This window comes from Beta vulgaris, chromosome 4 (assembly GCF_026745355.1).
Source record: "Beta vulgaris subsp. vulgaris cultivar EL10 chromosome 4, EL10.2, whole genome shotgun sequence".
Lineage (NCBI taxonomy): Eukaryota > Viridiplantae > Streptophyta > Magnoliopsida > Caryophyllales > Amaranthaceae > Beta > Beta vulgaris.
In genome coordinates this window covers 1,512,706-1,583,970 of record NC_079205.1, presented here as the reverse complement: position 1 = coordinate 1,583,970, position 71,265 = coordinate 1,512,706, and the positions used below count along the sequence as shown (strand labels likewise).

The 71,265-nt window shown below is 34.3% G+C and overlaps 7 protein-coding genes across 9 annotated transcripts; 6 read left to right on the top strand and 1 right to left on the bottom strand.

The window, feature by feature from the left end:
- The first annotated feature begins 53 nt into the window (after positions 1-53).
- LOC104891958 (uncharacterized) lies at positions 54-637 on the top strand. The gene is made up of 2 exons (XM_010677746.1): positions 54-359; positions 491-637. Exons 1-2 carry the CDS (start codon positions 54-56, stop codon positions 635-637), a joined length of 453 nt encoding a protein of 150 aa, XP_010676048.1.
- Positions 638-1,416: 779 nt separating this feature from the next.
- On the top strand, positions 1,417-2,166 carry LOC109134725 (uncharacterized). Its single transcript, XM_019248789.1, has one exon. It carries the CDS (start codon positions 1,417-1,419, stop codon positions 2,164-2,166), a length of 750 nt encoding a protein of 249 aa, XP_019104334.1.
- Positions 2,167-11,364: 9,198 nt separating this feature from the next.
- LOC104891796 (sodium/hydrogen exchanger 4) lies at positions 11,365-17,740 on the top strand. Of its 2 annotated transcripts, XM_010677548.3 has the most exons (14): positions 11,365-11,700; positions 12,967-13,085; positions 13,179-13,276; positions 13,817-13,876; positions 13,973-14,019; positions 14,113-14,301; positions 15,059-15,105; positions 15,193-15,259; positions 15,600-15,700; positions 15,857-15,958; positions 16,300-16,453; positions 16,640-16,702; positions 16,976-17,059; positions 17,159-17,740. In XM_010677548.3, the coding sequence occupies exons 1-14, from the start codon at positions 11,536-11,538 to the stop codon at positions 17,420-17,422; spliced, it is 1,560 nt and encodes a 519-aa protein (XP_010675850.1). In that variant the 5' UTR covers positions 11,365-11,535; the 3' UTR covers positions 17,423-17,740. The 2 variants fall into 2 exon arrangements, with proteins under 2 accessions (XP_010675850.1, XP_048498463.1); XM_048642506.2 differs by lacking the exon at positions 14,113-14,301.
- Positions 17,741-18,631: 891 nt separating this feature from the next.
- LOC104891797 (actin-binding protein wsp1) lies at positions 18,632-24,648 on the bottom strand. Its single transcript, XM_010677549.4, has 6 exons — positions 24,007-24,648; positions 22,684-22,795; positions 22,419-22,590; positions 22,039-22,328; positions 20,025-20,156; positions 18,632-18,996 (listed from the first exon to the last, which is right to left on the bottom strand). Exons 1-5 carry the CDS (start codon positions 24,441-24,443, stop codon positions 20,034-20,036), a joined length of 1,134 nt encoding a protein of 377 aa, XP_010675851.1. The 5' UTR covers positions 24,444-24,648; the 3' UTR covers positions 18,632-18,996; positions 20,025-20,033.
- Positions 24,649-28,000: 3,352 nt separating this feature from the next.
- LOC104891798 (rho GDP-dissociation inhibitor 1) lies at positions 28,001-30,216 on the top strand. The gene is made up of 5 exons (XM_010677550.4): positions 28,001-28,277; positions 28,539-28,605; positions 28,845-29,063; positions 29,484-29,608; positions 29,814-30,216. The coding sequence occupies exons 1-5, from the start codon at positions 28,089-28,091 to the stop codon at positions 29,889-29,891; spliced, it is 678 nt and encodes a 225-aa protein (XP_010675852.1). The 5' UTR covers positions 28,001-28,088; the 3' UTR covers positions 29,892-30,216.
- Positions 30,217-44,801: 14,585 nt separating this feature from the next.
- Positions 44,802-55,256, top strand: LOC104891799 (glycerophosphodiester phosphodiesterase GDPDL3). The gene is made up of 9 exons (XM_010677551.4): positions 44,802-45,155; positions 46,565-46,858; positions 47,913-48,028; positions 48,173-48,674; positions 49,544-49,582; positions 49,696-49,980; positions 51,786-51,928; positions 53,126-53,606; positions 54,603-55,256. Exons 1-9 carry the CDS (start codon positions 45,050-45,052, stop codon positions 54,893-54,895), a joined length of 2,259 nt encoding a protein of 752 aa, XP_010675853.2. The 5' UTR covers positions 44,802-45,049; the 3' UTR covers positions 54,896-55,256.
- A 4,236-nt stretch (positions 55,257-59,492) lies between these two features.
- LOC104891800 (glycerophosphodiester phosphodiesterase GDPDL3) lies at positions 59,493-68,216 on the top strand. 2 transcript variants are annotated; one of them, XM_010677552.3, is made up of 9 exons: positions 59,493-59,749; positions 62,717-63,010; positions 63,772-63,884; positions 64,268-64,769; positions 65,209-65,247; positions 65,469-65,747; positions 66,125-66,267; positions 66,882-67,368; positions 67,586-68,216. In XM_010677552.3, the coding sequence occupies exons 1-9, from the start codon at positions 59,602-59,604 to the stop codon at positions 67,873-67,875; spliced, it is 2,295 nt and encodes a 764-aa protein (XP_010675854.2). In that variant the 5' UTR covers positions 59,493-59,601; the 3' UTR covers positions 67,876-68,216. The 2 variants fall into 2 exon arrangements, with proteins under 2 accessions (XP_010675854.2, XP_057249809.1); XM_057393826.1 differs by lacking the exon at positions 59,493-59,749 and adding an exon at positions 62,281-62,392.
- The last annotated feature ends 3,049 nt before the right edge of the window (positions 68,217-71,265 follow it).

Below are 71,265 nucleotides of genomic sequence, written 5' to 3'. Positions count from 1 at the left end.
AACAGATTAGGGATGCCTTTGTTCAGTTTTACAAGGAATTATTGGGCACTCATATGGAAGATAGATGTGGGATCAGACAAGAGATAATTAATGAAGGAAAGGTGCTTACTGAGGAGCAGCAAAGGGCTCTTTGTATGCTAGTTACAGCTAAAGATGTTAAGAGAGTGCTGATGGACATCCCTAATGAGAAGGCCCTTGGTAATGATGGATATAGTTGTTTCTTCTTTAAGCATAGTTGGGAGGTTGTGGGTCAAGATCTTACTGCAGCTGTCTTGGATTTTTTCCAAACAGGGAAGTTATTGAAAGAGATTAATGTTACCTCAATCACATTAATTCCTAAAGTAAAAAATGCTTCCCATGTTAGTAACTTTAGTCCCATTTCTTGCTGCTCAGTGATATATAAATGTATCACAAAGTTAATATGTGATAAATTGAAGATTGTTCTACCTGGGTTGGTCTCTCAAACTCAAGGTGCTTTTGTGTCTAATAGGATTATATTGCACAACATATTACTATGCCGGGACATAGTGAGAATGTACAAAGAGCTGAGAGACAAAAACAGAAATGCTGCCTTGTGAAGATAGATCTTCAAAAGGCTTATGATACCATTAGTTGGGAATTTCTAGAGGAGCTTTAAGAGGCACTTAAGTTCCCTGGAAGATTCATTGACTGGATTATGGTTTGTGTGAGGAGTCCAACCTTTACATTGATGATTAATGGCAGCCCAACTGGTTTTTTTAAAATCTAAGAGGGGTATTAGACAAGGGGACCCAATGTACCCCCTCTTATTTGTACTGGGAATGGAATATTTCTCTAGGATAATGAAGTATATTGGGAGACAGCAGGAGTTCCAATTCCATCCCAGATGTTCTAGTTTAGCTATTAATCATTTATGCTTTGCTGATGATGTGGTGTTGTGTTGCAAAGGGGAGTTCAAGTCAGTGTATATGATGCTTCAAGGCATCAATAAGCTGTTTGTTGCTACTTCAGGGCTTCAATCTAATCCTAATAAGTCTGAATTTTATAGTTGTGGTTTATCTGCTCTGGAGAACAGAAGAATTCAGGAATGCTCCGGTTTTCAACAGGGGTCACTGCCTTTTAGGTACCTAGGTGTACCAATCAACAGCAAAAAAATCTCTGCAGCAGATTGTGAAAAATTAGTTGATAAAATGGTGATGAAAATTCGAATTTGGAGTACAAGGAACAATGATATTGAGTATCAGTGTGTATTGGTCCCAAATTTTTATCCTTCCTAAAGTTGTGGTCAAGCAAATCAATTCCATATGTAGATCATTTTTGTGGACTGGTTGCTGCAACTCATCTAAGCTTGGATATGTGAGTTGGGAAGAGGTATGTAGACCTAAATCTCATGGTGGGCTGGGATTTAGAGCTCTGGACCCCTGAAATTTGGCTATAATGGGAAAGGTAGTATGGGACATTGCAAGGAAGGCTGACAACTTGTGGGTCAAATGGATACATGATAAATACATTAGAACAAATGATTTGAGTACATTTGCTGCACCACAAGGGGACAATTGGGTGGTCAAAGCTATTTGTAGAACCAAAGAAAAACTGATTAGGTTCTATGGAGTTTCATGGATGTATAACCAGAAATATAGTATTGCTGCTATATATCAGAAGTTGATGGACTTTGGGGTTAAGGTTAACTGGTGTCAAGCAATATGGAATCACCAGAATGTGCCAAAACATAGATTTGTGTGCTGGTTGGCCATGAAAGACAGGCTGCAGACTAGTTACAGACTAGCTCATATAGGTGTGTGTGAGAATAATAGTTGTTTGTTATGTGATAGTGGTATGGATGATGGTAAGCACTTATTTTTTGAATGTTGTTATAGTGAGCAATGCATTAACAAGATTAAGCGATGGCTAGGTATAAATGCTGTTACTAATAATCTGCATCAAATGCTGGAATGGGTGAACATTAGATACAAAGGTGGTAAATTCAGGAAGAAAGTGGTGATTGCTAGCTTAATGGTTGTTGTTTATAAGATTTGGCAGGAGAGGAACAATGTACTTTGGAATCAATATGTGCATACTATAGATAAGGTTGTAAATGACATTAAAAGTGATGTAAAGCAAAGAGTTCAATTTAGAGTGCCTAGGAGATTAGGGGAGGAAGATAGGCAGTGGTTGTACAGCTTATAGAGTTCTCTTTTTCTATAGCTTATGGTGTAAATGTGATTTCTGGTGATATATAATTTTTACTTACCAAAAAAAAGGAGATATTTTACAAAAGCCTAGATAGTAGCAGGTAAGTTAGGACATGAATCGTTGCAAGTTTATAAGTTTTTGTTCATTTGTCCATTAAGTGATTAATATTGTACGTATATTGTATATATATTGCATATATAATGTATATATTATTGTACATATATTGTATATATATTGCACATATAATGTATATATTACCATTGACCGAAGTATCAACTTAATGGAATTATGTATAACCAGAAACATATAATTGTTGTGATCAGTTGATAACTGACTCTTTTTCTCACCCTCTTTCACATCTCTCTTACGTGCGTACATTTGATTAGAAGGGGGGCTCTCAGCATGACTTCTCTGTTCAAATATGCCTTTTGTTTATTAATAGCTTGCATTTTCCTCTCCATCATTCGACTGATCAAGGTATATCTATCTTATTTTTTTGATAAAGTAAACATATATTTAGGGTAAAGATGAGAATAAATCAACGAATGTATAGAGGTTGTTAGTTTAAGTAGGTGATGCTATAACAAGTGATAAAAGAAGACTAAGTCAAGTAACTTATAAAGCCATGTACTTTGATGTTTTGTTCATTAAGGAGTTAGGTTTCCTAATACTAGACTTGTATTATAAAAATAACATCATATATGATAATCTACGATTAATTAGGATAACTATGTTATCCTGAACAGTTATACTTTTTTCTTAAATCATTAAGGATTTCAAATGTCGAGTGAGGGAAAGTTGTGGACGTTATTGCGTGATGCCATGAACATATAGATTTTTTTATCCAATCTTTTACAAAATCCAATATCTTTTTGGTGCAAATTCACATCATCAATATGACTGTATATTAATTCGTTTCCTTTACCAATTAACAATACTCTAAAACTTAATATACTCTCAATACATGCATGAAATCTTTACTTCAGAAAATATCAACTACTAATAAATAATGGGAGGTTTAGGAATGGCAACGGGTCGGACTTGGACCGGATTATGCATAATCTGACTCCAACCCTACAAGAAGTCGGATTTTAAATCTGACTCCGACTTCGACTCCAACATCGACATCCGACTCCGATAATCCGAATCTGATCCGACTTAAAATTCGAACATAGGACTCTGATATCCGACTCCGATAATCCGAACATACGACTTTTTTTTGCACGATAATCTGAACATCCGACTATATCAACAAGCTCACTCAATCCTCCTGAATCTCTATCTCATATTCTCATACTCACAATGCAAGCACACAATGACACAAGAACATAAACATCCACATATTCATAACATAACACACATTATCACACACTACCATAAATAAATAAAAAAACATAACAACAAAACAACAATAATCATAGCATTAAACATCACACAAAATCGGAAGACAAACCAAAACTCACCCACTACTAAAAATATTCCTTAAATCCAAAAAAAAACAAAAATAACTTAGGCAGTAAGAAGAACGGCACCACCATTCTCCTTATGCCTTGTTTGGTTGACAAAATAAATCATGGGAAGTGCAAATTCCTGGGAAGTAGAAGTATATGAAGTTGTTTGGTTGGCAAAATCATGGGAATTTGCACTTCCTAGGAAGTTCTACTTCCTCCAAAATGGAGGAAGTTACTTACCTAGGTCCCCCTAGGTAAGTAGAACTTCCCATTATCAACCAAACACAATTTTACACTTCATAGGAATTTCAAATACATGGGAAAAATAACTTACTAGGAAATATGACTTCCTATATACAACCAAACAAGGCCTTAGTCTTCTTCTCAACTGTCTTAGAAATCAACTTATACAACAACTCGACGAAAGATAACACAATGAACATAGAATTAGGAAGAAAGATAAACTTCTACATCCATCAACTAAACTCATATCTTCAACTATTAGCCTAAACATCGTACATAGAATTAGGCAAACCTAACTATCAATTTAACCATTCCCTTAATCTCAAATTATTCATTCGAAAGGAACAAATTCGCTGATTCGCAAACAAATGAAAACTTACCCAACTTGCGTAAAGGCGATGCTGATTTGCTGAAGTCAAAATCGTTGAGTCTGGCGGGCCGGCGGTGTTTCTGATCCGCGGCGTTTTAGAGTGAGAGTGAGAGTGAGGGAGGTGGTGGGCGGGTAAGAATGAGGTAGGGATGGAAATTGATGGGATTCGGGGCGGGTGGAGCATCACCCGCATCCATCCATCCGTCACCCACGGGGTGAAATGGGTGGGTCGGGTGATAAACAGGTGAAACCATGTAGTATATTTTCTAATAAAATTTGTGATATGATATACATGATATAAAATATTTCTATCAAAAATATAAAAAGTAAGTAAATTTACATGTAAAACTTAACAAATGGGTGATGGGTTGGAGGTTAAACGGGTTATGGATCGGGTGACGGGTGAAAAAATTCTCATCCACCACCCTCTTTCCATCCATTTAAATCGAATTTTTCATCCGTTTAAAAAACCGAGTTAAACGGGTGATGGATGATCCATCACCCATTTCCATCCTTAGAATGAGGGTTTGTAGTTTGTACAAGTTGCCCAACTTTCCTGTTTTCAAAATCACACTTCATTTCATTTCTCCTTTTTTCTTTTTGAATTTGAAGGAAAGAAATTTAATTATTGAAAATTTTTCTACTCTTTCTTATATATTAAAAAAAGTTTAAATTTATGAAAAATAAAAATCGAAATCACAACTTCATTTCTTTTCTGTTTTTTATCTTTTTTGTCTTTGAAGGAAATAAATTTAATTATTCAACATTTTTCTATCCTTTCTTATCTATTAAAAAAGTTTAACTTTAATTTTGAAAAGAAAGCATGAAATAAACATTTAAGTAATGAATATGACATCGTAAAAACGAGTAGTATAATATATGCTATAACAAATAGAACAGATCATCTAATTCTTAATCACACAAGTTGGCTAAGGTAGTCGTTATGAATTATGATGTATAGCATAGTAAAATGAGTAGTACAAAGTATTCGTTGTTAGTTTTTCATAGTTTGATCTTTTCAGTATGAGTTATAAAAACTTAACAAGGTCAGTAAAAAGTTATGATGTATTATGTATAACACTAACGAATAACGATGATTATGAACATACTAAGGATATCATAAATCGTATTGAATCAAGATATAGAAATGTCATTATTGTATTGCATTTCCTTAATGTTGATTCATAGTAATCAAAAAGGTGTAATAATGAAAGGTTTAATAACAAGGGTGAATTGAGTATATATAGATTAGATATTGTCTAATAAAAGTATACAATTATTGTAGTACACACATAACTACACTAGAGAATATATTAGAGTTTTATACTACATTTAGCTATTTACACACACAGGTCATAAGGTTTGTAGGATATTACCTTATTAGACTATTAGGACGGCCCATCATAGAATTGAGTATATATAGGTTAGATCTTGTCTAATAAAAGTATACAATATTTTTAAATAATACCATAATTCATAAATAAACTAAGACCAATTGCCTTGAAAGTTAAAATCAAAGTTAGAGTATACATATATTACATTAATATAAAAAAAAAAGACTAATTGCCTCAAAGTCGGAGTCGGATGTATAAGGATATCATAAATCATATTGGATCAAGATATAGAAGTGTCATTATTGTGTTGTATTTCTTAATGTTGATTCATAGTAATCAAAGGTGTAATAACATACCTTTTTGTCATATTATGAGTTATACTTTTGTATTTTATGTAGGAAAAATTAATTCGAATCATCCAGCCTTTGGTTAAAAAAAGGGCGAATTGAGTATATATAGATTAGATCTTGTCTAATAAAAGTATACGGTTATTGTAGTACACACATAACTACACTAGCTATATAATTAATATATTAGAATTTTATACTAGATTTAGCTATTTACATAGATCATAAGGTTTACAGGGTATCCGTATTATCTTATTAGGCTATTAGGATGGCCCATCATCGAATTGAGTATATATAGGTTAGATATTGTCTAATAAAAGTATACAATATTTTTAAATGATATCATAATTCATAAGCATATGTATTATAAGTTTGATAATAGTGTCAACTATCATGTGACACATACATACTACATTGGAAAGTGTCATGTCATATGCCACCGACGCATCTTTCTTTTGATAGGAACGTCTTTAAATATAAACTAAGACCAATTACCTGGAAAGTTAAAATCAAAGTTAGAGTATACATATGTAATACATTAATATAAAAAAAATAAGACTAATTGCCTCAAAATCGGAGTCGGAGTCGGATGTCGAGTCATATTATGTCGGAGTCGGATCGAAGGTGTCGGATTTTTTATGAGATCTAACTCCGACTCGGAGTCGGAGTCGGATTTTTTTTTCTCGGAGTCGGCTCGGATTTTTCTCAGAGTCAAAGTCGGACTAGGGTCGGATCCACACTATATTGCCATCCTTAGGGAGGTTATTAGTACTCCTTTCGTCCCATAATATAGTGCTTGTTCCTGTTTTACATGGTCTCCAAGATGTAACTTTGACCTTTAATATCTTCAATTTCGTATTAATAAAAAATATAAAAAGTTGATATTATGAAACTGCACATTGAGATGAATCTAACAAGATCCCACGTGAATATGTTTTTTTTATATATACAAATGAGAATATTCGGTCAAAGATTTTAAAGTTTGACCCACCAAAAATGAAGTATGCACTATATTATGGGACGGAAGGGGTAGTTGATTGAGATATGGGTATGATTGAGATTCTTGATTTCATTCCTTTTCCCCACCAAATGATTGGTCATTTGCTTAAGAAAATCGTTGTGTCAACTGTCAATGAATCCATCACTGCCGGTCTCATTGTATTTACTCTTATTCTTAGAGGGTGTTTGGTTCGTTGAGAGGAAAGGAAAAAGGTATGAGAAAAGATTACAAGAGGAATGGAAAGGGTTTCCCTTTAATTAAAAATGTTGTTTGGTTAGGAACATCAAAGAAAATAGAAAATTATTATTATTATTTAATAATAATAATAATAACAAATAATAAAATAATTAAAATAATAAATAATAAATATAAATAATAAAATAATAAATAATAAATAGTAATATTAATAATATTAAATAATATTAATGATAATAATAATTATTATTAATCTTATTAATAATAGTAATAAAACTAATAATAATAATAATATATAATAATAATAATAATAAATAAATAATAATAGTAATAATAATAATAATAATAATAATAAATAATAATATATAATAATAATACTAAATAATAAATAATAAATAATAAATAAATAAATAAATAATAATAATAGTAATAATAATAATAATAATAATAATAATAATAATAATAATATGGTAGAGGGATACGGGGTAATCCCAAACCTTGGGCGGTGGTGGGGAATCAATCTAAGGGAAAGGAAGGTAATCCTAATAAGAAAAAGGGGTAAAGGGTTTGAAAAACCACATGCACTAACCAAACACTCACAAAAGGAAACAAGGAACTCAACTCCCTTTCCCTTTCTTAAAACCCTCCAACCAAACGCCCCCTTATTTACTTTCTCTCTTTTTTATGTGTAATTAGTATTTGGTCTCGGGCGTTGTCCTGAATGGTATTTTTTCCAAACTTAATATGTATTTTTTTCCCATTCGCATTAAAATATAATAAAGAAAACTTAACATTTGAAAGGTACAAATATAATAATGTGGATATTCAAAGCATGATTAAGAGTTAGTTGAGATGGTAATTATGCTCCATGTAATAGCAAGATGTCATGGCTTCAAATCTTGTTGCAAGTCAATTTAGTTCTTTTAGTTGACATGACATATGTACATATTGGACAATTCTAGATTTCTATTGGAATAGAGGTGCAATATATTTGTATAGATTATAATAATAGATTTTTTTAATTTTTAAAAAGAAACTAACAAAATTCCAGGTTTATGGATCATATTCCCAATCATACTGTTTCACAAACCAAGCGGTCTGATTCGGTCCAAATTCGACCGTGATCTTTGCATACCTCTATACATCTCTATTCTATATGTCAAGAGGGGTAGGACACCAAAAAATCAAAAAAAATCAAATAAAAAGGAGTAACTACTTACTTTAATTAAAACATAAAAAAAGAAAAGGAAACTACCTAATTAATTAAAAAAGTAAAAAAAAAATAAAAAAAAAAGCATTACAAAAATAAAACAGTCAACAACTCAAAATTCCCTCATTTATTATATACTCCCTCCGTTTTTATTAGATGTAACATTGGACTTTTCACATTTGCCGAGGCACAACTTTGACCGATAATATCTCCAATTGTATAAAAGTAAAAATTATAAAAAATATATATTTGGAAAGTGTATACCGTGACGAATCAAATAAGATCCCACATGACTATATTTTTTCTTATGTATAAATAACAATTAGTGGTCAAAGTGTATTGGATGAATAGTGCCTAAAGTCAATATGTTACATCTAAAAAAAACGGAGGGAGTATAATTAACAATTAATTTAGTTTTCTGCATCCCAAAAAAAATTATATGTATCTTCGCACACATTGTATGCATATAAAACTAGTTACCAATATTACATTAGTAAGAGGAAATAATAATATATCTCATTCAAGTGCAAGGAAATCTTAGGTGTTAACTTAAAACAATCTCATTCAATTTTAAAAGATGTCTATCTATTATTCCATAGTAACAAGACAAATAACGGATAACTCTCATTATCCGATGTGTCATACAGGAACTGAAACCATAAGTCATGTTTTCTTTACATGCCCTTTACTTTAGAATATTGGAACTCTAATCATATAAGGCAAAAAAATTGGTCTACTACTATACCTATTAATATTGAACAATGCCTTGCCCCACTTCATCACCGTCCTAAGGCTATTCATTTGGTTAGCTATAGCCTTTGGAGCATATGGAAAGAACGCAATTCTATTATTTTTGAAAGAAGTAATGTCAACATAGATCGTATAGAGCCTGGCATTTGCAACAAGAATGGTCCGCTCGTTCATGGGTAGATATCACTCACACTATCTCTTCCCTCCCTCTGTGCAAGCCACCTACCAGAGTTTCTGTTCAATGGCGCCCCCCACCGCAAGGATGTTGTAAACTTAATTTTGATGGCTCTGTTGTTGGGACCTCCGCTTCGGCTGGTGTAATGATCCGTAACTCTACCGGACAAGTATTAGCAGCCCAAACTTATCATTTTGGTCAAACTTCAGCTCTTATAGCTGAGGCCTGGGGATTGCGCAATGGTCTTATTTTGGCACAAAATCTCAATATGCAGAACATTTATGTCGAAGGAGACAATCAGGTGGTGATTCACATTCTTCAAGGTCAATATTCATGTCCATGGAGCATTAACACTCTCATCAACAACATCCGGTTGAAAATTAGTCAAATGACCATTTGTTCCATAGATCATATTTTTCGCGAAGCCAACTGCACAACTGACTATCTATCAAAAAAAGGTCACACTATTTCTGGTGCGGTGGTGGATGTTGACATACGAAATGATCCTACACTTGCCTATTTTGTAAACCTAGATTTGTTAGGTTACTCCCTTGAGAGAAGGGTGCCCTAACTTCCCCTTTTGTACCAAAAAAAAAATTATTCCATAGGTCACAACTCACAAGTACACGAACGGAATTCAACTCATCTAATACTTAAATTATCTCTATTATATAAGGGAAGGGGGAGCAATGGTGTCCTCTTTTGAAATGCCTATTGTGCCCCCCTTTCCTTTCTAAATTACAAAAGGAATGTCAAAATCAAAATAGACACTCAAGAAAACTACCAAAAATTAATGTACAATACTCACTCACAAATCACTCACAAATCACTTAAAAGAAGAAACCTTACAAATCACTCATACAATTGAGAAAATCACGTTATAAAAATCACGCAAATCACTCAAATAATCAGGAAACTTTATTAAAACTTAAAATTAATATACAAACTAAAACTAATAACCTAGAACGTCAATACATACAAAAACATTTACAAAAATTTACTTACAAATCGCTATTATCAAGAATCATTCACAATTAATGGTGGGTCATGATAAAAAAATAGAGGTGTTTTTTGTAGTGAAATCAGAATTTAGAAGTTAGACAAGGAAAAAAAAATTACTTTTTTATAGTGTTTTCTATATATAATGAAACTTTTACATATATTTGGACTTATCTTTTTCTATTATATAATAGCGATTAATTATCAAGGTAAAAAGATTTATGTAAAATATCATTCAAGAATTAAAGTACAACATATCTCTATTATATAAGGGAAGGGGGGAGTTATGGTGTCCCGGAATGAAGAGACTATGTTACCCCCTTCCCATTCTAAATTACAAATTCACTTACAAATCAAAGGGGGCTTTAAACAAAAATACCAAAAATATAATTATAACAATCACTCACAAGTCAACTAAAATCATAAAATTGCATAATTTACGTTATGCAAATCACAAAAATAAGAAAAACTTTACAAAAACTTAAAAATTCACTTACAAACTACAACCTATCAAAAAATTGACTTGAAATCAAAGTGTCTACTCTCTTTACAATGTATGAATTAAAAAAAAAAAAAAAATGGTGAGAGACTTAAGTGACAGAAACTAAACCAATTAAATTTTGCAACCAAAAAAAATACAATTATACTTCGTGTGTCTAATGATCAAACTTTGACTCTTATGTCAAAGAAAATCGAGTTTCTGTTTCGAAAAAAATTCAAGCACGCATCGCGTGCAAAAAATTCTAGTATATAGAAGTGGAGGATGTAGGGAATCTCTTGATTTATAATGAACCTCTGAGTAGATAAACGAAGGCAATCTAAAAAATTTCTTCTTATCTATTTCAAAAGCAACTATATACAACAAGTCAAGTCGAACTAAACTCTTCGCTAATTCGAATTCAAACTGTTCACGAACAACTCTATCTTGAATCAACCCTTATGGTAAGAATGTGGTGAATAGGTTGAGCCAACCCTCGTTACATGATCTCAAGTTTAAGCCCAAAAAAAGGGGGCCAAATGAAAGGCAGAAAATGACAAAAGAACACCTCTAATTCCACGTATTGCAAAATCACAATGCACATTCCACATGTCAACAAACTGCTCGAGTTTCTCTCTTCCAAACTTTGCTTACACCATAACAAAACAACCCTTTATTTTCTCCTCTTCTGTATTTGTATTCATATGTATCTTCTTCTTCAAATAATCAAAGTTAATAAGTCATCGTTAAATCTCTCAAAAACTTACACAAGAGAAAAAAAGTGTCTTTGGATATTATCTCTACAAAAAAAATGGTGTTAGATTTGGGTGTGCAAATAGCAAATATGGGAGAAAGTGGGCATGCACAGGTGGTACCTATAGCAGTATTTGTGGCAGTTTTGTGTTTTTGCATGGTGATTGGTCATTTGCTTGAAGAAAATCGTTGGGTCAATGAATCCATCACTGCAATTCTCATTGTAATTGTTCTTACTTTTATTTACTTTCTCTCTTTTTATGTTCTTTTTTCTTGGGAAAAATGTATGTACTTCTAAGTTTTGTGTTACATATTGTTGCAACTTACAATGTTATGTGTATGTCACCTAGGAAAGCTCAAAGTCATATTATAGCTTGTTTTGGTTGATTCTTAATATTATTGTGGGTTTGCGCATAAAATGTGGTCTATGGGACAAGTTTTTGGTAGGGCAGGGAACAATGAGTATGATATATACTTTCTTCGTTTCATAATAAGTGAAACACTCTTTTAAAAAACTTTCACATGAAATAGAGGAGTGTTTCACTCATTATAAAACGGAGAAAGTATAGTGCAATTTGGACTCTATCACGGGCGTATGAGTAATTAATATGTAGAATGGTTTAAAAAGCGTCTTAATAATGGTGTCATTTAGAAGGTCTTACTTTCTCCTTTTTTACTCGCAATACTTTTTTTTTATCAATTTTAATGTAATTTTTGGATATGAGAAAGGTACAGAGGAAAAAAAAGGTTTGTGTGATTGGAGAGAGGTAGAGACTAGAGAGAAAGAAAAAGTAAAAATAAAAAGTGTTACAAGTAATTAATTATTTCCCTTTTAGAAAAGTTTTGCGGGTAAAAAAAATGAAGGAAGTATTACTTCTATAGCACCATCAGAACACAAAAATGGTACTAAGTACGCGTTGTAATGCTGCCATTAGAAAGTTAAACGGGCATATAAAAGTATGTTGGCACAATTTAGAAGGTTTTAGAGCTATGTTACTCAGACACGGATTGAGTGTTTACTCGAATACGGGTGTCCAAGTGTCCGACTCGGCTATTTTGTAGAAAAAGACAAGTTTTTAGTTTAAAATGAAGTATCCAAGTGAAGTGTCGTCTCGGACACGACAAGACACCCGGTTTTTGAGGTAAATGAGGGTGTCGGAATAACATAGTTTTAGAGTACAATCATCCAGGGTGCTAGGCAATATTGCCATATTCCTTAATCTTCTAGTCCAATTTTTTGTGTTAATGAATAAAGATCATAACATAAAGCAAGCTAATGGATGAAGGAGGAGCAAGTTTTTCCTACTAATACTATGAGTGTCATGACTTCTTTGAATCTAGCAAGACTTAGCGTGATTAGTTCCAGAGTTTTAGTTTAATGTAGCTAAACATTTTATAGAAAATGAGGGAACTTCATTTCTATACTTTGATTGTTCAAACTTCATTAGGCATGTGTTACAAGTTTGATGATTGTGTTATCTCACTTCAGGGATGCTTAACTGGAATGATTATATTGCTGATTAGCAAGGGGAAAAACTCTCACATTGTACGATTCGATGAAGAATTATTCTTCATTTATCTCTTACCACCTATCATCTTCAATGCAGGGTAATTATACAATCAGAAATTAAGCTTTGCTTCTTGGATAATATAGATGACTATATATTGAGTGAGGTATTATATTGCTTATATTGGACACAGGTTTCAGGTCAAGAAGAAACAGTTTTTTCAAAACTTCTTGACAATTATGCTTTTTGGAGTTATTGGTGTATTCATCTCAACTACCATCATTTCAACTGGTAATATATATAGATCCACCTATGCTTTCTTTTTGGCATAAAATTCATGTAGCCCTGTTTTAAAACCATTTTTTTGTAATGTAAACCCCACGTCTGCAACCCGTTCATATGTGTCAGAGGACCAACTCAACCAATAGGTTAAGCTTATGGTTGGAGTCCCAGGAACCCGTGACCTTTATGTCACGCTGGCTCCGTTACCATGCTAGAGGACCAACTCAACCAAAAACTTAAGCCTATGGTTGGAGTCCCAGGAATAGTACTTCAAAATGTCGTCCAACCTTGAATGACTTACCTTCGTATATGAATATGTTAGGATGATATGAACTAGGAACAGATAAAGTGCAGGGTTATATGAGAAAATTTTAATGAGGTTTCAAAGTATAATATTACCTGAGTTTGGGTGCAAATGTGGGGTTATATTAAAAGACCGCCTAAAACACAGGGTTATATGGGTTAAATCTCTTGTTTTTTCGCCCTTTTTTCTAATTGATATGACCTGAAATTGAGTTCTCATTTTTACAAGTTTTCCTATCTATTTAGGTAGTTGGTGGCTGTTTCCTAAAGTTGGATTTGCCGGGTTAACTGCACGAGACTACCTTGGCAAGCTTTCTTTGTTTATTTTGATCATTTTTCATGTTTGTTTGTTTATCATTTTCATGTTTGTTAAATGGTCTCCTTTTTTTACCTTAACTTCAGCTATTGGAACTATTTTCTCATCTACTGATACCGTGTGCACACTTCAGGTCAGTTTCATGTTTAGCCAAGTGTGGTTCTGTAAGAACTTTACCATGATTCACACAAGTTTATTCTAATAAGTTGCTTTTAACCACTCGAAGATTCTTAATCAAGACGAGACTCCGTTTCTGTACAGCCTAGTCTTTGGGGAAGGGGTAGTAAATGATGCGACATCAGTTGTTCTATTCAATGCAATTCAGAAGCTCAATGTGAAAAGTTTTGGTGATTGGACACATGTAATTGGAGATTTTCTCTATCTCTTTTTCGCGAGCACTGCACTGGGGATCACTGTAAGTTTAAAGCAATCACAGTTGTGAACTTTGTTTAATACAACATGGTCTTATATTTTTGTAGTTTTAGAAACCACTTGAAAACTCTAACATAGCTTCTTCTTTATTGTTTTACTCGAACACTTAGAGCATGTTTGGCTAGCGTTTAACAACCACCAGATACCGAATGGAAACAGTATCACTGTTTCTTGGTGTTTGCTTGAAAGACTTTTGTTTCCATTCCCTTTGTTGGCCTCATCGGAATCTCCTAAAATGAATGTCTAACTCCAGTAGAGGAAAAGACTTTGTTTCCAACGAATGACAAGAAAGAAAAAGTCTTCTCTGACTCTGGCACCCTGGCACCCCCGAATCACCACCATCATCGCTTTATAGCAACAAGAAATTGCAGCCATGAATTAGATCTGCTTTCATCATCAAATCCATTCTCTGACTGATGCATTTCTGTTTTAATCATGAATCAAAAAGCTTAATGAAGAAACAGAATGGGTTTATTATAACTATTCACTTCCTCTACCTTAATTGATACCTTAACTTTCCTTATCTTATGGACTGATCCGAACATGCTCTTAGCCTCTTAGGTAAAAGCTAGAGTACTCACGCAGTCATCCCTAAATTAACACGCTCCCAAAGTGCTTTACTAGTTGCTCAAGCTCTTGGATCAGCTAACTACTATTTTTGATGGGACTGATCAACTAACTATGGAAATTGTTGATGTGCAGAGAATATCATAACATAAGATTTCTTTGTGTTCTTGCAGACAGGGCTTCTGACGGCATATGCCCTTAAAGCATTGTATTTTGGTAGGTAAGTGTGTTAAGTTTATGCTCCTTGACATAATTCAAGTTTGGTGGACTACTGAGATTAAATTATGCTACTTTGCTTTCTTGGTAGACATTCCACGGATCGTGAGATTGCCTTGATGACTCTGATGGCATACTTGTCCTACATGTTGGCCGAGGCAAGTATAATGTTTCAGCTCCATGTTGCTGTTGTTGGATTTCTTTCAAGTATTCACTGATTCTAGCAACTAATTCATGGCTTACTTTGATAAGAGCACCTACAACTGTTGCTACTGGTTCCTTGCTGTTTTTCAAATATAAAAATGCAATTATTTTCATGCTCATCTGATTCTAGATAGTACCATATAAATCACCACGTACTTGTTCTTGTCAACCAGATAACTCCCACATTATCCCGTATCATGTGGTGTTTCTATTTCCAATGGTTTGTTCTGTCAATCTAACAAGCACATGTATGCATAAATTCATATCATGTGGTGATTCTTTTGCATTTTGCAGCTGTCACAGTTGAGCGGGATTCTAACTGTTTTCTTCTGTGGTATCGTCATGTCACATTATGCGTGGCATAATATAACCGAGAATTCAAGGATCACAACAAGGTAGATTTAGCAAACTTCTTCTGAATTTTGTGCTGTAACTGGTTTTCTACACATGGTTTTATCCCCTTGATAACTTAAGGGAAATTTTCGTGAAAAAAGGAAGAGTTCTATATGCTCATATTCGTTTACTTTGTCACTTTTTTCAAACTTTTGCAGGCACATATTTGCAACTATGTCATTCATTGCCGAGACCTTCATTTTCCTGTATGTCGGTACAGATGTTTTCGATATGGAGAAATGGAAGATGACCAAGATGGGGTATGGCTTCTCCTTCTTTTAAGAGCAAGACTAAATGCGTATATTTTGGTCACATAAGCCTTTGCAGATCCTTTTTGTTACTTTATTGGTGTGGGGCTTACCACCCCTATCTCTTATTTAGCAAACTAGAGTTTTCTTCATTCAGTAAAACTCAGACTAATTAAATAAATTGATATTGCTACCATTAGTAGTTATTTGTGGTTCTAGCTGCATACATAGATAAATGAGTGACATTTTACCTTTTTTTTGAAGTTGCTAATGGGATTAACTCATTAAAAAACAAGTTCTGCTTTTACCAGCCTATACTATTAATTTACAGTTATTTTTATCGTCATCTGCAGCTTTGGGACATTGGTAGGCATCTACACGACCGTAGTCTTTCTAATATTACTAGGTCGTGCTGCGTTTGTGTTTCCTCTTTCTGCTATTTCAAATCGTATGAATCGAGAGAAAGAAAATTCTGGTAGAAGATCAACCATTACATTCAGAAAGCAGGTAAGCCTATTCCTAAGCACAATCTCAAGTTATGTACTCTCTCTTCTCAAATCTTTTAAACCATATTAATAAAGAACTGTGATGCACATAATCATAGTTAGCTAAAAAGTGCCTAAAATTTTCAAACAGATAGAAATATTTGATAGCTATATAAGGTATCATTCATTAGCTCTTCCTGTTGCATAGGTGATTATATGGTGGGCTGGACTTATGAGAGGAGCAGTCTCCATTGCATTGGCATTCAAACAGGTTCGCACAATTCCTATGTTCATATCTATCTATGTTAAGAATTTTATGGTTGTTAACCAAACAACCACCCTTTTAATCAAATTCTAGCTACACTACCTGTGGTTTGGTTACAAGGAAAATTGGTGTGGCTAATTGTCCGATGCATTAAAAAGTAGTATTCGTGTAGTTCGTTTTCATTTTCCCCCACTCCCAAGGGTCTGGTCTACAAAGTTGTACATGGTTCATCTGCGCAAGATTATTGCTAATTAGTGTGAAATGTTTTTGTTGATGAAGTTCACATACTCTGGCATAACAATGGATACTGTAAACGCTACAATGGTCACCACCACTGTGATTGTTGTGCTCTTCACCACACTGGTATGTCAATTAGTTTTGCACTATTGAATGAATCCTACCACATTTACACACCAGTACCATTTACCTCAAGTCGACGAGGGTTTTACTTGACATACGCAGGTCTTTGGGTTTCTAACAAAGCCGCTCATACTGTACCTAGTCCCTCACACTCCAACTCAAGAAACCAAGTCCCCGAAAGATGACCTCACTTTACCGATGCTTTCGATGGACGAATCAGCTGCTACAAATCTCAGTCGGGCTAAGGACAGTTTATCAATGCTGATAGAAAGACCAGTTCACACAATTCATTCCTACTGGAGAAAGTTCGATGATGCTTACATGAGACCGTTATTTGGGGGGCCAGTTGACAGTCAGCGCAGATAAGGGAATGCTTGTCTTGCTGATCAACAGATTGGAAGCTGATCCAAGCTACAGGTTTTGACAGAGCAGTCACGGTCTAAGATAGTCGTGTAAACCAAGTATTGTTGCCTTCACTCTTTGTCGAACATGCATCAAAGAGGTGTTATGAGTTATGAAGCGTCCCGTGGAACAGCTGCAGTCCCTCAGAAGCATGAAGAGGGCTGGTGGACTGAGTTTGATGTTCTACAATGATCTATCTCATCTGGATAGTGATTCTCAAATCTCCAATGATGTTCCATTCTATAAATTGTTTAGTATTGACCAATAAAGTTCTGTTTCGTATGTCCTCTCGTTATTGTGCGACATGTATCATCATTATTCATATGAGTGTAGCAACTTAGAGACAAAACAGTGTAACATATCTCGGCGTATAATTTGCTTTTCCGGTATGCGGGTCGCCTAAAATGGGCTAAAATCGGGAAAAAGCTAACTATAATTTGCTTTTTTGGATAGCAATTCGCGGGGAGAATAGAGAATTATATTACACCGAGACAAAAAGATAATAATACAACGTACTCAAAGGCCTTGTCACACCATATGTTCTTGTAAAATGATTGGACAATTGAGCTTCGTTAACGTGGGATTTCTATGGTTTAGTTTCGAAAATGGTCGATTTTGTTGGTGGTATTTAACTAGGACCATGTTGATGGATTTATGTGTAATTTTATGAAGTTCCATGCAAATGCCCATGAAAAATCTTGAAGTAAAACGTGTTGAAGATTAATTTTCCATTAACTTTGTAAAAATACAAACCTTTTGCATTTCATATGGAGTCATGTCTATAATATAATACAAACCTATGCATATCAAGATTAATCTACGTAAATGGTTTTTAAAGTTGTTGACCTACACTTCTCATTCAACATCATCCAAAATGGTTTAATTACTGACTTTTTAGTTTCTACCAAGGTTTTTTTTCCCATCTTTCGATTTACGAATCTACAATTGGACCGATCTAACTAATCGACAACTGAATCGATCTAACGTTGTCAAACACCCTTGCAGAAGACTTCATGTGGAAACGAATGCGGCAAAGATCAAGCCAATTAGACATACACAAGCCAAAGAGAGTTCCTTTAGGCTTTAGCTCTCATCATGCCATTTGAGAAGACGAACATCGTGTACAAAATATTTTCCGCAGAAATATATGGCTTGACAAGAAACATAGTACTCTGCAACATTAAAAGAAAGCTAGAATTGATATGATAGTAAACTGTTCACGAGGCAAGAAATCGCTAGAATCTTGTACAAAGCTTTCTAAAGAAGGTTCATAATAACATAACATCTACGAGTTCCTACAGGTTAGAAAACTCCATCATAGTCAGAGTGCATCTCTACAGAATAACAAATAAACAGCATCATATGGATAACGAACCCTACCTGTGGCTTTACTTACCTACATTAGTTAAACCCTGCACCTAATTACAGTCATCTCCCTACTAATAACTTACAATACTGTCCAGAAAGATTTGCTCAAGCTACTGTTTGCTAAGAACATATCCAGCCCATGTCAATTAGATCGCAATTACATCAAACACCTGCAAGCAACAACCGAATCAGGTGAATGTAGGTAAATGACATTCATATGAGCATGAGATAATAAAAAAGATACAGAAAAACAAACTACAATAAGGACCTTGAAAATTAGAAACTATTTACTCGGACCCACCATTTTATCTCAACTACCCGTATCAGATCCTAGACACTATATATCAAGGATATGCCGCACAGGCTGCTGGAGATACAGCCAAGACACGAATAAGTTCACATTTCAAATGAACTACAAGGCATACGATTGGCAAAGGCAAACAACTGCATATATGAAATTATTACCCTTGTATAAGAAGCTTTTATTTCGAGGAAAACTATTGACTCATGCAACTGAACCCCCATAAGGATTAACACTCCCATGAGGAATTAAGTCTCTAAGGTTTAAAAAACTCTGCCTCAAATCATCTTATCATGTTCAAGAAGTGACCATCCTTAATGGTTCGTGAGTCCATACATCAGGTGCACCTTTAGACATTGCTGTTTTCTAATAAGCTGTGTTATCACAAACAGACATACACCACTCACCCCCCCCCCCCTCTCCTTTTCCCCCCAAAAATGACACAAAAAAAGAGAGGCAGGAAAAATGGATGGCTAATTAAATAACCATGGAAAAACATACAAAACCACGTGAAGCACAGCTCATAGTAGAAATGCTAAAAACTACCACATTGCCACGTCACAATGTACTATATTATCCACCTAGGTAGTCCGGGAAATCAAAAACAACTTAATCAAGGTTTTCAAAACACACATGATACGTCCATATCACATAAAAACTCTCTTATCGAGTGGATCAAGGTTTCAAAATCAAGTAAGCAAAACAAGTGGTGTGCAGTTCATCTCAGATATTTAACTTTAGAAGAGACTTGTTCAAAACAATATTAAATTATCCAGGAGCATAAAGCTATCAACAGTTACGTAATCACAGAGCAATGTGACATAAAAAATAGTAAGTGATGTATGTTTAAAGTCTGTAGGAATGCAAAAAAATAACACAGCATGAATTGATACTAACCAAATTACATCATGCTCGCGAAAAAAGATGATTACGGGCTAAAGCTTCACGAATCCCAGGAGCAGTAATACTCTCACATCCCAAAAGTTCTTGAAGCTTTGTATCACACATGACCATTGAGTTCAAAGGATCCTGGAAAAGTTACATAATCACAGCAGGCAGTCAGTGATACCATATATCATATCTTCCAAACTCCAGAGAAATATTGAACATGCAAATAGACCTAGTTCATTCCAAATCCTAGTCATGGTTGTCAAAGAAAGTTTTGCAAGTAAAATCATCTTTGTTCTAATAAATTGACTACTACACTATCTAGCAACTAAGAGCTTCAGGCACTAAACAATCCAAAATACCAATATGGAGCTAGGATTCCAGGAAGGATGTTAATTGAACTAATTATCTTCACTTGCTATTGCTACATTCTAATTCATGCTAGTCCACCTAGTTAAGGAAAAAACAGGACAACATGACAGAGGCATTTCCCTTCATTAAAAAATTTATGAGGCCTTTCCCTTCATGGAAAAATTTATGAGGTGTTTCCCCCAGAGGTTTCTACAGATGCAGTCTGTGAAGCATAAAGCTATGACAGTATATTAAAAACCATAGCCTCTATACAGAAAACATTTACCAACTCCACAATCATAAAGTCATGACGATAACCCATTGAAATTCAATTATGCAAAAGTGCAACTACTCTAGCAGCAGTAAAGAACTAGTCAGTAATCAGACATCAGCAGGGATAAAAAAGAAAACTATTCGTGAGAAAATATGAAGCCAAATCTCGAAAAACACTTCATTTATACCAGCCAATTATCAAACAACAGCGCAAACAAAGAAACCTATGCATCACAGAAGAATCACAGGACCATGTACTGTTGCCTATTTTGGGACATTATGACTGAACAGAAAGCAAAATGTCTTTATGATTAAGAGCTGGACAAGAATTGCTGATTTGTAAAATCAAATCTACTTTGCATAAATCAGACAGCGTGAAACCCAATACAAAAAGATACAAATGATCCCAATCTCTTAAAACCGCCGAGCCAAAATCACGAAATCATCTTTTTTTTATGATAAAAACAAAGGGGACAGCTAACAACAGAAACTTTGAGCTCAAGAAATAATCACAAGTAACTCTTCTACTGATAGTTCAGTTCAGACTTATACCATGTATAGCCACATTGTTCCTATGTAGAACCTTACAAACCCCACCCCAGATAATGCATCCACCGCCATGACTCTCCTGAAGGAATGTTACCCATCACATATTGGCACACCTAACTCCACTGCTGCACTTACCACTGTTGCTACCAGAAATACTGTTCATACTACATAATTAACAATTAGCACTGGCAGTGTGATGATAATCAACTATGGGACAAACCTGTCCATGAGGCCAAATTTCACTTGGCCATCTCCACTGTGGAATGTGACCACTTGTTACTAAAGATATAAAGCTTAAGGCAACAAAATTGATTGCACTGGACGACCTAATAGCAGAGAGCTGAGGGCCTCTTTTGCTAAGTATCCCTTGATAAAGTAGCACTTTCCAGGCTCTTCAGTAGTGTAACAACTGATAGCATCTGGTGCTCAAGGGTTTCTCCAGATGGATATTACACAATTAAAATCCCCTTCCTACATCTATCCTCTCAGGTAATAGTACACTACAAAAAAATAAACACTATGCAATTCAAAATCTAGATTGAACTACGCACCATCAGATAGATTCCTAAAGAAGACTTATCCGCTCACCCAATTTCCATTTCATATCCCTCGAAGATATATTTGCACCCATTCCAAACCATCAATAGTGACCACCACTTTTGACAGTCCAGGTCAGCTAAGAGCTAACAGGAAAACCACTACATGTCAAACTCTCTCCATAAGACAACGGAAATAGTCTACATGAATTGCCAAAAAAGTTCAGCAATATTACTAACCAAAAGTCCAAGAAATGTTACAAATTAATTTAGTATAGAGTCAAAATAAAAGTCTGTAACAGACAATGACCCACCTCCAAGCCTTCTGCCTTAATGTACTCTTCAATACGCTTATACACCTCAGATTGAGGCATTTCCTTCTCACTCGTACCAAAGAATTTTGCCAGTGCTTCAGAGATTATAATAGGAGCAGGAGCAGGAGCAGGAGCAGCAGTGGAGGCAGGAGCAACAGGGGCAGCAGGAGTAGGAGTAGGAGCAGGAGCAGGAGCAGCAGGGGCAGCAGGGGGAGCAGGGGCAGCAGGAGCTGTGGTTGGAGCTTCAGATTCTTCCACCTTTGCTTTCTTGGATGGTTGTTCTGGAACCTCTGCCATCATCAGAACATGGACTTATTAATGCCACCTGAAATGAGCAGATAAATATGAAGAAAAAAAATTTAATTTCCTTTTTTTCATACTTGAGGGATCAAGGGGAACAATATGTTTTGCCAGCAACTTGTTCATCTGAAACATGTCTGTACAGTCAACTTCAAAGACCAATCGTAGCTCGTCATTGCAAATTATCTTTCTTTTGTTACTAGGATCTTGGAGATTGTTCTTCCTTATATAGGCCCAAAGCTGCTTCACAATCTACACCAAATAAAAACCAATGAATTTCCAGGAGAATAATAGATATAGAAGGGAGAAATAAGGAAAAAAAAAAAAAAGATGAAGGAGCCATACCTCTGTTCTCGGCAAAGCTGGTTGGCCAACAATTGCCTCAAGCTGGGGTGAAACACCACAAAGTTTATTCAGTCCTCCTGGACCTCCTCTCCTTTTTGGGCGAGTTTGGGTACTGTTACGATGCAAGACTTAAATTTCAGTAACATACAAAGTATAGGTGCATTTCTAACTGCAATGAATAAAGCAAAGCAAAAGGATGACAAATAAGAACAGAAAGATTGATCTCTATATCGCCTGTATAACTTGATGTAATTCTGAAATTTTTCACACAAACTTGTAGATGGACATATCACCTGCTGTTTACAAGGAGTCAAACACTCAAACAGTCAACTTACATCTACTGGAGAAACACACAAGGGAAAAGAAAAACCACAGCTGAAAGGTGCTATGACAGAAACTTATAGGAAGAGAGAGCCTTACGTAAGTGATTGACTACGAGTAGATGATACACTGTATACACAACCTCACACACTGACAATTTGATTAACAATGTCTAAAATATTCAGAATAAACTTTCTTCATCTGCCACCCTCCTCAATCCCAAGTCCCAACAGCTGTAAGAAAATTAATGTTCTTTCCAGTTCTCTTCCCATAAATTTACATTCCCCTACATTTTTCTTCCTTTCCATCCTGCCTTTTTCAATCTAAACAAACACCCCAATTAGCCAAATTGATTCTTCACCTTGGCACTTGCACACGTGCTCAACCCTAAACTTTACAATTCAAAATCCTTCACACTTTGATCTACATGAAACCCCGTAAAAACCAGCGTGCGACTCCAATACCACATATAAATGAAAGCTAAACAATTTAGAAAAAGCCTCAAGTCAAAAATATCAAACTTCTTCCTCCCAATATATTCTTACCTTCCATCTCCTTCCCTCCTACACTCCCAGTTTCCCACTAACTAAACAGTAAACACTCCAGGGCCAAAATTACCTAAATCGCTTCGGAACATCTCTCAAACCCAGTTACACGGTTCAAGATCAAACCAGAAACACAATATCACATATAGTCCACAATGCTCCCAAAAGACAAACTTTTCCCAAGTGACACAAAACTTAAAAAGACAACAAGTACAAAAGTCAATATATAATACTGCAAAACCCATCACAAAAAGGAACCCAACTCAACTCAACTGAACCAAATCATCAAATACCACATTAAACAACAGCACAACTCAATAGCAGCATAAATACAACAAAACTATATATTTAAAAACAATCTTGACTTTGCAAACATCTAAAAAACCCAGATTCTAAAACAAGAAATCACCAAAAAGTAAAAAATACCCAATAAAGAAACACACACACACACTCAAACCTTTCTTTAGCAGGTGGTGAGGAGAGAGATTCAGCAACAACAGTCCCACTACCAGGCTGAGCAAAACTAATTTCAGTGGGTCCCCTCGGAAAGTAAGAATGCGCCGAAGGTGGAGGTGGGTGATGATAAACCCTATGTTGAGAATGAACAACATTCAAATTCACATGAACATTAGGGTTTGAATTAGGGTTCAAATTAGGGTTAGGGTTTATCGATTGGGGATGCGCGCGCGGAATTACCACCTGCGGTGGCGCCGGAGGAGGAGTATTAAAGAGGAAATTGATGTGCGCACGAATGAAATCGATTTTGTTGGAAAGATCAAACCCTAATTTTGATTGCAATCGAATTATTACTTCATTCAGTGAATTGAATGAATTAGGGTTTGTTTCACGAAACAAAGCTTCCAACCCTTCTGCTATCTCTTGGTCCGACACCATTTTTTTTGGGGAAAAATAATAATTGTGCAAAAGGGTATAATAAAAATTTAATTTTTTTTTTGTGGGGTGGTTACTTTCTCTCTCTAGAAGAAACAAAAAAAAACCAACAGTATTATTCCCACTCACTCTCACACCACCTTCTTTGTGTTTTCTCTCTCTTCTGTTTGTTTGGATCTCTGTGAGAGAGGAGGAGAGAGATAGAGAGCACTTTATGGGATTTTTTATGTTTGGAATGACAAATGAGCCCCTTTGTGATGAAAGACATTCTCTGAGATTTGGGTGCAAAAGTCCAACTAACTTCTAGTTCACATGTCATTATCCCACTTAGAAACAAAACTTTGGATTATGGATGATGGATTATGGATTATAGTTTTGTTAAATCTTTGTAGTTTGTGAGGAGAGGTTTCTGTTGTTTTGGACTGAATTCGATCGGTTGAATTTATTAAAATGAATTGGACGAATTTTGTGAGGAGAAATTGGTTGGACTGTGTTGAGTGAAATAATTTGAACGAATTTGTGAGAAGAAGCTGGTTGAATTGAACTAGCTGAAATAAGTTGAACGAACTTGTGAGAAGAAACTGGCTGAATTGAGCTGGCTGAAATAAGTTGAATGAACGTGTGAGAAGAAACTGACTAAATTAAACTGGCTGAAATAAGTTGAACGAACTTGTCAGGAGAAATTGGTTTTGAATTATATTGGACTGAAATAGTGAATGTAAGTTTAAATGAATAAGGCCTAAGAGCGTTTTGGGTGTAGTTTAACAATAAGATCATGGAACTTGACAAGAAGTTATCCTCAAGTCTTTTCCAATAAAAAAAAAAAGCTATTTGAGTTATAAACATATTGAACTAAATAGTTGATTTATGAAAAGAGTGATTTGCCTTATTGTTTAATTTAAAGGGGTCACTTGAAAAAGTGACTTACTTTTAGATAGATAGTGAGAATGTGTCACTTGAGAATTTTATAAAATAAATCAATCTCTCGAAATATTTGAAATCTAATTAAACATCAATAAAAAAGTTTGAAATTTTTTTAATTGATTAATTTTATCAATTATTTTCAAGTTTATACATTATATGGTTGAAAATGATTGATGTATATATAAAAAGGGTCATTTTGTTCAATTATAAAACAATAACTCAACAACAAAAAATTATTACTGTAGTTTGAAATCTAAAACTTTTATTTATAACTATCTATTAGTCATATATTGACCCTCTTTTACATTATAGGCTAAAAATGATCATTGTGTGAAAAAAGGCGAAGATCAAATTCAATACATGGTTAATGAATAATAATATTCTAAAGGGTAGTACAATATAAAAATTAACTGTAACTCATATCATAACAGTTGTTAAATTTCGTAAAAGAATTACATAATGTGTAAATAACTAACTTTAGTGTACGAAATTAACATTATATTTTTCATTTTTTAAGTAGGCAAATCTTAGAAGAGATGGTCTCATAAGAAATATTATGATATTATCTTAGGGTTAACTTTCGATAACTCGCAAAGTTTAGAGTGAGATCGTCAAAAAAGTTACTCTTTTGAGCTATTATTGGTGTCAAGGTATCACTGATTGCTGCATATATTTTCCAAAGAATCTAAGAGGTCTTTCCAAGTTTTACACATCCAAATTTGCATGCTGATATAAGCACAATAATGGTTATAAATAGTGGACGGTCTGAATAAATGTACTTTGTAGATCAATTGATCAAATGTAGTAATAGTTTAGAGTGAGATCGTCAAAAAATTACTCTTTTGAACTATTATTGGTGTTAAGGTATCACTGATTGCTGCATATTTTCCAGAGAATCTAAGAGGTCTTTCCAAGTTTTACACATCCAAATTTGCATGCTGATATAAGTACCATAATGGTTATAAATAGTGGACGATATGAATAAATGTACTTTGTAGATCAATTGATCCAAGGTAGTATTAGTTCTAAAAGATGAGTGGAGTAGGTATATGATCAAGTTGATTTTATTGATTGTTAATGTTTGAACTGTTGGATATGGTGTTGAAGATCGTCGGTGTATCAATGAAGGAATTGAGATGTCTGTTGTGTGCATCGATGTGATGTGTGTCTGTTTATTATATTATTATGTCATAAGATTGGATTTTCAATTACTAAAAATATGGTAATTGATCTAGAAAGACTTCTAAAGAAATATTAAAGAGTTTAGAGAAATTAAGTTATCTTCCTGTAACGAGCATCTCACATATTAAAAATCCTAATGTAATGTTGTAGTTTTCTCCTTGTTCAAGAATTTCTACGTTAAATCTTATGTGTTCTTTATTGATTAAATTTACTTAATCTTGTTTTTACTTTTTCAGTTTTTCTAATTCAATAGTGTCCATACTAAAAGAAAGAAAAATATGGTAATAGTGTTAAGGATTGAGTATAGGCATGTTCAATGGTTCATGGCTTACTTTTTTGCAATGTTTGGATTGAAGTAATTAGACATGTAAAACTTAATAAAATATAAAAATCATTTTCTATGGTAAAAGTTACTAAGAATACCATATTCAACGTGGAGAATATAATTATATGCTCAAAAAGCTATATCTTATACTGGCAACTATTTTTACTCTTAGCTTGTTCATATTTTGCTCATTTAGAACTCTCATGAGCAACAAACAAAATTAAGAAATCATTTTTGATATACGATAGATACACCTATTTATATAATATAGATTACATATTTTCTTAACTTGTAGTACGTTTATTCAACATTTGCTCGTTATGCTACTCTAAATTTGTGTCATGTACCCGAGTCAAAATTAATAATGAGTTAAAAGTTTGAATTGAAGAGAATTCCTTGATCATTTAATGACGTTACAAAAAAAAATTAAATGAAAGAATCGATACATTATGATTTTTATGTAACTTTAAGTTAAAGTTACTAAATATCCTATTGATATCATATAATTTGGTTGGTTATTGTTTGGGTAAGAAAGAAGCATGAGACCTATGATCGAATTTTCTTTTGCGCCATTATTCCTAATCAAAATCTTACAACTTATTTAGCATATGGTAAAGTATTCATGCACAATCAAGTAAAATATTTAATCGTCCATTTACAAGAGACGGGTAGCTATTTAAAAATAAAATATTTAATCTTTTTGATAGTTAATTTATTTTCTTACAATTTATTTCACAATTTTCGGATCACCACATGACCTTTTCCTCATCTCAAATTTTTTTCTTCACCCATTAAAAATATATGATCCGAAATTTTATCATCCTTCTTTTATTGTCATTTCTAAATTAGGTGAACATATTTACCTTTGTTTGTTTACTTTTACCTCTAAATATTGTGATCATTTTCCTTATTTTTCTCTAGTTGCTATTTTTTAGATACCGATATTTGTAAACATTGAAATCATTTCACAATTAGCTATCTTTCTATCAAATTCTTAATTTTTTTTTACTTTCTTAATACTTCTATTATTTTTAATTTGAATTAGAAAATATGGTTATATGTGATATCTCACTTTCTCTAATGAAGATTAGTTGTAGTATATTTTTTAGGTAATTTTAGGGAGGTTATGATCAATTTAATTTAAGAGTTGAAATTCAACAAATTACTTTGAGATATATTCAATTTTTATTTATAAAAAAGGGATTGAAATAAAGCAAATGGGAGAAACAATTGATCCAATATCATCTTCAGCACATGAAAGTGAATCTGAAGGAGAACCAAACCCTCCCTTTAAGAGACAACCTAGTGAATCTTCATTGTGTCCAACTGAGGAAGATGAGGATGAACTAAACAGAATACAATTGGGTCCAAAATGCAGTATTAGAGACCACCTTGAGAAAGATAAGGTGTGATTAAAATTTTTTCATTTCGATTTCGTGTTATCGCGTTTTCTATGCTCATATTAAGTTTGTCGGGTAATTATATTTTTCATTGATTACTATTTTACTTTAAATGTATAACATTAAATATCACGTGGTTTAATGGTTAGATTTTAGTATAGAAGTTTTTGTTTGATCATGCAAGAGCTCGTGTATGTAAGCTTTAGTGTCAACATTTTTATCCTTGGTTACGTTTAAAATTACATTGAACTTTGGAAAACGTTACAGGATGATGAAAGTTTAAGGAAGTGGAAGGAGCAACTCCTTGGAAATGTCGATTTTAACTCGGGCGAAGGTATGAAAACATGCATGATATGTAGTGTATATATATGTATGTATGTCATCTAGTTTAGTTGGTAAAGTCTTATGGAGATACCTAAAATCTGGGATTGAATTGCATATTATATCACTGCGCTTAATTGCTCATTTACACCAAAAAAATGATACGTGGTATGTTACTATTCCTTTGTTTGTCCGAATGACATTTTGATTATAGTTTGCTAAAATTGAAATTATTTTTTCCCTCAAATGTAGAAACTCTTGAACCAGAAGTGAAGATATGGAGTTTAACAATTTTATCACCTGGTAGAGAGGAAATTGTCCTCCCCTTACCAGAGTCAGGAGACCCAAAAGGTTTATGGTTCACCTTAAAGGAAGGTAGCCCTTATACTCTCCGTTTTTGCTTTCAAGTTAGCAACAACATTGTCTCTGGCCTTAGGTACACCAACACAGTTTGGAAAACTGGTCTCAAAGGTACTTTTACGCTATCCCGTCATATATCTAAATCTCGACAATATCATTCTTATGCTTCTTTCGTTCATTAAAACTCGCACATTTTGAATTTTGCAATATTCGCATACTTCACTGTTATAATGTTTTTTTGAAAAATAAAATATAAGAACAAATGTTTCTTTTTTTCTAAAATATTGTTTGCTTTATCTCGATGTATATTTTCAAAAAAAAATTATACTTTATACTAAATTAGAAAGACAATTGGTTGAAGTTATGTTTCATGTGTCATTGGTTGAGTGAATCTTTTTATTTGTTTATTAACCATTAAATCTTTAAAATTACCTTAATGAAATTTGTTCTTTTATTTTTGTATGTTGTGGGTGAATTTATTAAAGGACCTTTAATTTGACATTTGATCAAATTGTGAAAAATATTGTGTAGTTGACAGTACCAAAGAAATGATTGGGACCTTTAGCCCTCAAGGAGAACCTTACACACATGAGATGCCAGAGGATACCACACCTTCGGGGTTTTTTGCAAGAGGCACATACAGTGCTAGGTCAAAGGTAATCCTAAACATGATTCGTATAAGTATGACAAATTTTTGCTATCTATTTTTTCACGTTACACACGATGACATGATTCACATAAGTATGACAAATTTCGAGTTCAATATATATTCTATGTATGATGCCTTAAATCGATAATATTAAAATCAAAAACTACAAAAGAGGACGCTAATTTGTTATATATGTATTTTACGTGTCTCAGTTTCTTGACGATGACAACAAATGTTACTTGGAGATCAATTATACATTCGACATTCAGAAAGAATGGCCATCCAAGTAATTAGAAGTTCATTTTTTTTTTGTTTTTTTGAGCTTGTTTGTAGCAACAATTGAGTAAGTTGAACCAAAGATGTTGTTATAGAAGAATGCACTTGAAAAAAGTTTATCAAGAAAGAGCAAATACTTGAGATAGCACTTTCTAATTAATAAATGTTTGGTATTCACAACAAAAATACCAATTATTTATGTAACGCTCGTCCTTTACATTTTTTATATGACGATTTGGATATTGTAAGATTAGCTAGATTTTTCTTACAATTTGTCATTACTTCTAAATTTATTCTCTAAATTTTTGAGCAAGTTGTACAGGGAATTCAAATATTAATAACAACTGATCAACTTTTTATCGAGTTGTATCATTCTTAATTTTACTCTCATTGTTCGTCTCACTTTCTAGAATCATCTCGGATTTTTTTAAAATAATTAAAATTTGTGACCATTTTTCGGATACAGGTAAAAGTTAGGATTATTATTATCAAATGTTCTTTCATAAATATATTTGTCTAATTTTTTGGGGGGTACATTATAAGAAGTTAGGGTTTTTATGATTTGTTTGTTAGTAGGTTTCTCATGATTGATTTGTATGATCATAACCAAAAGTACATTGAAAGGGACAATTATACACCTATATCTATTAGAATTTGTCTTCTAAGAGACTGTCTATTTTAAAATTAAAATTAGATAATGGTATGTCCAATATTTAAAAAAATAGTTTAATAGCGATTAAGTTAATTTCTTTCGGTGACTAATTTAATTTATTTAGTGATTAAGTCTACTTTTATACTAAAATTAGATTGCTCTTTTAATAATTTTTGTATTTATTATTGAATGAGAATTAGATTGATTGGTTGAAGAAAATTTATGTAAGAATAGTTCCAGCTTAATGTATCATGCATCTTTGGGAGTTTGGGCCTAAGTCGGGCTTGTGTACGTGGCTAAGTGTTGTTAGTACAAGCAAAATATTTCTCGTGGGTTGCTAGGTGGGCTTTGGGCTACAAGGATGAGAGTGGCCCATGGAAAGATGTGGAAGCTTACTTTTCTCGGAGAGAATTCTGGTCAAAATTTGGGCTCTATGACAAAACATTTCAAAATATGAATATCAATATAAAACGAAACGAGTATTATTATCATGAAAGTATTTTATTCGATATCATTCATAAATAATTTTGTTTTTTAGATTGATAAGTTGAAGTTCGGAAGTGATGCCAATACAAGTAGACTGTAGATAACTCTGATGATATTCTATATCATAATTTCTTTGTTATTTAAAAATCTTCACATTTATTATTTAAGCAGTCAAAGTCTAAAATTTTAGATTGTATGTGATGATTAAAATATATGTGAATAATATTATCATAGGAGATTTTGTTGGATGTGTAGCAGTGTATATTATTATAATTTCAATTTTTATACAAGAAAAGATATTAATGCTTTAAATAGTATATTAGAGACCGTGTAAAACACACAAGTAGAAAGATTTAAGAGGTATCCAAATACATGCATATGTAATTTAAAGATTAAGATGTTTTATTATACTTGAGTAAACAATAAGCAATATTCAAACATTTTGCAAATTAGTAGTACCCTTTTGAAAATTTTGAGACCCACTAACATATACGTATGTGAGAATCAAGGTTGGCCTAATGATTGTAAGGTCATCCTTCCACCTTTGTGACAGGCGTTCCATTCTCACCCCTTGCAAGAATTTCCCAAATTTTCCCCTCATTTGGATTATTGCCGCTATTCAAGATTTTGAGGGAATTTTATAAATTCTTTCTAATGTATATAAAAAAATATTGTCATATGAAGGTTTCATTTGATTCATCATAAATTAATAGAATACTATAATTAAACTATTATAATTTTTATTAATATATAATATCATGATACAAAATATACAAAAATAAGCATATACTATAGAAAAGTTTTCTAGAGAGAGGGGCTCTCCCTTCTCTCTAAGAAAACCCTAAAGCCCCAAATTTTCAGAAACCCTAACCCCAAATCTCAGAAATTTCGCTTAGCAGCCGCTTTCTTCTTCCTCTTTCCTCTCAGATCTAGCTACTTCTATCCTCTTCTATGGCTATCTAGTCCTTTGCTGGTCTTTTCTCCTTGTCCTCAGCCGGACTTCTTCTTTTAGTCTCTCTCCATTTCTCCTTTCTCTTTCGTCTTTTGTCGGCCTGTGCTTCGATGGCGATTTCTCGGGTTTGCGTAGCCAGCGTCTTCAGCGTCAAGGCTTTCTTTGGGCAGCGCTGGCGGTGGAGTTCTGTTCGTGGGCTGTGGGTAAGGGGTTCGCGGGCTTCAGGATTCGGGCTCCTCTCCTATCTATTCTCCTCTCAGTTCGAGCTTCATTGCTCGAGTTTAGTTTGTTCTTGCGGTGGTTCATGGTTGTCGGTGTCTCGTTGGCGGTGATCGTGTTCGCTTTTCTGTTGGTTGTTGGATTTGGGAGCTTATTCATTTTCGGTGGTGTTTGTCTTGCCCCCCGCGAAGGGTTCGACGTCGATTTGGGCCTGGGGTGATGGCGTGATGCCGTGGCGGAGCATTTACTCGAGTTCATATGTGCTCCTTTGTTCTTCGTTTTTTCTGTTCTTGATGATTATTGTAACCACCCTTTGGGGTGTTTTAGGGGGTGTCTCTTGTGTAGACACCTCCTAGCTTTCTCTCCTTATATATATATAAAAAAATTGATACAAAATACACATTGACGGAAAAAATTAAATATCTTCTTAATTATGACGGACTAATTACTTATTATGGCCTAATCTATAGATCTATAAACATTTAGCATTTCTATGTTATGGAAGCCCTTAATTAATTAATCGGTTTTTTCACCAAGTACCCCCGAGTTTTCAAAAAATTCACCTGGTACCCTCCAAGTTTTCAAAATTCACAGGGTACTCCTAAGTTTCAAACTAATACACGGGGTACCCTTAAATGCCCTTAATGACTAACAGCGTTAACCGCCGTTAGTCATTAACCCCATTAAACCCTAATTAGGCCTAATTAACCTAACTAAACCCTAATTAGGCCTAATTAACCTAACCCTAACCCCTAAATTTCAAACCCTAATCCCACTACCACCCAACCACCACCCCCTCCCCTCCACCCACCCCACCCCCTGCAGCCACAACCACCACCGCAACCCCCCGCAACCACCGCAGCCCCTCACCCTGCCTCCCCCACTCCCCGCAACCACAACAACCCCCCACCCCAGCAGGCCCCTTCCAAGAATTCCGCAGCCCTCCTTCCCCTTTCCCGTCGCCACCCCCTCCCCCAACCCCCAAAGAATTCCGCACCCCCTCCCCCACCGCGACGCACCCTTCCCCACCCTCGCTTCATCTCATATTTGCGCCGCCTAGCAGTTCCCCCCACCCACTCGATTTTAGGGTTGAAACACAAGTGACGCTGACGCCGAGCAGTTTGAGGGGGCGCTGAAGTGGTGGTCGACGACTTGTTGGTGGGCGGCTTGTGCTGAGAAGAGAGCAAAGGAAAGGGAGTGCATTTTTCGACGGGGAAGGGGTGGCGACGGGAAGGGGAGGGGTGGGTAATTTGACGGGGGTGGGGACGGGGCGGGGGTGGGTAATGCGACGGGAGTGGCGACGGTGTAGGGGAGGGGCTGCCACGGGGTGGTGGGGCTGTCAGGGGTGGTGGGGGGCTGTCAGGGGTGGTGGGGGGGCTGTCAGGGGTGGGGGGCTGCCAGGGTGGTGGGGGGTGGGGTTAGGGTTAGGGTTAGGGTTTGAAATTAGGGGTTAGGGTTAGGTTAATTAGGCCTAATTAGGATTTAGTTAGGTTAATTAGGCCTAATTAGGGTTTAATAGGGTTAATGACTAACGGCGGTTAACGCCGTTAGTCATTAAGGGCATTTAAGGGTACCCCGTGTATTAGTTTGAAACTTAGGGGTACCCTATGAATTTTGAAAACTTGGAGGGTACCAGGTGAATTTTTTGAAAACTCGGGGGTACTTGGTGAAAAAACCGTTAATTAATATGAAGCACTCAACTTCATAATCTTTCAAAGACAAAAACTGAACCATAGGAGAACAAGTCAAAACTTACTACATCTCACAAATCTAGTGAAGAAGAACAATATTTACACTTGTAGTACGACAAGTACACTCAGTATAGTTAAAAATGATAAATTTGTTCTCTAAGGTAAAAAAAGAGAAAAGAAGCTAATATAGCTCTAAGAGTTGCATATAAAAAGCTAAAAAAAAAATAGAAAAATCAAGCATCAAATGATTATTTATTATATAGATTAATACAAACTTTTGTTATAAATTTACAACTAATTTCCATTTTACTCTTTAGTTTTGTATTTAATTTGTAAAAATTATAAAAAGTACATATTAACAAAATACATGTTATGATAAATATAACAAGATCTCACATGATTATATTTTCATCCGTGCATAAATCACAAATGATGGTCAAAGTGAATTTTGTGAATCGTGTAAAATGTCAAAGTGTGTAGATTAAAATGAAACGGATGGAGTAACATATAGCATAAAAAGAAAAGGGATTTTTTCAAAGTTCAAACTAGTTCTCATCCTGACAAGTGACAATACATCCTGACGCATTTTTATTATTTAATGTCTCATTTGATTGTGTAGGGAAAGGAAGAATACATATGACAACATAACATTTGTTTGTCTTGGATTATATATATATATATATATATATAATTCCTAATTAAATTAACATAATAACATCTGAATTTGATTGGTGAATGTTTGACTCATAAATAATAATTTTCTAGGACAACAACTAATAAATAATAATAGAGCATCATACTATAAATTAAAAAAGTCATAAATTTAAAAGAGTACAAACAATTCCCTCGTAAATCCCAACTGTCTTCAAGGAACTCTTAGCTGGGCTTGGTCCCACATCAGCGCGTTTGCTGAAGCTCACTAATCGGAATTTTACACGTGGCTTTTTAAAGGATAATTCTTCTATTTGCTATTCCTACTAATAATACTTCTCTCTACTACAGTGATTTATTTTATGTTCATTTGTTTATTTATTTTTTGGCTGGCTTCCATTTTCACCTTTGCAGCTGAGCCGGCTAAAATGACTTAGCCGCTTAGCTATTTTGTATGTTGAGTCTAATACTTCCTCCGTTTCTAAATAAGTATAGCACTCCTTGTTTTCAAGTTTGCCAATGCATTATTTTAACCATTTATATATATTCAATTATCAATCAGTCAAAATTATAAAAAGTTGATATTAAAAAAATTCACATCCAGACGAATCTAACAAGATCCCACATGACTATGTTTTTCCTAAAATGTAAATCACCAAAGCTAATTAAAGTTTAAATTGTGAATAGTAAACATTGTGCAAATGTTGCGCTTATTTAGAAACGGAAGAAGTATATGGTATTTTTTGGAAATGTTTCATTACTTATTATCAGCTAGAAAATATTATAAGAAATTGATATTATGAAAATATAAATTGAGAATTTGAGATAACTCCAACGTCGTACATAATAAATTTTTTTATATATACTTCCTCTGTAACATAATATTCATTTGCTATAATTTTAATACATTAAAAGTGTGTTCTCTTAAAACCTAGCCTCCCCTCTCTTTTTCTCTCTCTAAAACCCTAGCCCCCCTTACCCCTTCTTCATCAATTAGGGAGCTGTCATGGATGTTTTCATCCATTTTTTCCCTTTTATTTTCAGTTTTTAGTTCATTTTCTTGTTTTGTTCAATAAATTAGTATCTCTTTATGAGATTTTCTCAAACCCTTTTATGGGATTTTTAGTTTCTGTTTTGGAAAACTCCTTCTCCCCTATGGGAGTTGTGAGTATGGTTCTTTTGTTTTTAGGTATGAGAAATTATTCTCATCGGTTGAAGTTCGAGATTCAACATGAAGAATTAGAGTTTCACAACTTCTGTAAAATTATGGAAGACTATTGGAGTACGTTCATCCCAAAATTTCCGCATCTGCAGATCGTATGCCTAACCAGAGCGAACTCACAGATTGCATTGCTTCAGATGAAGATTTTTATTAAGGCAAAATTAAGTCAAATATGCGATGTTTACATTTCTAAGGTGATATGTATTTCTATTAGAATTTTATGTTTTTCAGAAATGACTTGTAAGTGCCGTTTGGCGAAATATTAATGAAATCCCTTTTCTTTCTTTCAAAAAAAAAAAACATAATATTCATTTGCTGCAGTTATTATGTTATGTGGTTAAATGTGAGTCAGTCTCGGTTAGGGCTTCCCCATCCCCCTCCCATATTTAGTCGTCCAGTGCGTGGTATTAGCTTGGGCTTCCCCTTCCCCCTCCCTTGATTAGTAGTCCAGTTGTCAGTTTGGACTTCCCCCTCCCCTAGTCTTAGTTTGGCTTCCCTTCCCTCCTCCCCTAATTAGTATTATGTCAGCCTAGTTGGGCTTCCCTTCCCCCTCCACAGTTTAGTGTAGTGTCCCCCTTCCCTTTTCCTGGTGGTTGTTCGTCTCTCTTTCCCCCTCCCCTAGTGTTTAGTTGGAAGTGTGTCTGTCATCTCTCCTTCCCGTGAGTTTTTCTATCAGTTTGCGTTGTGGTTGTGTTACTATGCGTTTAGTTTTTGTTCACTCAATCTGCTTGATAATTTTGATATTTGGTGGAGGTAGTTCATGTTTTCAAGATGTTAATTGGGACTGATTTGTGTGGTTGGTTGGAGTCTATGTGACAAGAGGTGTCATGGTTGGGGTATGGTTTCTCCCATTTCGAAAAATGGATGGTTGTTTGAGATCTAACTATGATTAGATCAGATTTTCATCTCGCTTGGTAATGATTTTATCAATCATTGCATTGACAAAATATATCTGAAGACGGTTCCCCAATTTATCAATTGGGTTTGTAGCGCAACTCATTTGAGCTTCTCCTTAACGGAGAAGCCTGAAATACCTCTTCGAGAGGGTAATAAGTCACAAAGGATTGTGACTCTTTCAAGACTTTGGATCCAAGAATCCCATGCGACAGAAGGTCACTAGGATTGGTCCTGTTGGTTACGTTTTTGCCCCAATTGTGAAATCAGTCCACACCTCTCCTTTCGTCAGGTATGTGACGATCATCATTCACCTGTAGCAGTGCTTCAATGCAGCTATCTTACAACACATCTCTCTAGATCAAGCAATTTTATCCAAGTTTTTTAGGTTATTGTACTTGTTATGTAAGAGCGAGTAAAACTCGGTTTGTTTTATTTTCTTTTGTTTGGTTATATTAGCGTTAGGCTGTACTTTCGGTTATTAATGCAAGATTTTCCATTGTAAAAAAAAAAGGAGGAAATAGTAGTAATAATTAATTGGAGTAGCACTAAATTAGAAGTATAAATATCATATTCATAGCACAATGCTTTGTGTTAACAATAGCTAGTTATTAAGAATTTTACACTAGTACTCCCTCCGTCTTTTTTATTTGCTACAAGCACTTTTTCACAAAGACCAAGGAGGGAGTGGAGACCATTGACATAAATGGAATTAACAAAAAAGCAAATAGGTAAATTGTGGGACCTATGTATTATATATGAAAACATTTACAAAATCAAGAAGGGAGTGATGGCAAATTTGTAAATAAAGTGTGGGACCTATGTACTATATATGAAAATATTTGCAAATGTAACAAATAAATTGAAACACCCCTAAATGACAAAATGTAGCAAATAAAAAAAGACGGAGGGAGTATATATTTGCAGTACAGTGGCATAATAAATACGGTAGGATATGAATAGGACTTACAAATTACTACTACAAGCAAGCAAAGCCAATATAGGCAATTGGTTATTTGGTTGTATACTTGTGTGAGTCCATCAGTGCGTGCAATAATTCCCAAGTAGAGGCTTAGAGCTACCCTTCTGTTCTGTTCCGTTCCATCATGCATGCAATTATGCAAGGACAGTCTATGTGGTCCTAATCATAATATCATCTCCTCAAGCTGAATGTTAGTTCTTCAAGTTCTATACTTATCTTTTTACCTATACATACAAGTGTGCAACTATATTTTTTTTTAAGGTTAGACGGCGTCCTAACTAGATTGGAATCTCGCACAAATCAATCTGATCCGAGTTTGCAGACAAGGTTCCTTGGGAGTAGAGGAAATGATAAGGAAAGTTTTCATCCTCAAAGTGCCTTTAGTGGGGTTTTTTTCCACAACCTCAAGGTTGTGAGATACAAACCAAACCAGTAGACCAAGTACTACTTGGTACAAGTGTACAACTACATTGAGGGAGAATTTTATAAGACATAAGGTCATGATTATATGTAATATTCTTGCTAATTGTAATTATATCATATCCTTAAGTTGTAACATTATTGATTAGTTCGATAATAATAGTTTTTTTTTTATCGTAGGAAGCAACTAAGCAATTAATCATCTCAAGTCTGAAATGTATGTTGGGGTGGGGGATTCAGCATGATCTCCAAGATATATTTGACATCTTGTCCAAATAATTGAAATGAAATAATATGAGTATAGATTTTGCGGATTGAAAATCTATTATTTTATAAAATAGTTTGAGCGCCACATGTAATACACCGGTCTCGAATTCGAGACTTGGAGCTATATATTAGCAATGTATTCATGTGGTAATTACTCCCTCCTTACTAGGGGTGAGCACAATCGGGTACCCGACTAAATATCATAGACCCGGACCCAGAACCGGACCCAGTGGGTATCAAAAATCTGGAATTGAAATTGGTCCAACCGGGTCATATATTTTTGGACCCAAACCCGGAATCGATGGATACCAGGTCCAGAATTGGGTACCCAGTTGTAAGTTTAACGACATACTAAGATGTGCCAATTAAGCTATAAAATTTTAAAAAAGAATTAAATGGGCCTAAAGGCCTACTAAGTACTAACTTTTACTTCACAACTATTATCCTATTACCAATTCTATATGAGTATATGAAAAAAAAAAAAATTCTAAATACCGGGTACCCGGATCCGCTCCAACCGGTTACCCAAAGCCGGAAACGGTCAAACCGGGTACCCACCAAGCACTGGGTCCGATACCCATAATTGGAATCGGATGCGGACCCATACCCGAACCCAGTTGGACCGGATCCGGACCATGCGGGTCCATACCGCGTCCGGGTCTGGGTACCCGAATTTTCTGCTCACCCCTACTCCTTACTCTTCAAACTGACCTGGTTGTATGGAGTGTGGGTTTCGAGACTTGGAGTTATTAGCAATGTATCCATATGGTAATTACTCTCTCCTTACTAGTGGTGAGCACAATCGGGTACTTGGTAGAATTTAATAGACCCGAACCCATAATCGGACTCCGTGGGTATTAAAAACCTGGAATTGGAACTGGTCTAACTGGGTCCTAAATTTTTGGACCCAGACCTGGAACCGATGGGTACCAGGTCCAGAATTGGGTACTCAGTTGTAAGTTTAACAACATACTAAGATGGGCCAATTAAGTTATAAAATTTTAAAAAAGAATTAAATGGGCCTAAAGGTCTACTAAGTACTAACTTTTACTTAACAACTATTATCCTATTACCAATTCTATATGAGTATATGAAAAAAACTAATTCTAAGTATCGGGTACCAGGATCCGTTCCAATCGGGTACCCGGAGCCGGAAACGGTCAAACCGAGTACCCACTAGGCACTGGGTCTGATATCCAGAATTGGAACCGGATGCAGCCGGGTCCATTTTTGGACTCATACGCGGACCCGGTTGGACTGAATCCGGACCATGCGGATCCATACCGCGTCCGGGTCTGGGTACTCGAAAATTTTGCTCACTCCTACTTCTTACTTTCCAAACTGACTTGGTTGTATGGAGTATGGGTTTCACCCGACCATAAGAAAATCTATTACTTTTATATAGTTGTCGATTCACATGAAGTATTGAACTAGAGTATTAGAGGAGAAAAGTATGAATCCTACGCAGGGCCGTCTTGGAGATTTCGGGGCCCTGGTTCTAACATGAAAATTAGGCCCCTAAATTTATAGAAAATAAAGATGGAATATTCGAGTTCTAAAGATAGGAAGTTGAAAATCTAAAGATAAATCATTGACAAATTCATTAAGGGTGGGAAACAAGGTTGATTTCTTCAAATATGAAGTAAAATTTTCAAAATAATATATTTTGGGCCTTTATAATTTTGGGGGCCCTGTGCTGTTGGGCTCCTTGCACACCCTCATCTACCCCTCTGATCCTACGTACCGATGTGACAATAGGTATAAAATTCAAGGTTTCTTATTTTTTTTTTTTTTTTTTTGGGAGGGTGAATGAAAAACATATGGTAATAAGAATCATAAAAGGTTAAATGATTCCAAATAAAGTTCGCTAATTAGTGCTTAGCTTATTGCTTACATCTATCATTGCAGTTGTTGTATACTTCCTCCATTTGAAAATATATAATTGCACTATACCATTTGTATAATATTTATTATTTACATCTTATATTTTGATTGTTTTTGGTATTTATATTTTAGGAAAAATATAGTTATAGAGAATGATCTTATTAGATTCGTCTCAATAAAAAAAATTCAATATTAACATTTTATATTTTACTTATTAATAAGTAATGATATTAATGTTTAAAACAATCATACATGGACAAGCATAAAAATATTAAATAATCTAACTATTTATTATTTCTAAAAGTTAAGAATGAAGTATAATGTTTGGAGAATCAGGAACACCTCCTCTTGGAAAAAGTAAAATTCCAATTACATATGTCAACAAATATATTGTAACCTCTCGAAATTAGTATGGAAGATACTAATTGGATATTTGGATTAATATATGTGAAAGTATTGTGTCAGACCGTCTGACACAATACATTTGGTCGGACCATCGTCATGTTGAAAACTCTCCTATTACTGCTCCTCCCATTTCCCATCCACAAAAGAACCAACAATGGCAGCACTAAAATCTCTCCTATTACTGCTCCTCCCACTCCTCGTCCTTGCGACTACCATCTCCATTGTTGCCCCAACCAACGACACAACCAAAAACGACGACAATTGTCAACGATCTAACACAAAATAAACCACAAATTGATGCTTTTTTTTCCGCTACCGGAAGAACTTCGTTTCGCCGCCGAGAACCCGACACAGAGAGAGAGAGTAAGGAGAGAGAAAATGAAATAAATAAAAACGGTGTAAAAAAAGAAGCTTTAATCCACAAAGAAATGCAGTATATAAAGCCAGAAAGTAGGTGAAATGAAATCACGGTTGTGCCCTTGATGGATGTTTTTGACTACCATCTCCATTTGGATTATCTTGGTGTTCAACAGAGACAGGATTAGAATGCTTTGCTGCTTGTAATCTTATCGCAAAAGCTTCTAATAATATGTATGTTGATCTCCTGTACTTTGTTAGAAGGACGTGGTGGTGTTGAACAACACTAACAAGACTTCTGTTAAGCTGGCAGAAGAGGAATGAAGAAGAAGGAGAAAGTGAGAGAAAGTAGAGGTTAATGTTTTGTTTTCTTTTCCGTTGGACTTTGTTTTCTTTCAGTTGGACTTTCTTTTCTTTCAGTTAGACTTTCTTTTCTTTCAGTTAGACTTTGTTTTCTATTCAGTTGGACTTTGTTTTCTTTCAGTTGGACTTTTTTTTTTCAGTTAGACTTTCTTTTCTTTCAGTTAGACTTTCTTTTCTTTCAGTTAGACTTTCTTTTCTTTCAGTTGGAACAACTGAAAGAAATAATGGGCCAACTGAAAGAAATAATGGACTAACTGAAACAAAATGAAGACTACCTGAAGAAAAACGTAGACTACCTGAAAAAGAATAAAGACCAACTGAAACCCAAGTAAGTCTAACTGAAGCACAAAAATCCACTGAGAAACAAAGAAGACTAACTGAAAACAAAATGAAGACTACCTGAAAAAAAATTGGAACCACCTGAAAAAAAATGAAGACTACCTGAAAAAAAATTGGAACCACCTGAAAGTCGTCCGACCAAGATTATGGTCGGACGAGTCCGACACAATACGTTCTCTTAATATATAGGTTGTAATTTGGCATTAGCTAGACGCCTAGACTAACTGAATATATATATATATATATATATATATATATAATATATATATATATATATATATATATATATATATATATATTATATATATATATATATATATATATATACGAGTTATGAAGGCTGTACAAAGTATAAAGAAGAGGAGGGATTCAAACCTGTGACTTATTGTTCACAACACTTTAATCTTAACCAGTAGGTCAAAACATCATTGGTTAACTAACTACGGTTTGTTCTGATCCTTTTGGCTATATGGGGGTTCTTTTTGAGGAGGTTCATACTTGATCCTTGGCCATTTAAATTTAGGTTGTACAATATGGTATTATAGATGTGAAGGAAATACTCTTATTTTCCCCTCAAAATAAGAAAAAAGAGAGAAATACACTTCTCTTTTTATTACCAAAAAATTAACTATTAAAATTTCCATATACTATTTCATAAATTTTTCTTAGTCCTCTTTCAAGAACCTATTGGTAAGAAGATTTTCCTCTGGACTAACTTCACGTACGGTCACTTACCCAGAGATTCAACGATCCCTAATCTCTCCTTTCCCCACAACATACCATTAGATCCAAGAGTCCTTGGTACTTCATGAAATTTATTTATTTTTGGTAAAATGAATAATCTTTGGGCTACCCTCGCACATGACCCAACCCAGAGGCCCAAGCACTTTGAAGAAGGGGGGAGTTGTAAGGAGAATTCTCCTCCAAGTGTCCTTGACTTAATGGAATTCGAATCCTAATCTTGAGGTTATGAGGTGGAATTCCTACCAAATGAGCCGAAGTTAACTTGGTAAACGGAAAACAATAATAAAAAATTTCATGGAATCTAATTAGATAGCTTCAATAGTTCAATTTATGTGTGTGTATATATATAATAGCAAAAAATATGGCATAAAATACGGTGAAGAGACAATGAAATAGTAGTAATTAAAGAAACAAAACAAAATCGAGAGAGTATTTTATTGGTACTCAAATGGAATATCGCCATTGAGGATAATGCTGAATTGCACATTGGCAACGGTTATGATGGAAGCTTGTCATGTGCGTTTGTATCATATCATATATTCATATGTGGTAATTGATATATGTCTCATTATTGTAAAATTTTGCATGCTCGTCTCACATGCATGTTAGATATTTATAACGTCTACTAACCTATATTATCTCAAATTCACTAGTATAGGGAGTATATTAACAGTAAGAAAATTCAAACTATAAAAGATATGATTTTTAAAGAAGACAATAACATCAGTTGACTTGACTCCATAAGTCTTTGTTGTTTTGTTCCTTGCTTTCTTCTTCTCTGGCTCATCTTGTATGTGTGTTAGCGAACTCATATCTAACCTTCTAGAGTATGATTGTCATCACTTTAGTCTCCACTTTTTTTCTTACTTCATCGGTTTCGAAATAGTTGCACCATTTGATATTTGGTGTTATTTAGAAATTAACTTTAACAAGCTTATTCTCACTAGTATATAAGAAAAAAAATAGTTAGGTGGAATTTTGTTAAATTCGTCTCACTACGAGGATTTTAAATATCAACTTTTTATAATTTTTTACTTATACGCAATTAGAGATATTACGTTCAAAAAAGTGTCTTGACAAACGTGAAAAAGTAAACAGTGCAATTATTTTGAAAAGGAAGAAGTATTTAATCTTATGAGTAATTAACCCAATTGATTCATACTAATAACCTCATTTATTTATACAAGTAACTCCAATAAATCATACGAGTAACCTCAAAGGTTCACGAAAGTAAATGCATTTGCTTATAAGAGTAACCACATTTGTTTATAAGTGTTTGTGCATAAGAGTCAACTTCAAAAGGTCATATATCACAGCATACTCAATATTTTGGGAAGATTCAAGTTGGAGATGAAAAATTGGCTCGATAGCTTTCCAATGCCTGATCAAACGCTCGATTCCGATGAGAAACGAGTGAGATATGACCATTTGAAAATGAGCTAACAAGCTAACATCGTATCGCCCGCGTACACACCTGTAACTTCCTTGTGGGTCGACCATATATAAGAATTTGTGATTATGATAATGAATTGGCATGATTTTCCCCCTAGAGGACTAATACATTGATTACCTAAAACCCTTTCTAAGTTTGCAATTTGCAACATATATTATGCAACCAACAAAATCAGAAAGAGTTAAATCTAGCTTTAAATTATAAAATCAGAAAGACTTTCTACCAATGGATTCAATTTTTACATGGAAATTTTGAGTTAATTAATTAATACATTTTTATGAATAAATGCATTGAAAGTTAGATTTTTATTTTTTTTTCTAAAAGGCCCAACAATTTATTTATATGAATAATAAAATCGGATGACTTGAGAATTACCTAATCTAATGCAAATCTCCACGGGGTGTTTAGTTGAGAAATGTTTGACTACTCAAAACCTTTGGTTAGGACAATATTGAAAGAAAGGTTTCTAAGACCAAAAATTTAACTTTAAAAACCATCTTTTTAAAAGAGAGATTCTGAGTTTAGTGATGTAATGACTATTAATCCTAAAAAGTTTGTTAAATCACCTCCACCTTATCCAAATTATCTCGCCATTAATAAAACTCTGTTCATTTACGCTGAACCAAACTAAAGCAAAACTATAAGAGGAAAATAGCTAAACTGAACTCAAATTACATCCATAAGAATAAGTTTAATATCCTTATTCATCATTTTACATAACGATTATTTCCCATTACGTTAAATTCGTTTACCAAACACTTTTATACAAACAACGCGAAGCCACCAACAAGGAGCTGAGCCGTTAAAGCCGTAGCGTAGCCGTTCTTTCTTTCTCTCTCATCTTTCATAGTTGTCTGTGAATGACAACCTGACTTCCAACAATCATAAATTATCTCCCCAAATTATTATTTTCCGCATAAATCAAAGTTTCTTACATAAATTATTTAACTCTACTAAACCCCACCAACCTGTAAAGTTTTGATTTTTCACACTCAGCTCAGCTATATTTTCTCTCTCCTAAATTTCCTCTTGGGAGCTGCAAGTAACTTTGTCATCGTCTTCTTCCTCAGCTCAATATACCTCTCTTTCTCTCTCCTCATTTTCAGACAAAATCTACCGCATAATAACTTCATATTTTACTTCAGAAATTTCTGCAAGTGATTAGATTTCTAGCCGGAAAATTTTCCGGCAATGGGAGGTTTTAATCTTAGTTATGTTATTGCAGTAGTTCTGCTTCTTCAGTTATCTTTGTTTTGTTCTGCCCAGAAAACTCCAAGTTCTTGGCTTACACTTGATGGTAATCTCTTTTTTTTTTTTTTAGCTTTTTTGGTTGATTTTTGAGTTAAAGTTTGTTTTTTTGGAATCTTTGCATGTTTTTATGATGTGGGTTTGAGGTAGTTTTTGATTTTATGAACTGGGTTGTAGTTTTTTTTTTTTGGTGATTATTGAATTGGGAAGTTTTATTTTCTGGGTAGATTTGGATGTTTTTTAGGAGATTTGGGTTTTTTTTTTTATGGTTGTTTTTGTGATTTTAAGTACTGAAGTGTGTGAGATCTGAAGTGAAAGTTGGAGCTAAAATTTGGTTTATTTTCTTGATGTTAGATTGATGATTGGAACTGTATTAAGGTTTGATTTATCAATGGGATTTTTATGTGGGTTTGAAGATTCACTTAGCAGAGTACTAGATTTGAAATTTGGTGATTTGTTGAGATTTTCATTGTTGGGTGTTATTGATAATGAATTTGGTTATGATACAAGGTCTTGGAAAGTTAAAATTCAGATCACATTTCATTTTACAATATACAATTTTTGTATGCTTAATGTGGTAGAAGGGATAGTATGAAATTTGCACTTGATAAGTTATTTGTTACTTCAGGTCATTTATTTATTTGATTTCTGCTAAAAAAATTGCCTTGTGTTTTGAAGTTGTATAAACATTTGTATGTCTAGCTTGTTAATCTTTGTTTCGATAGATTGTTCCTGTTTTTAGTTTTTGTGCCTGCTAGTGTTTGTAGGCAACTAATACTAGAGTGAGAAGCTCCAGTAACGCGATTGCTCGACATACATTTTGCATTTCTATCTCATGTTGAGATGCTGACTTACCATTGACAACCTTATACCAACATTTAATTTTCATCTTAGCGATGTTTACAGTTAAATGACTGCAAAATTCATGTGCATTGGAGACTTGGAGTACTCTTATTGCAGTGTCTTGTAAAAATGTTGAAGCTTTCATGCCATATTTTTGTTATTGGTCATATCAACTATCTATATGTTTTATGAACCATTACAACTTGAGAAAGATCAGCTATACAAATTGAGGAACCAGTACTTATCGGCGAATATCTAAAACAATACTCATAAGGACCATGAGTTTCTCATGACATTCTCTAGTGATTCTTGTACCTCTGTCTCACAAGTGAGTTAATATCTTTCCATTTTGGGAAGTTCCGCAATCATTCTAACATCTATTAAGTTCCGCAATCTTGCTAATTTGACATGCTCACCCGCGCACTTTCTTTCTTTTCGTCTCCATGCAAAATATAGATTTAACTTTTGGGATTGAGGCTTCTTGTTAACTTATTTTCCTCAAGCTTGATGATGATTCAGTTATGCTAAACTCCTATTATTTTTTTCTTAAATGTCTTTGCTGCTTTCTCATAGTTAGTGTCCTTTTCTGATTAAAGATTTAACATTTTTGTGCAGGATTTCCGCCGCTAGTAATAGCACATAATGGATTCTCAGGATTGTTCCCTCCTTCTAGTAGTTATGCCTACAATTTGGCGATGATGACTAGTGTGCCGGATGTTGTTCTATGGTGTGACGTCCAGTTAACGAAGGATGCGGCTGGCATATGCTTTCCAGATATAAAGCTGGATAATTCCTCCAACGTTAATTTGGTTTATGAAGATAGGGTGAAAACATATGATGTTGATGGTGCTTCAGTGAAAGGGTATTTCGCCATTGATTTTACTGTTGAAGAACTATCAAACATCTCGTGTAAGTTCTCATAATTGATGTGTTATGTACTCCTTACCCTACTGAAAATGTTTATTGCTTGATATAATGCTTCTAATTACTGTCTCCACTAGAGAAAACTACCCTAGCATGCAATGCCCGCTTCCTCTGTCGAGACATGGCAAGTTAGCTGCACATATTCTTTTTATGTAGATAAGGGTGAAGGATCAGAAATCTAGGAAAAGATTCTGTGTATATATTCTATAAGAAATGAATAGTACTTAACTTTTTCAACAAGCCACACTTGATTTTTGTTGTCACACCTGTTTCATTTGACCATTATTTTCTATAATCACTTCAATGTGAACACTATTTTATCAGTCTTATGAAGCTATTTTAATCATTAAATGGCTAGTTCAAATTTGCTGATAACACCAATGCGTATTTTGACCGATGAAGGCAAAGATGAATTTTGTATTCAAATTAGCATTGTAGTTCTAGTTCTTGTCAAACATAGTTAATTTTGATCACCACATCCAAAACACCCTATTGCTTCAGATTGAGATAGTACTAATAATAGTTTCCCTAAGGTCCCAGGCATTGATCTATTCATCTGAATGAGCATCATGTGCACCTATGCTGATGATTCCTTGTGATTTGGAGTAATTTTACTTATTCTGAATCATCCTAAAAGTTGGTGAATATCAGGTCCAAGGAGAAAGGATAGTAAAATAGTGGTGATTATGATGCTTTACTGTATTTTATTTTTCGATTATGTTTCTTTTTTTAATTCCTGATGCTTGATATTATGGAGTATAATTATACGTTTAGAGAGTAGTAAAATCACATAAGTGTGTCCCCAGCACCAATCATAAACATTGTAACGAAACTAGATGTTGGATCCAAGAAGAAAGTTTATTGCATTTTCTCTATTATAAATCTTTTAAAGATTTCTTCCTTCATGAATGTGCATAAGCTCCATTGATGTGTGAGATGGGCTGATAAAATTTGAGTGAGGCATTCCCGTAGCTCATGCTTTGATTCTATTTTTTTACTTTTGATGTTTGGTACTGATTTCTACATTGATGGCCTGCAGTAACTCAAGGAATTTATACCCGCAGTCCTGATTTTGACGGGAGTTTGTTCCAAATTCAGCTTGTTGATGATGTGTTTGTGCAAAACAAACCTCCTGGTTTTTGGTTAAATGTTCAGGTAAACCTTTATATATTGCAGTCATGATTTTCTTTTCATTACTTGTTGCAACTGATCTATAACATTATAACTTGTCTGAAGTGTGGTGTATTAGCCTGGAAAATATTAGAGGTAGATAACTAAAAAATTGATATATTTCTGCAGAATGATGCTTTCTACAGGCAGCACAAACTGAGCATGAGAAGCTTTTTGATCGGCGCTTCAAAGAGAGTGATCATTAGTCATATCTCATCTTCTGATATTAGCTTTCTGCAAGCACTTGCTAGACCGTTTGCATCATCTAAAACAAAAAGAATTTTCCGCTTTTTCGACGTGGATGCAGTGGAACCTTCAACCAACCAAACTTTTGGTTCTCTCTTGAAGAATCTTACTATGATTAAGACTTTCGCTGCTGGTATCCTTGTACCAAAGACTTACATATGGCCTGTCGATGCAACTTCTTATCTGTTACCTCATACTTCTCTGGTAGCAGATGCTCATAAAGCTGGGCTTGAAGTTTTTGCTTCAGATTTTGCGAATGACAATACTTTTGCCTACAACTACAGTTACAACCCAGTTGCGGAATATCTTTCTTTCATTGACAATGGGGACTTTTCTGTGGATGGTTTGTTATCTGACTTCCCAATAACGCCATCAGCAGCCATAGGTTAGCTACTTTTCCCCCCACCCGTTCCGACCTGTCCAAGTTGTAGCTTTTTTTTCTTTTTTTCTTTTTGGCTGTTGCTTGCTCCCTCTGTCCCAAATGACAGGCCAAATAAAGTGGGATCTTTTTTATTTTTTAGTTTTTTAGAAAATGATTTGAGCTACCATAATTATCCTTCGCACCATCTTAAGTTCCACATCTCCACCATGCCAAGGGTAATATGAGAAGTTGCAACTTTAAGCTTACTGAATTCATGGAGTTGGCAATTATTTTGTAATGGCTTAGATTGTAATTGTGTCCTTTTTTAAGAAAAATGGAGGGAATATAGAAAATAAATATAGGAAGCTTACAAAATTAATTATGATCATGAATCTGAAGTTGAAGAGAATCACATCTTATGATGAAGTAAGGTTGTTGTTAGGGTTTTTTCACTCATCCGTTTATGAAGCTGGGTTATGTAAGTGAAAGTTTGCAGCTTTTGTCTGCTGAAATAGTTTCTGTGGCAAAAATGGATAGGATAATTGATGCAGTGTTCACTGCCTCCCTTTTTCTCCTCGTGTGACAAGGCATCCTGTACAAAAGATTTCTGAAGCTTTTTGTCCCATATTTAATTTTGGAATCGACCTTAATTCTTCTGTGGTGTAGTGTATTGAATCTGTAATACCCTAGGATGAAGTTTATTTCTTTTTCCAACTTCCATTTCAGTGAGTGAGAGGCAGGGTGAAGGATAGTACGGGTAATTCTATGTACGTTGTTTTCTGTATTCCAAATTAAGTTAAATCATCATGTGGATGCTTGGAAGTTTATTGATGCTAATCTTGTTGAAGTTTAGGTTCATGTTTAGTGTTTGCTAATCATGTATATTCTTGCAGATTGCTTTGCCCATCTACCCACTAAAGCATCACCAGCAGGTTTGTAGCTTTTGTCCTCTTTGACTTCTGTACTCTTTTTTGTTCAAACTTCAATTATTAAGCATGAACACTGCTAACATATTCTTCCTTTCCTTGCCTTTGTTGTCTTTCAGGCGCGCCATTGGTTATATCACATGATGGGGCAAGTGGAGATTTCCCTGGTTGTACTGACATAGCATACGAACAAGCTATTAAAGATGGCGCAGACGTGATTGATTGCACAGTTCAAATGTCAAAGGACGGGGTACCATTCTGTTCAAGCTCTGTCAATCTCATGAATACTACACTGGTTGGTCAAACACAATTCAGAAGTCTTATTTCAACAGTGGATGATATTCAGACAAAACCTGGAATATTTTCGTTTAGTCTGAACTGGACTGATATCAAGGACTTGACTCGTAAGTGCTATTTAATACTAGGGTTTTCATACTTGCTTGTCTTCCACATATATTTTACTTGATCTACTTCTTATATTTTTGCAGACTGAAATTTTTATCTAAGATTCTACACAACCCCTCCCCCTCTCAGCAAAAAAAGGAAAAAATTAAATAAAAACCTAAAAACCAAATATTCAGGCTGGAGTGGGTATCAATGCCTGATACTCATTAGTGGGAATGTGGGATCAAAGCTTTCGAAATCATTTTTGCTAAACTAGTGTATGAATTTGAAAAGAACTCCAACTATGAAAATTTTATTTGTTTTTCTTGCGTTGATGTACAGTCTAAATTGGCTCTTTTTAAAGGTTTGACTTGTAAGGGAATCTGAGAGCTAAAAGTTTTCAAATCAATCTTATTTTTATTTCATTTCTGTATTTTGTTTTCCTCAGATTGTTCTTGACTCTGAAAAACTAATGGCTGAATTCAACAAATCTTTATGAATTTATGTATTCTTGGCCTAGGAGCCATGTTGTTATAGTGTTTATTGGGCTGACCTCTACCTTCTTTCTGTATTTGGCATTAAGTTGCCATGGTGCTTGCCTCTGACAAATTTTGAGATGCTTCAAGTTCAAATATTTCAATTTTTTTTGCATAACACATTAGAAAGGCTTGGTTCTCTCCTAATGAATATATGATTAAGCTGGTCTACCAGGATTCGTGATATAAATATATTTTGGTACAATGGTACCTTTTCCATGCAAGATGCTGTGCTCAGTAACCATGTTGTAGATATGTTCTTTGTACAACCAAGATTACTGAATCGTGAAGCTACATGTTGCTTTCCTAACTGTAAATTAATGCAAGGATCCATAAAATGCATACCTTTTTTTTTTTTTTTTTTTATGTGTGTTTGTGTATGTCAGTATCTGTGTGTATGCATATATTAAATATTTTTTGTACATATAAACATGTACACATCTATTTCTAATTCTTTATGTGTGCATGTATATATTTGTATAAATCTCTCTCTATATATTTACTCCGTTTCTAAATAAGTGCAACATTTCTTGTTTTCACGTTTGCCAATGCATTATTTTAACCATTAATATCTTCAATTATCAATAAGTAAAAATTATAAAAAGTTGATATTAAAAAAATTCACATTCAGACGAATCTAACAAGATCCCACATGATTATTTTTTTCCTAAAATGTAAATCACCAAAGCTAAATAAAGTTTAAACTGTGAATAGTAAACAGTATGCAAATGTTGCACTTATTTAGAAACGGAGGAAGTATATGATATGAACTGATTCATCTAATACTTCTTCTGTTCTTTTGTAATTGTCACGTGTTGCTTTCACGCTTGCTAAAACAATGCTTTGATCATTAATTCCTCTGATATTTAATTAGTGAAAATTATAAAAAGATATTATATGAAAATGTATATTGAAACTAGTGCAGGCAACATATTACATAATAGCATCTGGTATATGTTAATTATACATATGGTCAAAGTTATATGAATAGTGTTAAAGTTAAAAGGTTTAAATTATAAGAGAATGTATGTACTCGCATAATTCCATTGAACTTGGTTTTCACCTTACTTGTAAATTGAGCTAATTTGAAAGGATAACTAATAACAGCAATTATGCATTAAGTTTTTTCATCAGTGAAAAGCATCTCAAAGTTTGCCTGTTTTCTCCTTAAATCCTCTTATTCATTATCCGCTTGTTGATATTAGATACAACTTAAACCATTCTAAGTTCTAACATTATGGGAATGCATTGACATCCTTACACGTTTTATTTTCCTTTTTTTTTTGCAGCTGTAATATCAAATCCATTCCCAGATTATTCCCTATACAGAAACCCAGAAGCCAGGAATGCTGGAAAGATACAATCTTTAGGTGACTTCTTGGACCTCGCCAAAAAAGCGACTTCACTTTCTGGTGTCTCGATCAGGATAGGGGTGAGTGCCCAGTAAGGCATATATTTAGCCCAGATGCAGCTTTCTCCTGCTTTTTGGTTTCTTCTGCAAAGTTACTGGGTTTGTAATTTGATATCTTTCTGCATATGATATGTGGCAGTATTATGTGCATAATTTGTTTCCCGTCTCTGCATTTAGGCCGTTTAAGAACCGATGAAGTAGCTTAGTACTGCACTATGTGATTAGAAGCAGATGTGTGTCACGGCTGAATTATTCTGTGGGGGAAAAGTGATATTATTGTAATTTGTAAGATAGAATTTTGTCGGAGATTCTAGTCACCAGTTTAAGAGTTATAAACCTCAGTACAAAGATCACCTCAACAGCCTAGAGGAGTTGTATAGTCAGTTTGTCATTTGTGAAAGTGGCAAAAGAAGCACATAATTTGCAAAGTATGTTTTGGCTTGTGGCTAGTAACTAGGTAGTGGCATGAGGTGTGAGATGGGTTGAAGTGGGTGTTATTCCCGTCTTCCTGTCCTGTGTCCTTGGACCAACATCTCTAGAAGGTAAGGAGTGTGAGGTTATGGGGAGTGCCTATAATTTCTATTTGTTATGCACATAACAAGCAAAAAGATGACCATTATATCCTTAATGGCCCAAAATTCCAACGTCTTGTTGATCGAAAGTGTAAGGACTTTTTTGTCATTTCTAGGCTTGTTATATGCATAACAATTACACCCTCCACCCCTCTATGGTTGCTCCATTGAACTATGTTTACTATTTTAACGTTTGGTTGGGTGGAGTTGATGAGAGAGAAGATTGTTGGGACCATAAGTGGTATATGTGAGAATATAGTAGTGGTCCCTCCTCATTGCCGTTTATGATATGGGGTAAACTGTAAGGGATAAACAATAAAGGAAGCCGGCCAACTGGGCAATCTTAGAGGGATGGAGGGAATACATCTTTTGATTATGGAGCTACTTAATTGAAAATCGTCGAGGATATTAGGGAAAGTTACAATTTCTGCACGTCATCTCTGCTTTTGAAATTGTGAATTTCTCTTGATACAACTTACAAATAAAATAGTGGCACTGTGCTACTGACAAAGGGAATAATTTGTTTTTAATACAAAGGTAGTTCATCATATGAAGTCTTATCTTTTGTTATCTCATTTTTTTGGCAACTGAAAGTACAACAAGGTTCTATAAGGCTTGATCCTCTCTTTTCTTGATGTTAATTCAGCGTGCAAATTTCCTGGCGTTAAAGGAGGGACTGAGTATAACTGATGCTGTTAAGGATGCTCTAGATAAAGCTGGCTATGATGGTCCATCAGCTGAAAAGGTTATGATTGTTTCCACCAATAGTTCAGTCCTCAAGGCGATGAAGGGAAAGAAATATAAGCTTGTTTATGATGTTGATGAGGGTATTCGTGGGGCCCCTGACAATGCAATTGCCAATATCAAGTCCTTTGCTGATGCTGTAATTGTCTCAAAGGCGTCTATATTTCCGTCTGATGGGGGGTTTCTTATAGCTGCAACTGATGTTGTGAAACAATTCCACTCACATAAGCTTCCCGTGTATGTTCGTGTTCTTAGAAATGAATTTGTAAGCCAAGCATATGACTTCTTCTCCGACCCAATTGTCGAGATCAACTCATATGTCATGGGAGCTGAAGTTGATGGTGTCATTACGGACTTCCCAAAAACTGCAGCTCAATACAAGAGTAAGTTTTTCTATTATTTTTACTATGGCTTTATTACTGTTCTTTTGCTTTTACTTCTGTTACTGCAAGTACTAGTAGTACGCTGTACCGTTAAAAATGCTTCTCTATGGATAGTCTGGAAGTATCTCTTCTTTACCGTTACCTCTGTTTGGAACTAGCTGCCGTCTCTCATAATCAGGAATATGACATGATTTTGAAACATATACCTTTGTAATAGTTAAAAGAGTTCTATAGTTCTCATCTCACTTAAACATCAGTAAGAGCATATTAGAAAATCCAATGGAGAATCAAGTGGTAGCTGTAGCTCCCCATCCCCCTAAATATGAGGTTAGGGGTTCAATTCCCGTTGGCCCCAACTTGGGATATTGTGGTGGTTTCTGTATGGGTAAAAGTCTTAGTTTTCTGTCTGAATCATTGAGGCTTTGTGGGTTGGAATGTCCTTATTTCTTCCCTAATCTTGTAGGGAATGTGCTACGGGAATAATTTAGAGGGGGAAGAGGGATGGTTCTGTGCATCGTATGCTGTACCAGACTGCCAGGAATATCATTCAACTCGATTATTACAATTGCTCGGGATACCTTTTATTTAAGATACCTCTCACTAACCAGAATCTAAAAATAATCAAGTTATTAACGGCTGGACAAAACCAAGAAATATCCCCTCATGTGTAGAATTATAAAATGTGCCCTTAAGGATCAAAGAATTCGATCTAGTTGAGTATGGTTGTACGTGTGGGCGAAAGGGGTTGCAGGTAGGGATAATTCTTTCACAGAAAAGGATGTCTGCCAGAGTGTCTTTCACCTTTGCGGTGTTTTAGGCTGCAAGTCCAATTATGCAAGTAGCTTGGCTCAAATCCAAAAAGTTCAACCTTCCCTAGCCCTCACAAATAGCAGGATCCATATTGGATCATAGTATTGGATCATCGTCGTCGCTGTCCGTGTATCAAACTTACATGCTTTGATATGTTCTTGAGCTTATCTTTTTACCCATCAACAGGGAATTCATGTCTGAAGATGAAGAACATACCTGCGTACATGAGCCCAGTTCAGCCTAACCAACTCATGGCACTCATGAACCCAGCTTTAATGCCACCGGCTTCAGCTCCTCAGCCACTTCTCGATGTCAGTGATGTATCAGAGTCTCCTCTCCCTGCTGCCGTGATGAACACCACCTCAGCTCCCCAAGCAGCAGACACCCCGAGAACATCGCCAAATGGCCAGTCTCAGATCTCTGCTTCCGCAATATTATCTTTCTTGGCTATGATTGTAGCTGCTGCTCTGCTGTTTTGATAGAGTTTCTTAAAGAAGGCGGTTCTTTTCACTGACTTGATTGTTTTTGGAGCTTGATGATGCAAATACCTCTATCTGTTCATCATGACCAAGTTTTCCCTCTAGCTAAATTATGTTGTTTTTTTTTTTTTTTTTATTTATTAAGATGATAATAATTTTTTCCCTTTCCATGAAATGTGGAGCTTTTAGGTTATTATGTCCATTCTTACCATTTCTATTGTGATCATGGAGTTGCAATATGAAGTAGTACATATCATCTCTGTATCTTCCTCTATTTGTATTACTGTAAGAAGATTCAGTCATAGTTATTCTTTGAGTATCATTCTCTGTTAATAATTATCATCTCTTTTTGGTGGTTTTATACTCTGATTTCTACATTGACTAATTTTTCAATTATTATAAGGAGTCAGTCCATCTATGATTTTCAAAGTTCCACACCTTTAGGCTTTAATTAACAATAGTTGTAACACTTTCTTCAATATATTCATACCTTTAGGAAGAGTAAGGGATAACCTAATGGCTACAGCTTTTCTTCCGAATTTAAGAGGTCTTGGGATCGGCTTTTACCCTATGCAAGTTGGGGATTTCCTTTATTCTCCGCAACTTGTCAAGATTTCTTCTTGTCTTATTAAAAGAAAAATTATACCGGTAGGCTTTATACTAAAAGCTCAGTATATACTATGTAAGACAGAAAATACATCTTTCTATATGAACAACCTTAGTTTGTAGGTTGTTACACCCGAAAATTTGTGTTTAATTAAAGATGAAGGAGGTATATACCAAGGTACTTTCTCTGGCCAAACTACTTTCTTCATTTTCCTTTTTTTCACGGTAATTTATGCAAGTAGAATCTAAGAGGGATAATAAAGATTTTATGTTTATTTAAATAAATATTGTATGAGAAAAGATGATTTTGGGAGAGGGAATGAAGAATAATTGGAGAAAGAGCATTAATTGTAACATTTTTGTTGAATAAACAAAGGAAAAAACAAAATTCAAGAAGCGAGTAAATGAAAGGACACGGTTTTTTAGACAAATTACGGAAAAATGTGAAATTAAATACTTCCTCCGTTTTTTTTTAGATGTTACACTTTCTATTTTAGGAAGTTTTAAATTAGATGTTACACTTTTATTTTGGGTAATAACTTCTCTCTATCTCTCTCCTATCACATGTTCACATGGGACCCTTTTGTTTTTCATTCTCTCTATCTCTCTCCTCTCCAAAAATTATCCAGGAGTCTGTGATTTAAAAAGTGTAACATCTAATAAAAAACGGAGGAAATATGAAATTATGAACTATATTTTAAGACATCCAAAATGAAATAAATATGAAAACTAGAGTAGTTGCTAGCCGAACAAATAAATACTCTATGATGCAAAATTTTTTTGGATTGTTTGACCGCCTAAGAATAATTTTAAATTTGGTATAAAGTCAACTATCAAACAAGGACATCACAAAAAAAAATCATCAACCAATATATCAATCATCAAATCAATCAATTGTCAGTTTGTCACCAACGCAATCATCGTGCACATCTTACTGGGGATTCTTATTTTCTCTTCTACAAGTTTCTACAGAGAAAATAAGAATCCGCAAGAAAGTTCAAAACACCTCCCATCTTCTAGAAATACAGAGAAATACTCAATTGTACTCACATTAGTCATTATATTAAAACTAGAAGTGATCGTTTTTGGGACGAGTTTTGGGCAGATTTTTTTGCCCGACTTGGCCCAATTTTTTGGTTTTGGATAAGTCAAAAACGATTTTTTAGTTTATTTTTTTTGGCACGGTCCGTTTTTGTCTCGAAAAGCTTGCTAATTTTTGTCCGAAATAGCGGGCTTTGGGCACAAAAATTCGGCCCAAATTTATCCCCGGCCCGTTTAATGGGCATTTTCCGAGCCCGACCCGACCCATGATCACCTCTAATTAAAACCGAGAGAGTGAGCGATAGTTCAGTTGGTTAGAGCTTTCATATCGATTTTAAGAGATCATAAAATCGATTTTCATTACTTACTCTTATAACTCTCTAAACAAAAAAAAAAAAAAAATCATTATATTAAAACTGAAAGTATGTCGATAACATCGTCACAACTCATAAATGCATAAAACATATGAAATTGAAATCTAGAAGGCACAACATAATAAGTTGAACTTTACAATCATCAACATAAATTTAGAAGATACATATCAAAGCTCATATAATCATACATTCGAAGATTATTTTCTTGCTCATTTCTCATTTTTTATCGCCTTACTAAAACTAGTCTTGAATACATCGCACATGGAAGTTTATAATATAAATTACAAAGATCTATATAGGAATATAGGATGAAACATGCCATTTGTCCATTGCCTTTCATGTTGCCAAATAATGAAATAATGAAATAATGAACATATCACCTTAACATTTCTTTATTGGTGAAATTAAGGCATGTTCAGACCTATTATCTCTATTATATAAGGGAAGAGGGGAGCAATGGTGTCCTTTTTTGAAACGCCTATTTTGCCCCCCTTCCCTTTCTAAATTACAAAAGGAATATCAAAATCAAAATAGACACTCAAAGAAAACTACCGAAAATAAATTTATAACACTCACTCACAAATCACTTAAAAGAATAAACTTTACAAATCACCCATACAATTGAGAAAATCACGTTATAAAAATCACGCAAATCACTCAAATAATCAGGAAACTTTATTAAAACTTAAAATTAACATACAAACTAAAACTAGCCAATAACCTAGAACGTCAACACATACAAAAACATTTACAAAAATTTACTTACAAATCACTATTCTCAAGAACCATTCACAATTAATGGTGGGTATGATAAAAAATAGAGGTGTATTTTGTAGTGAAATCACTTACAAAATAAAGGGGGCTTCAATTTGAAATATCAAATATACAATTATAACAATCACTCACAAGTCAACTAAAATCATAAAATTGCATAATTTACGTTATGCAAATCACTAAAATAAGAAAACTTTACAAAAACTTAAAAATTCACTTACAAACTATAACCTATGAAAAAATTGACTTGAAATCAAAGTGTCTACTTTCTTTACAATTTATGAAGTATTGTACTTAATTCAAAAATCAACTAAAAAATTATAATATTAGAAATCATAAATAAATTCAATAAAATTTCTATTTTGTTCATAGAATTTAACTTTGAAAAGTAAAAAAAAAAAAAAAAAACAAAAAATAATGGTGAGAGATTTAAGTGACAAAAACTAACCAATCAAATTTTGCAATTAAAAATAATTATGCTTCGTATGTCTAATTAATGTTCAAATTTTTACTCTTATGCCGAAGAAAATCGAGTTTATGTTTTGAAAAAAAAATTCAAGCACGCATCGCGTGCAAAAAATTCTATTACCTTATAGTTGAATTACTAGAAATATTCGGATTAGGTCATGACAAAATTCAGACCTATTATGACCTTATAGCTGAAGTGAACAAAACCTCATTCATTCAGATGTGATTAAGCTAAATCGAGTAATCAACCCACAAATATCTTTTCATATATATATATATTACTGAAATTATTTGATCAAATACTTTAAAGTTTGATCATAAAAAATGAATGAGAACTACTATCTCCATTTCTTATTTATAGTTGCACTTATACTTTTCACTCATGTCGATACACCACTTTGAGCCTTAGCTTTGTATGATTATAGTATCTCTAATTTTGTATTTATAAAAAATATAAACAGTCAATCTTCTAAAAGTACATATTATCGAGACAAATCAAATAAGATCCCACATAACTATATTTTCTCTTAACCATAAATCACAAATTATAAACAAAGCAAAATTTGTGAATAGTGTCAAAAGTGAAAGTGTAACTATTAAAAAGTAATGGAGATAATATGTTTTAGGACGAAGGGTGTATACAATATGTAATAATTTCTCTCTCATTTTTTATATGGTTACTTATGCTTAGACCTGAGCATGGGCCGGGTTGTGCCTGTTCATGGGCTCGGCCCGCGGGCTTGGGGAAATGACGAGCCGTGTCGTGCCAGGCTTGAATTTCCAGATTTTGTCCACGGCCTGCAGGCCGGGCTCATGCCTCCCGCGGGTTTGGCCCGCATTTTATGTGTGTTTTTTTTGCATTTTTGAAAATTTTAGGATAAAAAAAAGAAAGAAAAGGGGAGTTCAGCCCACGGACCATCTAGGCGGACTCGTGCTGGTGCGGGCCTGAAATAAACCGGCTCACGACCCACGTAGCGAACAACGGGTCAAACCTGGCCTCGAGAGGGCGCGTGCTGGCCGGGTCCATGCTCACCTCTACTTATGCTAAATTGGTAAGTGGTCACCAGTTGGACATCCTAGTTGTCAGTAGCCGTCAAACGCCGGCCGTAAAGCATGGTGATGAAAGCGAGCCCCTCGTCTCTGACTTCTTCAATTAATCAAACAAAAATCGAAATCGTGCATACGCGTAATGCTTCTAAAACATGTAATGTTTGTCACCATTTTATCATCATTAACAAACAAAAATACCAAATATTATTCTTTTTGTTCTCTTACTTATCTATCTTTACACGTAAAATATATATACATGTATATATAAATCCACTAAAACTCAACTACATAATTTTAAGTCTTCCTTACACATTTTCTCTCTCTTTTTTCTCACCTCTTCTGAGGTTCATAATCATCAAAACTCAAGAAAAAATATACAAAAATTTAAAAAAGATGATTTTTTCTAAAAATATTAGTGCTAAATTATTATTAGGAGGTTTCAAAAATCTCAGTTTAATTGTAATAATTGTGTTTCTTCAGTTCTTTGCATTTGCTTCTGCACAACAAGCTACTTCTAACTCTACATGGTTGACACTTAATGGTATGTTTTCTTTGCTCTTTCATTTCTTACATTTCTTATAGCTTAATTATATTGTTCATTGTTTTTTTTTTTTGTTGGGTTTCTTTGAACATTTGATTAGAAATTAAAATCCAAAATTTGCAATTTATTAAAAATTTTAAAATTCCTGATTTATTAGATATAATTAACAATTAATTGAATTTTCTACGTGTTTTCGCATGCATCGCGTATATATAAAGTCAAGTTTGTGTTATTTTTGAGTTATTAATCAAAAGATGATAAAAAAAAGATACTTATTAATTTTGTTTCTGAAAAGAAAAAAGGTATGCATTAGTTTTATCAAGACATTGAAAAACTTATGTAAGTTACACATTCAATTTTCAACTGTTCATCAAGAAATTGTAGTTTTCTTCATAAAAAGTTGACTTCTTTAATTCCTGAAAAGAAGTGGGAACTTAGGGTGTATATACTTTTATGGTAGAATTAATCCTTTTCACATATTGAAGGAATAAGAATAGAAGGCTTAATGTCTGATCACAATCATGGAGTTTCCATTGCCTTTTTTTTTTCTCTCTTACTCCTTCCGTTTGAAAATATAAGGCACACACGAGATTCGAGTCGAACTTTGACCATTAATTACTCTTAATTTTTGTTAATAAAAAATTTTAAAAAATAATATTATTATAGTATTTTTCAAGACTAATCTAACGGTATAATTTTTATAATTTTTATTTATCATATTTGAGAGATATTTGTGGTTAAAGCAAATTTTTATAAAGCGTGAATGACTTATATTTTGAAACAGAGGGAGTATTTCATTAAAACTACTGATCCTTATATTCGAGTTCAATTACTTTATCCGTTTTCAAATAAATGAAACGGGTCCTTTTTTCATTTTTTATGTGAGAGCTTTTTAAGAGAATAGTTTACTTTATTTCACATATGAGAGAAAATATATTTGTTGAAAATCTTACTTCTTTTTTTTTAAAAAAAATCTTTTGAATTCAAGTTTTAGGCTTTTGGTTGGAACATTTATATCTCTTAAATACTTTTATGAGGTGATTGGTAAATGGGGACCATAAATTGGGTTTAAGCAATGAGAGTTTAGATCAATGGTAATTAAGTACTTCTATTACTTGAAAGTTGACTACAATACATAATTTTAATCTCTTATATAGTTAGCTTATAATGGGATAATTTAGTACAAGTAGGAGTAACAAAATTACTATAATAATCTTTATTATTGTTTCCTTGATTTTTTTTATCTAATATTATTGTCTACATTTACTTTTGTATGGTTATAATTTACTTTGTGTGAAGAAAATAAGAATATTTTGATCGTTATTATTAATAATATAAATTTCAATGTATATCATCGTGTGAGGTTTTTTTAAATTCGTTTTAATGCTTATTATTAAGATATTAACTTCGTATTTTTGCTAATATGTAACACAATATAATATAATCGTGTGAGTATATATTAAAGATTGCAAAAACACTTTGAAAAAAGTGATACTAATACATGTAACCATCATTAGAAGGAGCTCTTTTTATCTTTATCGAGTCAGGTTAATTTTTTTTAACACAAGATATTGGTAAAAGAAAAGAAGGGCTATCTATTCTATTCTTCAATCTTCATCCCAAAGTCAAAGGCCCATTTATTAGCAAAACGCAATTTGTTCAAACAAGCATAACAATTACATGATACATGCGTGATGTTTTGTCACATCACACATGTGACATTCCATGCCATGTCGAATAACTAAAGTCACCTGATGTGACAATAATCTGAATCCGTTTTGATACCTGATTTGATTAGGATTTGAAATCGATTATAACTCGGCCCAATATGCTATTGTCCTGATCTGTTGCGACCTATTACCTGATTTACAAGACCTATTGTGACTTGGTACATGGTTTTACCCGACTTGTTGCTACGTGTTACCCGACTTTATCCTACTTGTTATTTTTGATAACTCGACTTATCATTGATTTCACCACATAGTAACATAAAATACAAACTAACGCTACTACAAAAGGCATATAACTAGATGAACTATTCAAGCATTGATTTTCAATGAAATCTTAAATAACGATACAGATTTGAAGCAGTGCCACATATTTCATGACCCGTTCCATACTCGAAGCGACCTAAAGGCTGAAACCAAGTATGGCACAACCCAATTATAAACACAACCCTATACCTACCAATATGAAATTGAATTGATCCGGACCCAAACCGTCATTTTTCTGACCTGATAAGTATCCGAACCACGCATGACCTGAACCTGAAAGCACCTGTTACAAACCTGACACCACATGACCATGAAAGATAACTTGTCTTGAAATTGACCGCCTCGAACCCGATTGAACATGAAAGAAGAAACAAACCGAAGTAGACCTGACTGAATTACTACCGTTCTAGACCTACACTCGACCGGTTTGATTTATTGCTCTGATAGAACATGAACTGAAACTTGAAATGACCCGACGTAAACCCAACTCGAGTAACTGAATTGACAGCTCTATGTTGCATGGTCGCACCATCAACATGTAAACCTCAATCATCCCCCTCCCCCCAACCCAAAATGCAAGTTCCAACAAAGAAGAAGATGAATCACCAAAAACCTTAAAACTGAAACAATTTACGTCGACTATAACCCGGTAATTAAACTGGAAATCAACTTACAAAAATTCATGCTTTTTTCCAAAGAAAATTATCAACTGCTACTGTTTCTGTAAACTTTTTTTTGCTAAATTGTTAAAATTGAATAGGATATTCCTTAATTTACATTTCTTCATTATAATATGTCCGTTTCTATTTGTTCTTTCTATTTAGAATCTTTTTGCGAGAAAATAAAAGTCAAAAAAGTAGGAAGAACAAATAAGAACGGAGGACATATTACAAGATTAATTGGAGATTTTATTTGTGACTAAGATTTACTAATACCCAGTAAATTTATAATCTTTCTTCAATTTAATTTTCAGGGTCACCTCCTTTAGTAATAGCAAAAGGTGGGTTTTCAGGGTTATTTCCTGATTCAAGTGCAAATGCCTATCAATTTGCAACTATGGTTAGTGTACCAGATGTGGTACTATGGTGTGATGTTCAGTTGACAAGAGATGGTGTTGGAATTTGCTTCCCTAATCTTAAACTTGATAATTCTTCTGGCATTGAACATGTTTTTCCAAATGGGAGTAATTCATATGATGTTAATGGTGTTCCAACAGATGGGTTTTTTCCCATTGATTTTACTTTTGAGGAACTATCAACAGTCCCATGTAAGTTTCTGCTTATTTTCTTGAATCATGTACTTTGTTTGTGATATATTGACATGATGGAAATTGTAATGTGAGTTAATGTGAATAAGTCCTAGTTGTTTTCTTTTTTTTGAATTATGTTACTTAGAGTTTTGATCTTTGTTAAAAAGTATCCGTGTCAGATGCTCGGCACTTTGAGTGCCAAATGGGTATGGAAACTTGATAATACTACTTTATCTTTGACATTAAAAGGGGCAGTTTTGTTTTTATAAGTTAGCTGAATTTGAGTGACATAGCTTATGGACATCTATGGTAAACTCAATGAAATAAAAAGTTGATGATTATGTTATTTGTGAAACTAATTGTGTGTTACACTGGCTGATACAAGAATTACGTCTTTTTTCTTAATTCGGAAAACTTGGAATTGCATGTTAAATTTTTGTTCCTTGGTGTTTGAAGAAATGTTGTAAGAAATTGGATTTTAGGTCCAAGGAGAGAATATAAGATTAGATGTTCATGTCTCCTAAATACGAGGAGTTGAGGACCTAGCTAGATTATGAACTTTGTAGTATTCTGGTCTTTTCTATTTTATGTTTCATTTGAGCTTCTGGTGTTCGAAAAGATGGAGAATGGACATGATGTTCTGAGGACATGTTTATTAAGATTGAAGCATTTCCTCCCCTCAAAAAAAAAAAAGATTGAAGCATTTCCAGAATCCATTAATTGATTGTGTTTCTTCACCCTTTGTGTTTGGTACTAAAACCTATTTTGATGTCCTGTAGTGATTCAAGGAATTTTTACTCGGAATCCTGTTTTTGATGGCATGTTCCCGATTCAAAGTGTTGAGGACGTGTTTATGCAAAATGAACCTGCAGGTTTTTGGCTTAATGTTCAGGTATGGACCTGCTTATTGCAATATGTTTATGAGTCTGTGCATCTTAGATGTTCGCAATAATAGTTATCAAATCTCAAGTAATGTGCCTTTAGGCTTGGAAAGTTCTTTTGGTGTCTAGAAAGCCACAAAAGGCAGTGGTCTAGAGGGGTTAATTTTCAAATGCAGACGCAGCTACATTATGATATATTTCTTGATTTTGGCCTGAGTTAAAGCATAGTACCTATGTCGTAGTGTCGAAGATTCAATACGTGAGTACCTAAGGACTGAGGTTAAAGGAAAAGTATGAGTAACTTTGGGCTTGACCAACTAATCTAGTTGGCTATCATTAGGCTTCGATAATTTCGAATGGTAAATAACTATGATTTATTTGATATTATCTGCAGCATAATTCTTTCTATAGCCAGCACAATTTGAGCATGAGGAGCTTTATCCTTAATGCTGCAGAGAGCATGAACATTAGCCACATCTCTTCACCTGAGGTCAACTTTTTGAGAGGACTTGCAACACCATTTGCATCAACCAGCACGAAATTGGTTTTCCGCTTTCTTGACCAAGATGAAACAGAACCTTCAACTAATCAGTCTTATGGTTCTCTTTTGACAAATCTAACCATGATTAGTACATTCGCCTCCGGTATCCTTGTCCCGAAGAATTACATATGGCCAGTCGATGCAACCTCATACCTGTTACCTCATACTTCTCTGGTGGCTGATGCTCATAGAGTTGGACTTGAAGTTTATGCTGCAGGTTTTGCAAACGATGTATCATTTGCCTACAACTTTAGTTACAATCCAGTTGATGAGTATCTTTCTTTCATTGACAATGGGAACTTCTCTGTGGATGGTGTTTTGTCTGACTTCCCAATAACACCATCAGAAGCAAGAGGTGAGCTATACTCTTTGTTCCATTCGTGAATTAATATCCTTTGTTACAATCCAATTATTGTTACTGTATAAAAAAAATTGCTAGGAAAATAACAGATAACTTGTATACAATGGAGATTTGGTATCAGGAAGTAGTGTACTGTATGCAACAAGGTCTAGTCACACCAAATTGTGTCATAAACATAATTCAAAAACAAGTTGTCTTTTTATGTGATTTAGAGTGTTTAAGCTTTCTTTACATTATACACCTGATGTACACAAGAGCTAATATACAAAAATACACAGATTCTGTTTGAGGACTCAATTGGAAGCTTACAATTCTATTTTCCATCATACTTTTCAATTTTCTTGAATTCTCGATCAACTAGGGCCATTGTCGAATATATATACTATGCAAAAGCTACTCAATAATATGCTGATTTTGTATTAACTTTTTGCAGATTGCTTTGCCCATCTTGGTGTAAATGCATCAGCACAAGGTATGTAGCTAATATTTGGTTGAAATCTTTTGTTTCTGTTACCGATCTCAGTGAGTGAACAAAGTGATTCAACAAGAAGGGCCTTTTGACACAAAATCTTAGTTAAAGCTGCTTGTTAGTTCAAGTTCTATGATCAATTTTAACAGACTGATAATCGGTCCATCATTCATTGCATTAACACCTCTAACATATGGTTTTCTGTCTGTATCTGCTGGATTCAGCTACGCCCTTGGTTATATCATACAATGGAGCGAGTGGAGACTACCCGGGTTGTACTGACATAGCATACACACAAGCTATTAGAGATGGTGCAGATTTTATTGACTGCCCTGTTCAAATGTCACAAGACGGTATACCTTTCTGTTTGAGCTCTGTCAATCTCCTGAATAACACACAAGCTACGCAATTCAGGAATCTTATGTCGACTGTTCCTGAAATTCAGCCAGCTCCTGGAATATTTTCTTTCATGCTTGATTGGGCTGATATTCAAGGCTTGACTCGTAAGTCACATTTGCTACCTTTTGTTTAACTTATCTACCATAGATATCGTTCTTTAACTTCTTAACTTCTCACCGATGAAGCTTGGGTTAATTGTTGAGTATCTTACCACCAATCTTATCCCCCAAAATACAAAATTACAAATGCAGAAATAATGGGGAGAATAATGTTAAATAGGATGATGGCGGAAAACTTCAAATTCTAGAAATGCCACTGCCCACTGAATTTTGATACTTTGATTTGCATGTTCCTCCAGCTATATGAAAGCATAATAGACCTGCTCATTCTATATCTAGTGATGGTTTTAAGAGACGAGTAACGTTTTAATATTATTAGAATGATTTGAAATCTTTACTCATATCCTTGTCCTTGCTTGCAGCAATGATAGCAAGTCCATACTCAGCTTCATTTTTGCTCAGAAACCCGAGATCCAGGAACGCCGGGAGACTCGTGTCCTTGGCCGACTTTTTGGACCTGGCGAATAATTCTAGTTCACTTTCTGGTGTGTTGATCAAGATTGAGGTGAGTGCAACGCGATGCCTGTTATGATTCTAGATGTGCATAGTTTCCGAGCATGCAGTTAGTTGGTAGTTGTGTTCGGAAAGTCATTGACCTCAGGACAAGGGACTCAAATTATTACAAAGAAATCTTCATAATTCTTAATTTAGGAAAAGGTGACAACTTAATTTGAATGGCTTATTAATCTCATCTTATAAGAAATATTCATCATTCCCAAGCTGTTAAGTCGATAAAGATATTAATGTTCCAAGATGTACATTGGAAACGGTGAAAAAGTAACAGGAAGAAATAAGAATACTACGGGACAAAAGGGACCAAGGGAGTAATAGTTGGGATGTGTAGGAGGAAAATCACAAATGATTTTGGCCTTTTGGGAGCGTGTTCTCTTCAGCTTAATTGGAAATATAAATTCTGATAATTTTGGATGAGTTTAGATAATTCCAAAAGTTAAGATAAGTTCCAATATGTTCCAAAGTTCAGTTTAGCATAATTTAGGCAAAAAACACGCACCCTTAGGAGAGGCGAGAGCTTCTTTCGGAGATCCTGAAATAATGTGCTTCTATTGAAAAGTTGAATGAAGCCTGATCCTTTGTTTTTCATGATGTTATAATATTTAGAATGCTGAATACCTGGCAGCAAACCAGGACCTGAGTATAACTGAAGCAGTTTCAGATGCATTAGAATTATCTGGCTTTAACAACAACACAGCTGCAAAGAAGGTTATGATTCAATCCACCAGCAGCTCAGTTCTGAAGGCAATGAGGGGGAATAGCTATGAACTTGTCTATCATGTCGATGAGATTATTCGTGGGGCCCTCAACGATACAATTGCAGACATAAAGACTTTTGCTGATTCTGTGGTTGTTGACAGGAAATCTGTCCTTCCGTTTAACCAGATGGGGTTCCTTACAAATATGACCAATGTTGTATCACAGTTTCAGGCATTTGAGCTTCCTGTGTATGTTCAGGTTCTTAGCAATGAGTTTTCGAGCATACCGTTTGATGCCTTCTCTGATCCAGTGGTCCAGATCAATACATTCGTTCATGCAGCTAATGTTACTGGTGTCATTACAGACTTCCCCCGAACTGCTGATGCATACAGGAGTAAGATTTTACTTTCTGCGTTAAATTTCATTACATTGATTCTTCTTTTCAAAATTGTGTTATAAACCATGACTCGCAAAGATTTAAGGAAGATGCTAGATAGGGCATAATATAAATCATTTGATCCCTTATGGGGTAACATGAAAGAAAGATGAATTGCCAAAAATTCGTTACAACATGCATACTTCCATTGTCTAAGTTACCCTCTTTTCTGCAGGGAATATGTGTTTGAATATGAACAACACACCAGCTTACATGATGCCAGCTCAGCCTGGGGCGTTGATCGGTGTCCTTCCCCCAGGAGCATCACCTCCGGCTGGGTCTCCTACTCCGGTCCTCACTGTTGATGATGTGTCGCAGCCGCCTCTTACTTCTGTCGTACTACGAAATGCCTCGTCCCCACCAACGGGATCCCCATCAACATCAGCAAATGGCCAACATAAAGTTGCTGCTTCTGTCTTATTATCTCTCTTGGCTTTGGTTGTGGCAGTTGCTCATCTGTTTTGATAGGCTTTGTGCAAAAAAAAAGGCTAAATGGAGAATTTGTTTTCCACCGAACACCTTGAAGAATTGTTATAGGACCCGTACCAAGTGGATTTACCAAAATGCCGCTTCCTTACATGTTCGGCGGAGATTAGGTTTTCAAATAGCCCGACTCTTTGTTCAAACACAGTTCGTCGTACATACTTGATTGCTTTGTAGTCCACCATAGACTTCACACAGTTTTCCCCCCTTGTTCATCCCTTTTTTCTCCTACCCCTCATTTTGGGTCATTGTTATGTTGAAATTTTTTGAGTAAATATTTGAAGGCAAATTGTTTTTGTTTATATTAATACTTATGTTTCATAGTAGTAGTTGTCAAATTTTATTGTCAACAAATTAAATTTGCAATGTTGAACATCTGAAATAATAACAATGTCTTTTGAAGATTGATTTTGTCTAACATTAATGAAACTTATAATGCACTTACCTCTAAATTCAGTTAATAACTCACAAAATTTCCATAATACCATGAGGAGAAATAACTTTAGGAGGTGAATACTTGAACATCTCATTAACATCTCTATTCTCCACCATTGTTTGGTTCATAAAAGTCATAAGAAAAATACTAAACAAGCTGAAGTTTCAAAATTGGAAAATGATGATACATTGATATTCAAGTATTTGTATATACGGAATTTTAATCTTCTATAAAAATAAAATATGATATTGGTGTAAATAAAAATGTAAAAAACTTATATGGACCTGGTCCACACTAAATTAGAGTGAACCTAATGCTAATTCATGTGATTTATGAAAAAAGGGTTACTATATTAAAAAAATAGGTATAAAAGATGAATAGGTATAGATGATGAAATTTCACTATATGAAAAAAAAGTTTAATGTATCACAAAGTGAAAATTTCATTATGATAAACTAATATAAGAAAGAGTGACTATATTATAAAAAAAAAAAGTCACTATAGTAGATATTCACTGTATAGTGTAACTTAAGATTTTAAAAGGTTACTATATTGAAAAAATGATCACTATGTTATATAAGTGGCTTTTTGGTCCACAATTATAATATTATTGTGGACCAGGTCCACGCAAGACCAACTCAAGAAAAATTGTTCTGTTGATCACTTCTAATTTTGCTTACATATTTTGTTTATATATAGTTAATATATCCTTGAAAGGGCAAAAAAGCTGAAAACTGAAAACATATTGACCTCAAATTAGGGTAATCTATGGTAATCAATGATGTATGTTGTTTGCGCTAGGGTGAGCAGAAAAATTGGGTATCCGGTTCCAGACCTAGAACCGGTTGGACATGATGAGTTCGAAACTGGAACTGGTGCTGCTGGGATCGGGTCTGGGCCCAAATCTGAAGACCCGACTGCAAGTGGTTCCAATACCGGAAAGTAAAATTTTAGACCAGGTACCCACTGAGTACCCGATAAATCTAAATACTTGATAAAACCAGATCTCGAACTAAGTACCTAGTAGAAATTTTTTTTTTGTATGATGAATAATTTAGTCTAACAACTTATTAACTTGTCAATAGAAGTTCGGCCAAAATTTTATCAAGGGATACTAATACATCTATATGCTATGCTTCTTATTTTAGTCTTCATTAAGCTTAACAACAAAATAATTTAGCTTTTGAATGTCATTGGGTACCGGATACCCAATACTAAAATAGTTTCTTACGATTCCAAGACCAATTCTAGAAAGTCACCTCCAGTCAAAATCGAAATTACATCACACTTCCAGAATATACCTGGTGTTGTGACTGGTCCCAACTAGCTCCAAGACCAATTCTAAAAAATGAGGACCTGGTCCAACCAATTCCAATGCCGATTCCAAATTTTAGGAACCAGTTCTAACTGAGTTCGGGTCCAATTCTCAAAATTTTGATAGAATACCCGGTTGTGTTAGTGTAGATTAGGGATGAGAACTTATTCCAAGTCCGAAATAGTGAAAATTCAATCTGAATTGTATAGCAGACGGAGTTTATGCGAAATCCAATTAATCCTAACTCGAACTACTATTGTCACCTCATCAACTGATGTATTAATACTACATTACAATAAAGTAGTTATTTTGTAAAATTAAGTATAATATAGTATAAAATTGAGTTTTGTGATCTTAGGTGGTAAAATAATTCAAACATCCTCAATTTAACTCGATTTGAGGCATACTTGGTAAGCGCCTGATAAATGAAATCCGAATCCGATTATAAAACATCTTATTCAAATATAGGTGAATCATATATATCGTAATTTGTAAGATTCGATCCAATTTAACGTCTTTCCTAGTGTTGATTCATTGACTATTTAACTTTGTGATCATCTGTTTTTTCTGGAAAAGAAAGGTGCATGTAGTTGTTTGGTTGTTTGCCGATTCAAGTTGTAAATGAGTCACCTATATAAAGTAAACAAGTTTTAGAGCATAATGTTTCCAGATAATGATAGATAATGATAAGCTAGAAGTTCATTTTTCGGCTAAGGGCATGTTCTTCCCAGCTTATTTTCAGTTCAGTTCAGCTCCAATATGTTCAGTTCAGTTCGGCTCCAATAAGTTCAGTTCAGTTTAGTTCAGCTCAGCTCCGCTCCATTCTTAAATATTATTATTATTATTATTATTGTGTTGGTATAATTTATTTTACTAATTACTCTTATTATCATTATTATTACCAGAATTTTTTGCACGCGATGCGTGCTTGAATGTGTTTTCGAAACAGAAACTCAATTTTCTTCGGCATAAGAGTCAAAATTTGAACATTAGACATACGAGTTATAATTGTTTTTAATTGTAAAATTTGATTGGTTTAGTTTCTGTCACTTAAGTCTCTCACCATTCTTTTTTTTTTTTTTTTTACTTTTCAAAGTTAAATTCTATGAACAAAATAGATATTTTATTGAATTTATTTATGATTTTTAATATTATAATTTTTTAGTTGATTTTTAAATTAAGTATAGTACTTCATAAATTGTAAAGAAAAGTGGACACTTTGATTTCAAGTCAATTTTTTCATAAGTTGTAGTTTGTGAGTGATTGTTATAATTATATTTTTGGTATTTGTAAGTAGTCACCTTTGATTTGTAAGTAAATTTGTAATTTAGAATGGGAAGTGGGTAACATAGTCTCTTTATTCGGGGACAACATAGCTCCCTCCCTTCCCTTATATAATAGAGATATATGTTGTACTTTAATTCTTGAATGATATTTTACATAAACCTTTTTACCTTGATAATTAATCGCTACTCCCTCCGTTTCCTAAAGATCTTCCCACTTACTGTTCCTACAGATACCAAGGAAAATCAAGTTGTGTGGGACATGGTGTAAGTAAAGTAGGAGAGAGAAAGGGGTTAAGATAAATAAACAAATAAAAAGGGGTTAAAGTAGGAGAGAG

Coding starts and splice junctions, on each gene's coding strand:
- LOC104891798 (XM_010677550.4), top strand. CDS start 28,089: ATGGGAGAAACAATTGATCCAATATCATCTTCAGCACATGAAAGTGAA. Junction 28,278..28,538: donor ACCACCTTGAGAAAGATAAG/GTGTGATTAAAA, acceptor AAAACGTTACAG/GATGATGAAAGTTTAAGGAA. Junction 28,606..28,844: donor CGATTTTAACTCGGGCGAAG/GTATGAAAACAT, acceptor CCTCAAATGTAG/AAACTCTTGAACCAGAAGTG.
- LOC104891797 (XM_010677549.4), bottom strand. CDS start 24,443: ATGGTGTCGGACCAAGAGATAGCAGAAGGGTTGGAAGCTTTGTTTCGT. Junction 22,329..22,418: donor TGTTCCCCTTGATCCCTCAA/GTATGAAAAAAA, acceptor TGATGATGGCAG/AGGTTCCAGAACAACCATCC. Junction 20,157..22,038: donor TTAAGGCAGAAGGCTTGGAG/GTGGGTCATTGT, acceptor TAACTTTTCCAG/GATCCTTTGAACTCAATGGT.
- LOC109134725 (XM_019248789.1), top strand. CDS start 1,417: ATGGGAAAGGTAGTATGGGACATTGCAAGGAAGGCTGACAACTTGTGG.
- LOC104891796 (XM_010677548.3), top strand. CDS start 11,536: ATGGTGTTAGATTTGGGTGTGCAAATAGCAAATATGGGAGAAAGTGGG. Junction 15,106..15,192: donor AAAGCATTGTATTTTGGTAG/GTAAGTGTGTTA, acceptor CTTTCTTGGTAG/ACATTCCACGGATCGTGAGA. Junction 16,703..16,975: donor TTGCATTGGCATTCAAACAG/GTTCGCACAATT, acceptor TTGTTGATGAAG/TTCACATACTCTGGCATAAC.
- LOC104891800 (XM_010677552.3), top strand. CDS start 59,602: ATGATTTTTTCTAAAAATATTAGTGCTAAATTATTATTAGGAGGTTTC. Junction 59,750..62,716: donor TACATGGTTGACACTTAATG/GTATGTTTTCTT, acceptor TTTAATTTTCAG/GGTCACCTCCTTTAGTAATA. Junction 66,268..66,881: donor GTGTGTTGATCAAGATTGAG/GTGAGTGCAACG, acceptor TATAATATTTAG/AATGCTGAATACCTGGCAGC.
- LOC104891958 (XM_010677746.1), top strand. CDS start 54: ATGGAAGATAGATGTGGGATCAGACAAGAGATAATTAATGAAGGAAAG. Junction 360..490: donor AAGTAAAAAATGCTTCCCAT/GTTAGTAACTTT, acceptor TGTGTCTAATAG/GATTATATTGCACAACATAT.
- LOC104891799 (XM_010677551.4), top strand. CDS start 45,050: ATGGGAGGTTTTAATCTTAGTTATGTTATTGCAGTAGTTCTGCTTCTT. Junction 46,859..47,912: donor AGAACTATCAAACATCTCGT/GTAAGTTCTCAT, acceptor GATGGCCTGCAG/TAACTCAAGGAATTTATACC. Junction 48,675..49,543: donor AACGCCATCAGCAGCCATAG/GTTAGCTACTTT, acceptor ATATTCTTGCAG/ATTGCTTTGCCCATCTACCC.